At 34.2% G+C, this 64053-nt stretch overlaps 1 protein-coding gene across 1 annotated transcript; it reads right to left on the bottom strand.

Annotated features, from left to right (window-relative positions):
- Positions 1-3383: 3383 nt before the first annotated feature.
- Positions 3384-42976, bottom strand: LOC145278034 (salivary peroxidase/catechol oxidase-like). Its single transcript, XM_080130252.1, has 14 exons — positions 42840-42976; positions 38473-38792; positions 34937-35384; positions 31025-31239; positions 29002-29190; positions 25591-25633; positions 24196-24311; positions 21903-22004; positions 19787-19885; positions 15954-16422; positions 14132-14344; positions 11683-11849; positions 7273-7375; positions 3384-3682 (listed from the first exon to the last, which is right to left on the bottom strand). Exons 1-14 carry the CDS (start codon positions 42878-42880, stop codon positions 3469-3471), a joined length of 2739 nt encoding a protein of 912 aa, XP_079986378.1. The 5' UTR covers positions 42881-42976; the 3' UTR covers positions 3384-3468.
- Positions 42977-64053: the final 21077 nt, after the last annotated feature.

Genomic DNA, 64053 nt, shown 5'->3' with positions numbered 1-64053 from the left:
AGAAAATAAAAAATAGAACTAACTATAAATACACAAAACCTCAATAAGCAAAATAACAACAACAACAATCGCTCCTGATAACGATCGGATGCACCGATTGAAAGCGCTTTAGAAGAATATGGCCGAACAACAACTACTGTGCACTATAATATACAACATGCCAGCCGAAATAAAAAAGACCGCTTGGTAAATTGAAAAGTTATCCAACAAAATCGAAAAATAGAATAATTCAATCATGTTCAATCAGACGTACTTGAATAATGACTTGCTGCCAAAATGTACAAAAATCAATTTTGAACATTTTTATCCATTTCTTAGCATCTGCTGTTGATTGAAGTGTGAGTATATTAAGCCTGTGCATGTAGTGTGATACCATAAAGAAATTTGATCAGTGATAGTTTGCGGATATGTATTGCATGGAGGAAAATGATATGAAAATGATACGATGAATGTGTCATATGAGTGTAAGAGATAGCTTTAGATCTGATGACCCCAGAGGAAGATTAAATCTGGACATTATAGAGAGATGGATGCAAAACAGGAGACTTTGATGGTATTGTCACATTGAAAGAATGGATGAAAGTTATTGGGTTAGTAGATGTTGAACAGGTAAGATAGCAAGGGAAGGCCAAGGAAAACATAGGAGGAAATGATGAAAATGGATTTGAGAGGAAAAACTAGGTGAGACCTGGGCAGAGATAAGTAAGTTTACTGTACTGTGCTGAAATGCCACTTACCCAAGGCGGATGAAACCAGCTTTTCTGAAAGTGGAAGATTCATTAGAGTATGGAATTCACACGTCACATGTATATCTCCGTCAGGGGAGATAATGACGTTAGATTTTTGCAGCTCTTGCAAAGAGGTGTCAACGTTTGCCTACATACAACACCTGCCTTCCCAAATGGTCACCCATTTGTTAGTGACTAGGCTCAACGTTGCTTAACTTCAGTCTTTCAATGAGAACCGGTGTATCAATGTGATTAGCTTGGAAGGCAGAAGACCCAAATGCATCCTAAAATGGAGTACTGCTGCCACATCATCAGAGGCACTACTCAAAGCATCCTTTCCTGCAATGACAGGGCACAAAACCATCTTCAGAACCTTGTAGGTGATCTCCTTTTCTCCTCCTTGCGCTCACGTTCCAACAGAAGAGACATTGTGAGTCTATCTCTACTTTATTGCTATTTTCATGGCAATTGCTCGACTGAGTTTCAATTTATGCCCCTCCCCCCTCTTGCAAAACATCTACAACAAAGATTTGTTTAGCCATAACCACTCTTAACAATTCCCCCCCCCCCACTCTCTACCTATGCCTAAATCTAAACACAAATTCCATGAAGAAAATTTATTTTTCAAAAATACCCACTGGTGGAACTCTATACTATAGAGCTGCTTTTCCAGCTAACTACAAACAACATGGTTGCTTAAAAGTCTAATGTAAACAAATTCTTGCTGAGCCACCCCCGTAAATAATCAAATTTTATCCAATTTCTACCACTATCGATCATTACGCTATTGTTCCATAACCACCTTACATTCATTAATGCTTATCCTAGAGTGGCCATTAGGCATTGATATGTGGCAAATTCTATGTAAAAACATACAAAACAAAGAATGACATGCCAGCATGTAAAATGAATGTTAGGAGGAGGAGGAGGAGGAGGAGGAGGAGGATAATGATGATGATGATGATTTATCAGTAGCTGATCTAAAACTTCTATTTTAACCACCCATAATAGATGAAACATGATTTCCTCAAATAATCGTTAAGCGTTGGGATGCAGTCAGCATCAGTTGCCTTTTTGGTATAAAATGATCCTGATAAGTGTGGCAATCTTCTGGGTGCTAAATGGACATGACTTAGAGCATAAGTTCTCAATGAATCTAAAATTCACCCCCAGGGGGTGAATTTTAGGATCTCAGGGGGTAAATTTTAAACCCATTTATAGTTTTAACTTTTTCTTGTTTTTATTTACAGAATTCGGAGTCCATCATGATATAAAAAAAAAAGTAAGATCATCGAATACGGATTCACATCCATCAGCATAAATGGAGAAAAAAAATGCGTCAGTTTGTTATTTGTAGTAAAGTTTTGAAAAATGATTCTATGAAACCAGCAAAGATGAAGCAACATTTGCAAAATGTTCAGCCTCATCACAAAGGTGAGAACAAAAAATCTTTTGAACACCATTGGAATGCTCTCAAAAAGATAAAACTGTTAGTGACTGAAGCTCCGTATGTCGTACAACTTGAAATAGCAAAGCAGTTCACCTTTTGAGACAGGCAATTTTGAAAAAGATGAGAAATGGGGTCTTGGTCACATTCTTACAAATGGTTAAAGAAGTGCATGGGCCAAGCAAGGTTCAGGACCCCTATACTTAAAGTCTCTTAATAGGGAGAAATTCTTGAAGTAGATAGTCCTGATGACAAAAGATGGCTTTCTAAACAGTACTTGAACTGGTGGAAAAAAAACCCACAAATATATAAGACCTCGTCTTGGGGAGGCTCCATGTTTTGACAAGCTTCTGGGTTTGGCCTTTACTTCTGATCTGAAATGGAATACATACATCAAATCTGTTGCCAGAGACGCTGAGAAAATGGTGGGATCCTTCTACCGCTCCAGAAGATATCTCACTACTGATGCAATTCTCTATCTGTATAAAAGCCAAGTACGTCCAAGGATGGAGTACTGCTGCCAAATCTGGGCAGGAGCTGCTAAAAACAGCCTATCCTGCTTTGACAGAGTACAAAATAGACTTTGTGGTTTAGTGGGGATGCCCTTTTCTCTTCCCTGCAACCTCTCTCCCACAGAAGAGACGTTGCGAGCCAGTCTTTGTTTTATCGTTATTTCCATGGCAGGTGCTTGTCTGAGCTCCCAATCTCTCGTCCCCCCTCGCCAATCTTTCATGAGAAACACCCGTCTGGCTGAAACTACTGTCAATAATTTTCCCCACTCTTTATCTGTGCCTAAATCCAAACGTAGATTCCATGAGCAAAGTTTCTTTCTTAGAACTGCACGCCAGTGGAACTCTCTGCCGCTTTCCTGTTTCCCACCTGACTACAACTTGGATGTCTTCAAGTCCAACATAAACAAACTCCTGACAAACCGCCCCCTTAAGTAAGACACTCAATCAAAACCCCCAATACTAATGATTACTACAATACTATCTCATTGATTACTGTACACGCAATAACCCTTATCCCTGAGTGGCCTTCGGGCCTTGATAAGTGGTGACCCCATGTAAAAAATAAAATATATAAATTATTTATAAATATGAGTGAGACAAATTTGTTACGTTTACTCAGAAGCACGTCTCGTTGTAAACATATTCCAAAATGACAGATATTAAAAAAAGAAAAAACAAAAGAATTATTTTTTTTTAAAAAAACAAATCAATTTTATTAAAACATATGCGCGTGATTTACAAAGAATGGACGGATCATATGGTTTCATAATTCAAAACTCGATTAGGCTGCAGGTCCAAAAACATTGCATTGTCCGATTTGAGTCTCGGCAGGTACACCATCGCAGGAACATGCACCGGTGGCAGGTGTAAGGCAGGTTCGGGTTCGAACCCTTTGGTTATTGATACAGTCGCTCCAGGCAGTCCAAGCACTGTAGGTTCTTACCAAGGAACATTGGTCAGCAGCCGGGAGGGAAGAGCAATCTACAATTGGATTCCTGTTTAATAAAGAAAGCATTTATTTTAGTGATTGATTTCGATATTAATTACATTTATATTCTTATGTATAATCAATCATAGACATGTGACATAGAATTTTAATGGCAGCTGTGGATCAAGATTGACAATGTAATTAAAATCCTTTTTTATCACGTGTGGGGATGAATGCCTCAGCCTGACAGAAAAAAAGACATCCGAAATGGCCCAGTTTCTGATGGATTGATTGTCGAAATTGGATTGCCCAGTTGTTACTTTAATGGTGAATGCTCTGACGAACTACAAGCACTTGTACCCCCTCGACGTAATTACCCCCGACAAACCTGACAAGCAGGTAAATCCCACCCCTTCACAGTAGAGATCCCTAGGTGTAAGAAAGCCTTCTACTCCAGTAGTTTCTTCCCCAGAACTGTTAGACTTTGGAACTCCCTTCCGGGATTCTGCTTTCCCAAGTGTACTGACATGCAGAAGTTCAAGTGTAATGTGAACAGACATCTTGCTACTCATCTCCCTTCATAAAGCCCCTGCAAATTAAGTCCCTGATAGTAGCCACCTACTTCAAAGTGGCACTGTGCCTTGTTTGGGGTGAAAATTGAATAAAATATATACACACACACAGACACAGACATACATACATATATATATATATTTTTTTATTCAATTTAGGTAAACAAAATTACCATTAATCATAACAATAGATCTACTGTTTCGGTCTAAAATGACAAAAACAGCCTCCACTCTTAGTTGAGGGTAGGAATTAGCATTTTGCTAATTCCTACCCTCTGATGAGAAGGAAAGTATTTCTTCGAAACTCCGCGGATTAAGGACTATCCATTTATCTAGTGTTCCCTTTTCAGATTAAATATGTTTTTAACTCTTTTTCAAAGTGTTTTTTTAACATGTTTTATTAACTGTTTGCTCGTATATATATATATATATATATATATATATATATGTGTGTATATATATATATATAAAGGTTTATATATATATGTATATATATATTAGTGATGAGATGATTCTAATATTTTTCCTGATTCCGATACAATTACCGATTCCGATTCTTTATAAATCCGTAATTATTTAACTATAAAATTATTATTTTCTCCAGTTTTCGTAAAAAAAACATGTTAAATATGCAGATATTTTCCTAAACGTAAAATTACACTTGTGGAGGATGATCTATCGATTTTAGCTTTACTGTTTTTTTTTTAAATCAATAACTATTTATTTATTTAATCATTATTACCAGCATTGGAAGATTTTACTTTAAACAAAATCAAATAAAAAAAGACAAAAGAATCGTTTTGGCATCGGAAAATAGGCATCAATGTTTTTGATTCCAATACCGATTCGGATACACCCAAATCTTCCGATTTTTCTGATTCCCGGTTCCAATTAATCGTCCGAACACTAATATATATACATATATATATATATATATATATATATATATATATATATATATATATATATATATATATATATACTTGTTTGTAATAAACTGAGTTTTCTGGGTTTGTGTAATTCAGTAAATGGTTTTGTTAATACAGTATATATATATATATATATATATATATATATATATATATATATATATATATATATATATATGTATATATTAGTGATGGGACGATTCCAATATTTTCCCCGATTCTGATAACATTATCGATTCTGTACCAAATTTCTGATTCCAATCCAATTACCGATTCTGACTATTATAATTTTTTAAATATTAAGCTATAGAGTCATTAGTTTTACCGATTATCGTAAAAACACATGTAAAGCATACAGATATTTTCTCAAGCATAAAAATTCACTTGTAAGGGATGACCTATAGATTTTAGTTTTAGTTAAAAATCAATACATATTTATGATTCTATCATTAGTACCAGTAGTGGAAGAATTTGGTTTAGACAAAATCAAATAAAAAACAAAAGATAATTAAAGGAATCGTTTTTGGTATCGGAAAATAGTCACAAACTTTTCTGATTCCAATACCCCAAATGTTCCAATTCTTCTGATTTCTGATTCTGATTATGATTAATCGTCCCAACACTAACATATATATTAAAAAAAAATTTTTTTTACATGGAGGTCACCACTTATCAAGGCCCAGAAGCCACTCGGTGATAAAGGTTATTTTGTGTACAGTAATCAATGGGATAGTGTTGCAGTATTCATTAGTATTGGAGATTTGATAAAGTGTCATTACTTGGGGGGGGGCGGTTCATCAGGAATTTGTTTATGTTGGACTTGAAGACATCCATGTTGAAGTCAGGAGGGAAACAGGCAAGTGGTAGAGAGTTCCACAGGCGTGCAGTTCTAAGAAAAAAGCTTTGTTCATGGAATCTACATTTTGATTTAGACACGGATAAAGAGTGGGGAAAAATATTGACAGTGGTTTCAGCTATATATATATATATATATATATATATATATATATATAGTAATTTATAAAATATATGGCGATTAAGCTACACTGAATATTCTGCGTTTCATCCACTATAGGATTCGTCAGGCCCTGACGAATCCTATAGTGGATGAAACGCAGAATATTCAGTGTAGCTTAATCGCCATATATTTTACACTGAATATTCTGCGTTTCATCCACTATAGGATTTGTCAGGCAAGCCTGACGAATCCTATAGTGGATGAAACGCAGAATATTCAGTGTAGCTTAATCGCCATATATATTTTATAAATTACTAACTAGCTCTACCTACGTATTGAGCACTGTTGAAGTAAATACTTAAAGTTTACGCATAAATCTATACTTTCGTATATTAAATTCATGTGAGTAAATGAAGTAGTGATATATATATATATATATATATATATATATATATATATATATATATACATATATATATATATATATATATATATATATAACTTTAGTCCCAAGCCCTTCATTACAAAACTCAAGTCAATGAATCTCTTGCAATTTAATCTGCTTCCAAAAATTTGTGCTAATTTTAATATTATTGAAGCGATCATTGGAGAGAGAAAACAAGAGAAAAGGAGACAAATTTATTTAAAAGTTTATTCTATTTTGCTATCTTTATCCCGAAAGCCACTGGATAGCACTGCTAGGTTATAATAAAAAGAAGTATGATTATACAGGATAACGACCACGTAAGGTCATTATCCTGTATTCATTTATATGATTTTGTCAGGTTTGTGCCGTATACTACCAAAGAAAAATCCTCTACTTGCTATACATTTTTGCAAGCAACTCACAAATGATTGCATCACATTTTCTGACATCTCCAGAATTATTCTCCAACATTTCTTCTTCAAAAAATTACTTTAATTGCTTAAACTTAGTTGCTTCCTTCTAAATATTTCATTTTTAAGCAACCCAGCAAGAAAAATCAAGAGGCGCCAAGTCCAATGAGCATGCAGGATACCTTTATCATTATTTTCATGGAAAGTGCTCGACTGAGCTTCGATCTTTAGTTCTTCCATGTTAGACATTCATAGCAAGAACTTTTTTTTACTATCATAATTGCAACAGTATTTCTATGAACATAATTTAGTGTTTATACTGTATGGGGCACCTATAAAAATTTGCAAATGAACGACTTACGTTTCGGAGGCAGCAATGAATGCATCTCCCTGGATTTGTTGGATGTTGGTGTTGTCACAGATGAGACGAGACATGGTCACGTTTCGGATGGCATTCACGGTATCTGAAATAATAACAAAAATGGCATTAGGAAGAGCTAGTCAGATATTCTCTTATATGTAAATGGCTATCTATTTGTCGGTCTCTATATTTTCAAACTCTATCTCCTCCGAAACTAAAAGTCGCAGAGTGGTCTTAGGGGCTTCAAATGATTGGATTTTTTTACAGGATGTTTTTTTTATGTGTCTTTAGCCGGTTAAAATTTTTTGTAAAATTTGAAAAATTCGTGAAACTTTTTATACATTTATCTTAGTTTATTTTCAATTATTAATTTTTAATCGGTTTATATGCGTGTCACAGCACAGTAGTAATGCCATCAGCTTTGAATGCTACAGTTTCGGTTTCGATTCTAGCTGATGGTACCTAAATACTATTTTTTTTACTCTTGAAATCACGACTCTATAATAATATATACGAAATCTGAACAAGTTAAAATATCATATTTAAGCGTATTTTATGACCGGGCAAAGTCGCCAATATTTTAGCATTTATTGCCTTCACGGTATCTGATGTGTTAATATGTGTAAACGTGTATGTGTGACAATAAACAGAATTGATGAGTTAGAATAATAATAAAAATAATGTGATATCCATACTGATGACATCACTCTCCATTCTGGTGTTGATTCTCGTTCAAATGCCTTAGATTAGTTGAAATATGCAGCTAATCTAGTTATGGATTGGGGTATGAAATGCCTTGTTTCATTTAATCCTGTTAAGTCTCAGCTTGTGTCTCTCAATCGTAGATGTGTCATTTTTCTTGCTGAGATTCTCATGGATGTCTTTGCTCTTGAGGAGAAATCGCTTTTGAAACTTTTTGGTCTTTCTTTCTCATAAAATCTTTCTTGGAGTCCGTACATTAAACCCATCGTCCTTTCTACTTCCTGTAACGTCGGTTCTCTCTATTGCTCCAAACATTTTCTGATACCTGACGCTTTTCTCTATCTATGCAAATCTACTATCCGATCATGTATAGAGTATCTGCTGTCATATTCGGGTTGGTGAATCTCAGTCCTATTTGAGGGTTCTCAATAAGGTGCGGAAACGTATCTGCAATTTGTTTGGTCACCACCTTTTCTTCTTCTCTGCAACCTCTCTCTCACAGACGTGATATTGCTAGTCTCAGTCTTTTTTATAAATACTATTATGACATCAGTGTTTCAGCGCATTTGTTAAAAACAAAAAACCAAAACAAACAAAAAAAAAACTCTTTAAAGTCATTCACTTCCAGATGGGTTACCTAGTTAATTTACAAACTCTACTGAAAAATCAAATAGGAAAGGTAAGCTATACGTCGGGGTTCCAGACCAGGCTCATAAGCGCACTTGCATGGTTTGTAGATAATAAGTATTATACTTAAATAAAATTCTACTGTCTTCTAAATAAATTGGCATATTTTTTTTTTTAGCGATTCTTTTCTTACTATAGCCATGATTTATTATCTAAGCCAGGTGAATAAATTGTTTCGTTGTTTATAATTCTATTTTAAGTGGAGAAAAACTATCGGTTACAATATACCTTGGCCTTCGGGACAAGATCAAAGTGTAGTATCTTTTCTTCAGATGCTGCACTTAAGATAATTTGTACCAGTCAATGGAGGGGAAACCCTCTATACTGGGACAATTATTATTTTTGGTAACCAGAGTGCCCCCTTTTTGCCTAAAATAAATACCATCTGTTCTTCAGATGCTGCACTTCTATTTCTTGTTCTCTTTCGGTGGAGGAGAAATCCTTCACGACTGAGACAATTTTTATTTTTGTACCTTTTCTCCACGTTAAAAAACGACCCTGGTGTCTAACTCTGTCCCGTGGGGAGGCATAGTAAATAGGTACAATATACCTGGAAATGTAAAGAATATTTGCTTATTTTCATGCTAAACGGATAAATCTTTAAGCTTTTTTTTATCTTCGACATTTGAGGCTTAAAACCATGCTGGTCGATTCACTTGACCCGGTCATATGGCGTTTGTGATATCGAGTTGCTATCTATTCAGGAAGGGGTGGGTGGGCTGATTTAGGGGAGGGGTCAGTTAGTGGAAAGTTTCTTTTCATTTTTAGGGGTGCCGTCAATCTTTTTTGCATACATATATCGTTTTCAGAGATATTAAAGCTTAAGAATAAACAAGCGTTTCAAACAAATTTGATAAAAATAAATAAAAGCATATAACGTACAAGGTGAAAACGGAAAACGGAAAAAGAAAGAATTGCGCAATTATAAATATAATTTCGGGAAAGAATATAAGTGATATTCACCGTAAGAATTAATTGGGATAAGTTTTTACCGCCTTCAAGGAATGACAATAAATTGACGAGTGGTAGTTTCTGATTTATTTTAATCAATCTAATTCATATTTAAATGTTTTTTTTTAAATATGCATAATTGGACACGCAACAAGTCTAAATCTATACCACGGTGGAAATGGTTTTGAAATAAAGTTCTACTGTTTTCTAAATAAATTAGCATAATTTATTTTTTCTTCAGAATTGCCTGATCTATTCTCTGCTTCTTTTGTTCCAGCTCGTTTGACTCATTGGTCTAGTGGTCTTCACCAATTCGTTGTTTTGATGTTTCATTATAACATGGCTTCCTATTTCAGTTGCTTCGTTTCAAGAACTACAAGCTTATGGAACTCTCTACCTGTTGACTGTTTTCCTTCTACTCTTTTAAAGACCAAGGTTATGGGCCAATAAGCATCTTCTGTCTTTGCAATAATCTTTTGTTTTTTTATCAAATGTCTTCATGTGTTACCTGGAGCAATCTCCGTGAAAAAGACAGGGATATAATATTTTGTCATATATATATATAGTCTTTGAAGTTTTTAGCATTTGAAACTATACAAAAAATTACTTTTTATCATTCGTTAAAAAAAACCCATCTAGTCAGTAAGTCATTTAATCACCTGCAATCACTGCATCAACTCTCTCGAATTTACTATAATACCAATTTTTTTAATATTTCTCAAGGGATCATCAGTTGTTTACCATGAAACACTGTTTCGGGGATTTTATATATATATATATATATATATATATATATATATATATATATATATATATTCGCGCATATTTTATTGAAGAGGATCTTCGTTCTTCTTTTTATGATCTTTCTTTTGCATTTTTCTTGTTTTCGTACAAGTATTTTTGTTGTGGGATCCAAAGTTCTTATAAAGTCCCCTAGTTTACCGAACGTTTTCGGTCTCGATTGACCATCGTCAGGGTTGTTCTTCCCGTACATCCTACTTATTGATTGATTTGTTCTCTGTCGTTTTGCTGTTTTTATTACTAATTTACTATGTGTAGTTTCGCCTTTGACAACAGCAGCCGAATTCTCCACCTATTCTAACACGGTAAAGCTGAAGAGGAAGAAAAAAATTCAAATTAGGCGAAACTACACATAGTAAATTAGTAATGAAAACAGTAAAACGACAGAGAACAAATCAATCAATAAGTAGGATGCACGGGAATAAGATTGAGATTGTCTATAAAACATAATTTATCACATTTACTCTCATAATTTTCTCAGAAACTACCAGGCGGATCTAGCTAAAATTATGTATAGATATTTGTTATGATGAGGTAAAGTGAACTATTATGGTATCCTTCGATACAGAGTGATGAATTAATATGGATTATTATTTAAAAAATAAGTAAAAATTTTTGCCAGTTTTATGAAAAGAATTGACGACATTTTTTAACAGAAAACGATTAGTTATATTTCGAAATACTAAAATCATTTTAGTTTTATTTTCATTTTGAAAAGTGTGCCCTATCATTCAACAATATTACTAAATAATAACAATAATCATCAATACTTAAATAATAATGGTAATAAATGTCAATAACTAATTAAATATTGTGAATAACTAATTAAATAATGTCAATAACTAATTAAATATTGTCAATAACTAATTGAATAATGTGAATAACTTATTAAATAATGTCAATAATTAATTAAATAATGTCAGTAACTAATTAAATAATGTCAACAACTTATTAAATATTGTCAATAATTAATTAAATATTTTCAATAACTAATTAAATAATGCCAATAATTAATTAAATAATGACAATAACTAATTAAATAATGTCAATAACTAATTAAATATTTTCAATAACTAATTAAATAATGTCAACACCTTATTAAATAATGACATTATTTAATTAGTTATTGGCAATAACTAATTAAATATCATAAATAACTAATTAAAAAACAAACTAAAGAGAATAAGTTAAATTTATAATTCATGTCTCTATTAATTAAAGTTCTGAAACGTTGTTGAGAATCTAATGTAGTTTAGTGAAATGTCTTACCGACGGACAGTTGGTTTGGTCCTGCATTCTCATACCAGAATCGGTCGCCCATTTTCAAAGCCTGGAATTGGCGCGCTGCAATGCATGCGAACAATGGTCCAACGCTTCCACCTTCAATCTGAATTTCAGAAACACCACCAGTCCAAACGTCGATGTCTTCGACGCTCCTACAGAAGAAAAATCGAAAGTGGAAATGGAAATACTGAAAACGAATATTTATTGCAAGTTTAAAAGTAAGTACAGGAGAACATTTCCTATATGGACATGAATGCACATGGCTATATGGTATTCAATGATACACATAAACGTTAAGAACACACACACACACACACACACACACACACACACACACACACACACACACACACACACACACACACACACACACACACACACATATATATATATAAACAGTTTAAGGAGAGATTATTTCAAGAACAATATCTTTGCCTCAAAAGAAAATTATCTAAATATAACTATACTAAATATCGCAGGCAAAACAAACAAATAAATGAAAACTACAAAAAAAAAAAAGGCGATACACTTATTACTAGTGTCAGTTGGCTCAGAAATAGAGCTTCAGACTCCAGACTCTGGAATTCTGGTTGCAAATCTCACTGGGTTCAACCATGCTGATGAGTTGTTTGATGACGAAACACATGTCCATGAATATATATATATATATATATATACATATATATATATATATATATATATATATATATATATACACAAACCAGGTTGGATTAACTTTTTCCAGCACACACACATGTGTATGTGTGTGTGTGTATATGTGTGTGCGTTTATTTCTACCTTATGTATTATTGAATAATTGGATAATCCATACCTCGTGCTTCGGTAAAGGTAAGGGAAGTCCAATTATTTAATAATACATAATAGAGAAATAAACACATATCACACGCACTTATTTACTAAATTGAACACCGTTCTTTATTCCTTCATATCATATGTATGCAAATGCGCAAACACACACGTAATAGAATAAAATCACCTATTAATTCGACACTTCTACAAAAAAGCGTGAGTCACACTTATACAAAACAGACCAAAAGAAGAGAAAGTATATTTCAGCCGAACCTTCTTTTGAGAAAAGCCCTGATATTGGCTAATGGAAACGTTAAACGAATGGATGGAATAATAAAGAATACGATATGTTAGCTAGCTAGATGAAAGACTATGTGTATATAAAAAAAAACACCTGGTGACATGAACTCCATCCATTTTAGCTTGACGATTGCTTATGGAGACGAAATGCCTGTGTAGCTACTAACCATAATTATATTTTCATAACTCACTCTATGTGTGTGTGTGTGTGTGTGTGTGTGTGTGTGTGTGTGTGTGTGTGTGTGTGTGTGTGTGTGTACATATATATGGAGAGAAAAATAAAAAGGAACAAACCGATTTATTTGTTCATAACGTTTCGTCTTTATTTAGAGACTTCCTCTGGATGAATGAAATTAAGAAAACAAAAACACCAGTACAAATATTAAAAATTTTCTTGCGAAAAGTGTGACACTGTTTCCAATTTTTTGAATTTCCAACGTCTTTTTCCGTTTCTAAATTGGAACAGCGTCACAGTTTTCATACGAAAATGTTTAAATCTTTGATGAACACATAACTCGGTTTTGTTCCTTTTTATTTCTCTATTTCGTCGGAATACTATTTCTATTAATCTCATATATATATATATATATATATATATATATATATATATATATATATATATATATATATATATATATATATAGTGAATAAATGACAAAAAACTATATTACAAAATTCATGATGTTGACTATCTTATAATTTATTCCTTTAATTCAGTTGACATTTACAATTCTTGACAATTGCAAATGTCAACTGAATTAAAGGAATAAATTATAAGATCGTCAACATCATGGATTTAGGAATATGTTTTTTTTACATTTATTCATTATATTGCTCTGTAATTACATTGCTCTTCTTAAATAAGGATTGGTATAGATTATAAAAAATATATTTCTACAGAAAAAATATATATATGGAGAGAGAGAGAGAGAGAGAGAGAGAGAGAGAGAGAGAGAGAGAGAGAGAGAGAGAGAGAGAGAGAAAGCGAGGAGGGAGAGAGAAAGAAAGAGAGAATAGATATGAAGAGGGACAGAAAGAAAGACACAAGCACAGAAAGGACAGCGAGAAGAAGAAAGAAAGAGAGAGAGAGAGACAGAGAGAGAGAGAGACAGAGAGATAGAGATAGAAAAAAAAACATTTAAAAATAATTTTGTATAATTACGTCGGCATAAATTCCTATGCATAAATTAAAAAAAAAATAAATTAATGAAGTTTGTAAGGAGGAAAAATGGTCGGAAAAAAGAAAATACAAAAATTCTACGAGTTTCAAATACGCTTATTCATTTAACTAGCTTGTATTTTGAATTGCTTAAACATGTCTTACGTGTAAAGGGACGCTAAGAGGTTAGCGTCATCTTCGGAATGGTCAGCAAGAGTTGTGAAATTGGTAGCCACGTCGAGTCCACACCACTGACGCCAGGCGTTGTATGTTGGAAGTCCAATGTCACGTCCAGCTTGGACGTTAATGGCAGCCAAATCCCAGCCGTTGCCAGGGACAGTTTCGACCAGTTTATTGGTCAGTTCTTCACTCATCATCCTGCAAGGAAATAAACAATATTCTATTTAAGAGAGATTAATCATACATACAGACACATACATACACAATGTTGTCTATCTATCTATCTATCTATCTATCTATCTATCTATCTATCTATCTATCTATCTATCTATCTACGAGAGACATTCCAAAAGTAATGCCTCATATTTATTTTTACTTTTATTCCGTCAGAATTGATTAGAGGAGATTGCAAACTACATTGTTATGATAACTAAACTCATGCATTCATGACCTGAAATTTTCATCTCTCGGTTGCAGGTACTGACAATGTGAAACTATAAGAAAGCAACCCCTGTCATGGACGTGAGTTAGAAACAGAGATGCACCATTAAATTCTTCCATGCAGAAAAAATTGAACTGCAGTTGTTATCAACACAGTTAGGAGATAGGTTCGTCGATTTCAGAGTAGCAACAGAGATGTGAGTGACAAAGTGTGCACCAGACTTTTACGACTGAGGCACAGAAAGAGGCTGGCAAAACTGCATTGAGAATGGTGATGACTATGTAGAAAAATCAATTCGGGAGCACAAAAGGTAACTCGTTTTAATGGTAACACTCCCGTTTTTTAGCTCTTCAATGTGTTAGTTTTTGAGTTAAAAATAGAAAACCTTACTTTTGGAACGATTTGTGTATAAGCAGTATGGTTAAACTGTATGTAACCCGATTAAAAATATTTGAACCCGGTGATTCTGATAGCAGTAAGAGGACTTGTGATGTAGAGGGAGTTATCGCATGTCACTCTGTCTATGACATTAGTAATCACAACAAAAACATGATACATCATAATCTATTACAATAATTCTCCAAATGTCTGTCCATCCATCTTACACTGGACATAATAAAACTACTCGACAAAAATGTAAAAATAAATCGATAAATGTATTTTCAATCACCTAGAGTGTTTGAAGCGTGCTTTATTTTAAATAGCCACTCGCTCGCATAAATCATGTTCATATTTCGGCGCAGGATTTTCTATGTGCTTTCATAATATGTAATAATCAACAAATTTATTATTTTTTTTTACTGCAGGATCACCGCTTATCAGCATCACTCAAGGATGAGGGTAAATGAATGTAAGGTGGTAGTGTAGTAATCCTTAATCGTGTAAATTGGGTAAAATTTGATTATTTAAGGGAACAGCTCAGCAAGAACTTGTTTACATTGGATTTGAAGGTTACCATGTTATATTCAACCGGGAAGCAGGCTAGTGGAACAATGTTCCACAGGCTGGCAGTTCTGGGAACAAAAGCTTTGTTCATGGAATCTGCGTTTAGATTTAGGCACAGATAGAGAGTAGAGGAAATCCTATATAGTGGTTGTAGCTAGTAAAGTGTTTTTTTTGTGAGAGTTTGGCAAGGAGGAACCATACATTAGAGTTCAGTCGGGCACTTGCTATGAAGAGGACGGCTCAATAAGAACTTATTTACATTATACTTGAAAACGACCATGTCATCACCAGCTGGGAAGCAGCTCCACGATATTGTCTTCCACAGATGGGGAGCTCTAGGAAATAAACTATGACATTTACTTATTTATCTAAAAACAAGAGCACCTTCCCAACATTTTCTCTTGAGAGTAACATTCTCACCTATCAATTCCTTGTGCCATATCTGTGGTGAGTCCCTGGAAGACAAGAGTTGGGGCATCAGTTCCACTGTAAAAGACATCAGAATTGTAGAACAAAGAACTAAGCGTGTTCTGTGAGTCTCCAATAGTGATCAGACTTCGAAGACCGGAATGACTGTAGATAATTCCAGCTGAGGCAAAACCATTACGAATGGAAGGGTTAATGTTGGCCAGGTACATGGAATAACCCTGGGTAAGAGTGTTAAGGCTGTATGTTTCCATCATGGTGGGTCCGACAATCTTGGGCAAGTACTCGTTGTAGGTGACGTGTTGCATTTCAGCAATAACCAATTTGCGGGTCTCTTGGAAGATCACTTCGTCGGTCCAGTCTGGGTTAGCGGTGCTAATGATATTGGCCAGACGGTTGTGTTCACGGACAAATAAATGATGCAGGGACATCATCATTGGCTGCACATTCACTCGGCCGTCACCTGTTATTTGATAGAAAGTGAACACAAAAGATATTTTAAAATCTGATTAGTTTTTTTCTCAATAATAAAAATATATATAATCTTTTAACGACCATTTAAAATATTATAACACAAAGCAATAATAGTGAGGCTTTACGTATACATGAACTAATTAAACTGGATTGATCAATGAGACGCTTTGAGAGATGGGCAGTATAAATCACCTGTGAAGGAAGAGAAGGTTTATTAATGTATTATAAATCATTTTAAAATATGCAAAATATTGTTGAAAAACTCCCTAATTATGATGCCCTTATAAATATAGCTCTCTGATTCACAGTCGCTTGTTTCAGGTGGATTTCTCAGTAAGTGATTTAACATTACTGTGACAACAGAATATTCTTCTCATTCTTTTGACTCTCGGGTATATATCCGACACAGTAAGACACACTTAATCAACCAAGAACCACATCCGTGTATATAAAAACATATAAATATTAACGGATATATACTCAAGAGTAAAAACAACGAAAAGAATATGCTGTTGTCACAGCTCTAGTCATTACCAATGATGTCTCATTGGCAAAACTGTGTTCTCTGAAGTTAAATAAAAAAAGGCTTCCATAAGTTTCAGTTTTGTTTGCTTATTATTTTTCTTTTTCTTTTTTTTTGTACAAGTAAGTCACAACTTATCACGGTCTGAATGCCACTCAAGAATAAAAGTTAATGACTGTATGGTGGGCACCAGGACAACAGCATAGTAATCGTTACTAATGGAAATTGGGTATAAATTGATTATTTAAAGGAGGCGACTCAACAAGAACTTGTTTACATTGGACTTGAAGACGACCATATTGTAGTCAGCTGGAAAGCAAGCCAGCGGAACAGAATTCTACAGGCGGGTAGACCTAGGAAAGAAGATTTGTTCATGGAATGTGTGTTTAGATTTAGCGCAGATGGAGAGTGGAGGAAATTGTTCTAAGTGGTTGTGTGTGTGTGTGTGTGTTTTGATAATCAATAATATATTTCTTCTTGACTTGTATTTTTTTTTCTTTCCAGCTCGTTTAATATATAACTTTTTTTCTTCTTCAAAAATTGGACCCCTATTTCTGTTATTGTTTTTTTTTTGGTTGAAATTGTATGTATGGTAACACATATGTTTCGGGTTCGTTATGCCCTACATGTGTGGTCCTGGATATGGCCTTAAACTACATCCGATGGTGAGGCCCCAGCTTGTGGGCTTTGGGGAGTGTGGAGTTACCCTTTAATTGCCATTGCTCCCAGGTCCACTCTGACCCGGAGTGGTAGTACCTGTTAGGGTCCCAACTATGGATTAAATAGAAACCAACTTAAAAAAAACAAATATACTCTATTAAAAAATTCTTCTCCAAAATCTTTAGATTCGGCATTATATAACCTGAAAAGGGTTGATATGCCGTAAAACAAAAACAATCAACCAACTAACCCCCTATGTGGGAATGCAATGCACGGCACCAAAATGAATACATGTTATGTAGCCAAAGGATATATATATATATATATATATATATATATATATATAGTCATCCACATACAGTACTGTTTCGCTGTTTCACAGCTAATCAGTGCGGCTAGACAAGCAACTACCTCAATACCCAAATGCCATTCTAACTATTGCGCTATTCGGCTGCTGCTATGTGGGTAGTGAATTAACAATGTTTTGATATTGTCCAAATACCTAGGCTTAATTTGTTTACACTTGTGGCTATTTTCTGATTCTCTTTAACGTTGTGATATATACAGTGTGTCGTCTCGTAGCTAAAATGCTTTTCTGTTGTCGTATATGTATATAAAATGTTTATTGTGTGTGTGGCCGCTTCTTCACAAATACACGTAGTTAACAAGTGTGACATATAAACTTTTACTGACAGCTTTCTTACAAAATCAAACGACAATAATATGTCTGCTTGTTTCAAACCAGAAAATACCACATACCTTCTTATTTGTACAAACTCTAAAAGAATGCCATAACTATCTGTTATATTTTACATGGGTTTTATTCGTTTAATGGATTTCCTTGTTTGAGTTGGCACGCTTAGTCTCTTTCTACATTTTCACTTGTTTCCCTTTTTGCTTCCAACAGCGTCGTAGCAGTACTCCACCTTAAGACCTATCTGCCTTTTAATGCTGCATAATAAAACGACCTCAAAGGAGTAGAGACATCTTGGGTAAATATAAAAGAATATTAGATTTAACCTTCCTCTCTATTTCTATCGGCTACTGCTAGTGATGGAACGATTTCGATATTTTTCCCAATGTTAATAGAATTACCGATTCCATTGTAAATTCCCAATTCCGATAGAATTACCGATTCCAATTCTTTTAAAACCTCTAAGTATTTAACAATAGAGTTTATTTTTAATTTTTTAAATTTTGGAATTACCGTAAAAAGACCATGTAATTTGTGCATATATTTTAGCAAACAAAAAAATACACTTGTGGAAGGGTGGTATATAAGTTTTAGTGGTGGTTTACGATGTTATCATTACGTTTAAAATAAAAACAAACAAAAGTAAAAGGGCTGTTTTTAGCATCAGATTTTCTGATGATGATACCGATTTCTATATTGATTAATCACCCCAAACTTGTTGGTATTGTGAGAAAGTAATAGTCTAAGAACATAGAAATACCGAAGAATAACGCCATTCAGACGTCGATTGGAAGGGTCTGGAGGGTACTGGAATCTTGGGAAAATTTATTTTCTCTCGGATTTCAAAGAGAGAACCACATGGAAGGATTTGTTGTCACACAGATCCAAGGGAAACCTACATATTTTTTATCAGCAAGGTCACCGGTATCGACTAATGTGAGAGCTCATTGTAAATGAGAAATAATAATAATAATAATAATAATAATAATAAACCAAGAAAACTGAAACTATATAATCGTAAATAACCCCCTCCTCCAAAAGTTGTAGTGTCATCATCAACTGGCATCGCTCCAAATAGCAGATAAGGGTTGAAGAGGATAGAATGACCGAGATAGAAAGCACTAACCAGGCCCCCCACTGGATGAATTCAAAGAGAACTGGAACCTTGGTGAGACTTGTTGCCACTCAAATTCCAGTAATGACCAATGGTAATTTCCAGCGAGAAGTCAATGCCAAGCGGCTGTTGTGATTATTCAAATTCATGTTTAAAAATTATCAAAAGGGGTGGAGAGTACTGGGAATCTGGGGAGACTTGTTGAAACTCAGACTCCAGGGAACACCGTTTGTTGTCAATAAGAAATATCTTTTGATGACCTGTGGGAGAACTCCTAGTGAGCACAAAGAATAATAGTAACGAACACATAACTTACCACCAATGATGATGATGATGATGATGATGATGATTGCATAACTTACCACCAATGAAGCACAGATTGCCTTCGGTCGCTCTGCAGAACGTGGAATTGTCCTGTGGCATCAAGTCAAGATCATCAGTTGGTGTGGTTCTCATAAGACCTGCAAGTTGAATAATTGGTAAAATTAACTAAATTAGAGTTACTTACTTTTAGTCAAACATTTTTTTTTGTAATGGGCATTTATTTCTATCCCTAAACTGCAATTATTTCTGTTGTTACTTTTATTATGTGTATTATTGATTTTATCATTACGGTTTAATATCTGCATGTTATGAGTTAATTATTTTCTCTCAATGATTTGAACAAGTTTAATTATTTAATAAAGATACCATTAAGCGTATGGCTAATGCTATCAATCGGTTATGGTTATCCAAACCAGTAATTATCCATAAATTATATTAAAAAGTAAATAAAATCCTTACATAATAACAAAAATATCGAATAAGAGATGTTTTATATTAAATCTTACCAGCGTTTAACACGATGTCAGCATCGAAAATTTGTCAATGTTCTATTTATTCTATTTGGTTTTAGTCAAGATTGTCTGTTCTTTTGACTTTAGTTTTCTGCTCTGCAGACGGAACAATGGTGACAAAGCAGGAAATTGTTCGTTTTTTGTCAATTCTATTAAATTACAATAGTAACTTCCAAATTATGCAGTCGGAATTACCTGAATATTACTGAATTATTAAAAAAAACTTTAATGGCGTTATCAAGTGAAAAATTGCCGCCATTTTGTCTGAATCGAAACAGAAAATTACCCCCTTTTTTTTTAAAACTCTCTTGTGTTTTACGGTCGTTTTTTTTCAAATTCTATTTTTTATTTTTTTAATAAATAATTTTCTACCTTATCGATTTTCGTAATTTTTGGATATGGTCATTTTAATAGTACGAGGAATACATATATGCCATTGTTTTCATGTGAAATTCACTATTACGATTTCCGAAATTTCGTCCCAATAGTGTAGAAGCGCCTCACTATTTAATTATAGTTCGTCAGTTTCCCATGTTGATCGTTAAATCATGCTATTTAGAAAGAAAATGTGAAATTCGATTTAATTCCTTTCAGAAAATATTTTGCCCGGATCAGAATGAACTTCAAATGACCATTATCTTAAAAGAAGACGTAATTTTTAATTCGCTCATACAGAATTACTCCATTTGACATAGAACAACAACAAAAAAATATGCCCCTGAATTTTTAGATAAGAAGATTGCCAATAAGATGAAGATTGTCAGTATTAATAAATAAAAGTGTTGCTATGGAATCGGCTGGATTCGAACACAGCACACAATGCTTGCTAATCCGTATCGTAATGTACTTCATAACTCCCCATTCCACCTACAAAACCGATCTAACCGAAACTGAAGTAAGCGCGCATATTTCCATACCAGTTTCGTCATATTTTGAGCTACACACTCCAAAGTGACAATAGCTTCAAAATAGTAAGATATGACGAACGAAAACAAACAGACATGATAACATATATTTCTTGGCCTTCGGGACAAGATTCCGGCAGATACTCCAAGCAAAGACCATATGTGGGGGTAACCCCACATATCTGAACTTGGTCAATGTAGGGATCACCATACAGACCACAGTTACTATCCAGCTCCCATTTCCCACCTCTCGGGAGCTGGTCTCCCCTTTCCCTCCCCCTCCCTCTCTCTCCACATTAAAAAACGACCTTGTGCCTAATTTGCTCAGTGGGGAAGCAAATAAATCCAAAAAACTCCACATATAAGACCTTGGTCAATGTAGGGGCAACCCATCATACCAATTGTCACTATCCAGCTCCCCTACACCCCGGGGAGTTGGTCCCCATTTCTCCTTCACTCCTCACATTAAAAATCGGCCTTGTGCCTAATTTGCTCAGTAGGAGAGCAAATAAATACCTCAAAGTGTAGTATCTGTTCTTCAGATGCTCCACTTCAATTTCTTGTTCTCTGTCAGTGGAGGAGAAATCCTTCACGACTGAGGCAATTTTTATGTTTGTTCCTTTTCTCCACGTTAAAAAACGACCCCGGTGTCTAACTCTGTCTGGGGCGGCATTGTAAATAGGAACATAGATTTCTAAAAATGAAAGGTATTTATGTATTTAGGGTCATTTCCTTACCTCCTTCCATTGCTCTCAGCATAAGTTGTCTATCGATATCAGAGCCATATACTTGAGATGCATCAATATAACCAGTAGCGGTATTCAATTGTTCTCGGGGTCCTGAAAAGGAAAAGTAAAATAACGTACTTCTTCATTGTGAAGTCAAAATAAGTTAAAAACAATAAAAATAATCAAATAATCAAACTTTCTCGGGCAACGTTGGGATACCGGCAGCTAGTATCTGATAATATTACAAATTTAATGATATACGCTTAAGAATATAGATTTTTGTTTTACTTAATTTTATAGAATAATTCTAAATTCATGCATAAACAGAACAAATATTTAAATAATATGCCTCGTGAGATATACTTCTTTTACAAATAACGTCTCGCCTGTTTTACATATTGACATTTTTTCTATCGTAACAGTTCGAAAAGAATAAAGTTTTACTTGAGAAAAAGCAAAAACAAAATAAATTACGTCTCTTTTAAAATAAGCAAGTTATATCTTATAATATACTAGCGGGGAGGGGGGTACCCGGCGTGGCCCGGGTGTTTTTTGGTGTGTGTGGTCGGGCGGTGGGGGTGTTAATGAAAACCACAGAATAAGCGAAGTAAAAAAAAACAAAAAAACGAACGTTAAAAAATCTGAAAACACGTGAAAAATGGCTTAAATAACCCTGCTTCAATATTAAAATTTAAAAAAATCAAAAAAAAAAAAAAAAAGAAGACATCTCACACCACGATTCGAACTCAAAACCTTTAGATAATGAGGACGAGCTTTAAGCAACATACATGTGTTATGGTTCCAGATAATAAATTATCCGATCGGGAGATTCTATTTATTAAAAAGCAGGATAAACGCTGATAACTTCGGCTGTGATAACAGAATATTCTTTTAATTCTTTTGACTCTCGAGTATATATCCGACACATTAAGACACACTTAATTAACTGAGAACCACATCCGTTCGTTTATATATAAACATATAAGATATTAAAGGATATATACTCAAGGGTCAAAATAATGAATGTTGTTACAGCTCTAGTGAAAACACACTACTAATATTAAATTATTAGTATTTAGATACGCAAATTTAATGTTCGTACTATGTAATCGCCTTCTATTCTGCTTTTTAATAAATAGGATCTCTCGATCACTGAAAACGTAATATAAGAAAAAAAAACAACAACTTAAAAAAAAATGTCGCTTTTGGACAGTACGTTTTGAAAGAAAACGTGTTTTTTGTGTATTAATTTTATGTTTATTTTCTTAGAGAAACCTTATTATCCTGCATTAACACGATTTCTCATCGAAACTTTGTTTTGAAAATTGTGATGTAAAAATAGTTGTGAAATATTTAATAATTTGAATGCCTTTAATGTACGTACGTGAATCATAGTTTATTTTTAAAAAATAATACTCAGAGTAAGTTTTAATTCTATGAAAATATCTTTAATTAGAAATAATTATTATTGAAACAAAATCAACAATTATTTCTACTGTCACTGTGGAATTTCCACAGGCCCCGCTAGTAATACAATAATTTGATTTAGCCTATTATCTTTTGGATCATCTTAGAACTTCAGACGTCGTTGGGCTTCATCGTCCTTTTAAGAATTGTCCCTAAAAAATATGACAACAACAATTGAAATTTATGACGTACTTTTCTCTACGTCAATTTACTAGTCCAGTTAATCTAATTATAGAGTTCATTCCAAGGATCTCTTTACAACAAGTTTTTACTTTTCTATAAAATAGAGATGTGTGACTATTAGTTGTTAGAAACAAAAGTAAAACGAGTTGGCCGAAAAGGGGTGAAATCAAAACAACTATGAAGATGAGGATAACAATCCACAAAAATGAATTCATAAATTATGAAGCCTCATCTTAAAGGATTCACTAAAAATAATATATAAATACGTTCATGTTGAAGAAATTTTTTTTTTTAAATCAAACCCTATCCAAGTCTATTACCAATCGTCAAGGTCTCATCATGTACCCGATACTCATTAACCCTTATCCTTGAGTGGCCTTTGGATCTTGATAAGTAGAGATTCCTTAGTAAAAGAACAGCCCCTGATTACTTACACCAAGTTTTATTTTGTCTCACTGCCCTCTTAAGCAAGACACTTTATCAAATCTCCATTGCTAACGATTACTACGATATTATCCCATTGATTACTGTACACGCAATAACCCTTATCCCCGAGTGACTTCCGGGACTTGATAAGTAGTGACTACCATGTAAAAAAAAACTGTGTGACTATTAGTTGTTGAAAAGAAAAAACGACGATGTTTTTACTTACCCAAACCGCATGTGAGAGCAGGAGAGGCAAGGCTTCGTACGAATTCCATGCATGTTCTTCCGTAGACGCCAAAGTAGGTATCATTAACTGGGATGTCAATCGGATAACAGACGGCACTAGCAAAAATATAAGGAAAGAACGATAACTCTGTCGGGCTCTGTGGATGTCAGAACATAGCATAAAGACATGAAAATTAAACAAATAAATTAATTAAATTTCAAACAAATGCATTAAACACGTCAACGCAAATGCCCATGCTTGTAGGAACACCATAAACAATTGTTAAAACAAAAATGCGATGCATATTTTGCACCAAATTCAAATAAAATAAAATAAAAGAATGTATACTTTTTCAGTCGCTGAGAAGAGCTGAAACAATCGCCATAAGAGCATAAAAGTATCAATTTAACATTTTCTGATAAACGGCTGGGAGCCAATGCCCACATTAAAAAAAAATAATAATAAAAAAAGGAAGTGACGTAGCTAATTAGCAGTCCAGGATTCAATCGTTACCGCAGCAGCTCATGACGATATCAACTACTTGAACAAGATTTACAGTCGGTTTTTATCCCTCTTCCCCGATGAGAAGATGTGACACAAGGTCTGGAAAGTAGGATTTGGAAAAGCGCTCTAAAGAAAGAACACTTTAACCCGTCAAAAATGCATGGGAAGCCTCATCGCCAGTCCCTGGTTGGGGCGCTTCAATCGATTAACAATAAAAACCCTTTCTCAAAACGTGGGAGAACTAGAATTGCTAGAACTGCAGAAAACTATTCTTAAGCCTGCAGAGAACAAGCCATCTCAGCTATGGCTTGGACTCAATATTTATCTCCTCCCTCGACGGTGGCGGGATAATGTGACACAAGGGTCAGAAAGCGAGATTTGAAAAGCCAACATTATAACGGAAAAGCACTCTATCCTGCAAAGAAGCCTGGGAAGGCCTGTTAGCATTCCTCAGTAGGGTCGCCGCATGCGATTAGCAATTATTAAATCCCTTATCCAAGGAAGAAAGCAAAGCCTGGGAGAATGGACTCCTAGAATTGCACAGGATCAGCACCATACCTCACTCAACAAGGAAAAAGTCATCGCAATAATTGCCTAGACTCTGGCAGATTTGATGCTGAGGGAAAATTTCTGGCTGAAACAACACACCAATCCACCGCGTCAAAAAACACTACTTAAAATAACTCGTGGGAGATAAATTCAGACACATGTAACTGTTTTTGATTCACATAATCATCAGGAGCCGTCAAGTGTTGAGTTTATTTCAACCGAAGTAACGTGGTGGGGATTATATGACGTAATATCTGTCAGAAATGTGACGTAGTTTTAGTGACAAGTAGAAAGTATGACGTTTACTTGTATCAATCAAAGAAGAAAGGCTGTTATACTTACGTATTGTCAGAGTTACAACAGTCGATGCTCTCTTCCAAGTCACCTATGAAACATAAAACAATATTTTCATGTATTGGATTTAATATTGAACTGATGTCTAGCATTCTTATGGCATGATGAATCAAGTAGCATGAAACAATATTAAAATTAGACAATTAATTACGCACATATAAAATGGTATAATAATATTCATTACAAATTCACATTCTTAATATATACTAGCGAGATGATGTACCCGGCGTTGCCCGGTATTAAATTTAACGTTAAATCCCTTAAAAAAAGATGTCGTAAAAAACAAACAAACAAACAAACAAATAAAAAAAACGGAAAGAATCTGATACATGTGCATTCGAATATTATGTTTTTTTTTCTAAACAGTTCACTTCTTGTAAGTAAAAAAATACTCAAGCTGGGATCGAAACCAAAATCTACAGATAGTGAGTCAAGTACGATAACCATTAGACCAGCTAATCAGGATCTTTAAAAAAGTTTTTTCAAACCTCGTGAAACAGTTGACAAGCAGATAAGAATCGAATGATCCCCAAGTACCAGTTTTTCAGTTTTGACCCATTAGAATTCCCATTTTTTTAGGACTAAAACCGATTAAAAAGTTTTCCACATTTCTGAATACACTATATACCAATTATCAAGTTTATAGATAAAAAATCGTTGAGTATATAAGTTGAAAAGTGTCTTCAGACTCACACACTCACTTTTATAGATATATAGATAATTTATACTAACACACATTACATTTAAGTCTAGTATTGTCATATGACCATGATTAATGCAACACGAAACAAAATGAAGATTAAACGATAAACTTAAAAGGAAGACAAAACAAACAATAGTATATAAGTTGCACTATAAATTATTGCATATGATCGTTCAAATGGTAGATAAGAGTTGTATTAACACTCTTCACACGTGATCATACATATAATATATTAGAGCATCATTAAACAGAGAGAAATATGTAACTGGGTGATTCCTATATAGCGAAAGACAAATAACTGCGCCAAGTTTCGTTGCTCTACTGCATGATTCTAAGTAGCATACATTACACATGCTCATTCAAATAGCGTATAACTTGAACTAACAATCATTACGTATAATCATTCATATTATACACTAGCGGCTGCGCCGCGTCGGCATACACAACGCCGACAAACACAAAATCGAGTACACTCAACATCAAGTACACTCAACATCGTCTTACCATCAACGCTTACCTTGTGAACTCGGAGTATGAGAAATTCCCATGTGCACAAAACAAAATCACCGAAAGAACAAAAATACCCTAAGGGTAAGGATAGTGAGTAAACGTTGAATAAAATGATGTTAAAATGATTACGAACTTGCTAGGATTCGAACCTGAAATCTTCTGATTCATAGTCAGACGTATTATCTATTGCGCCACAAGTCCTGTCCGTATGCTGAAAGATGTTACCGCGACTGTATACAGACAGTCCTAAATTCTGTTAACATGGGCAGGTAACTTTTTCGGCAATTGCACGAAACGGCCCAAAATCCTTATTTTTTTTTTTTTTTTTTTTTTTTTTTTTAATTACATTTTCACCCCAAACAAGGCACATTGCCACTTTAATGTAGGGGGCTACTATCAGGGGAAACATCTACTGGGGTACTATGTAGGGATTAGGGCAGCGAGATGTTGGTTCACGTTGCACTTGAACTTATGCATGTCAGTACAGTTGGGGAAGCAGTGACCTGGAATGGAATTCCAAAGTCTAGCAGTTCTGGGGAAGAAACTACTGGAGTAGAAAGATCTTTCACATCTAGGGATCTCTACAGTGTGGGGGTGGGATTTTGTAGCTTGTCGGGTCTGTCGAGGGTGTTCACGTCGTGGGGGCACAAGTGCTTGCAGTTCTTCAGAGCATTCACCATTATAATACTTGTAGAACAGGAAGAGGGATGCAACGTTTCGACGATGGGACAGAGGCTGAAGTTTTGATGCCAGTTTAGGGCCTATCAGATTTGCGACTCTCTTTTGAACCCTGTCAAGGAGCGAGAGACTAGTAGCCGATGCACCGGCCCAAATATGACAGCAATACTCCATACATGGGCGAATAGTGGCCTTATAGAGGTACAGGATACTTTCGGGTGTTAGAAGTTTTCTAGCACGGTAGAGAGAGCCCACCTTCCTCGCAGCGGCCCTGGCAATGCCCTCGATATAATTGTTCCAGCTCATGCTTCCTGTGAACGTTAGGCCAAGGAGCTTGAAAGACGTACTCTCAGCTAAAGAGTTGTTGGCTATTGCTATAGGTGGTAGAGAAGGTTTCTTGTAATTATTGAATGAAACCAGTTTTGTCTTGGTGGCATTGAACGTTACCATCCATTTTTGTCCCCATTCCACTACTGATTTGAGGTCATCCTCTAGTGTTTCTGCCATTACTTTAGATATATGTTCATTTGTTTTCCTGTCGTGCCTGCTATAGAGTGTGGTGTCATCAGCATATATACCCATCTCAGAGGCAATTTTGTCGGGGAGGTCATTTATGAATATCAGGAACAGCAGAGGACCAAGGATAGATCCCTGGGGCACTCCCGCATTTATATTATATTGTTTAGACGTACGACCGTCGAGGACAACCTGGATTTTTCTCTTATCTAAGAAGGATTTAATTATGTTAAGTATTCTACCAGTGATACCGTAAGATCTAATCTTCCTGAGGAGACCCTCATGCCATACCCTGTCAAAAGCCTTAGATATATCTAGAGCTACCGCTCTGCCCTCTCCCGCTTTGTCCAGTGAATGGTATATGCGTTCAGAGATTACAGTGAGGATGTCTGCCGTGGAACGGGCTTGTCTAAATCCATATTGATGGTCGGTCAGAAGTTTAGCATCTGTAAGGTTCTGGACTAGAGCATGGTTAATTAAGGTCTCAAATATTTTGGCGAAAAGTGGGAGGAGGCTAATAGGGCGATAATTTAATGGGTCAGTTCTTTCGCCAGAATTCTTGAATACTGGTACCACAGAAGCAGTTTTCCAACAGCTCGGAAAGCAAGATTCATTAAGGCATTTGTTGTAGAGTTTGGAGAGAACTGGAGCTACTTCGGCTGAGCACTTTTTTAATAGCACAGCTGGGATGAGGTCGGGTCCACATGCTTCGGGCTTTTTGTATGACTCAGCGTTGTTCGTTACCAACCATATACAGATAAGAACAATCTAGGGACTCACACCTTTCAGGGGGAAAAAGAATTTTTCAATTTGATGCATCCGTTCGAAAGTTTTATTGGTACATACATAAATAAATAAACATTTAGAATTTTATTAATAGCATAGATAATTAAAACTAATACGTATTGCATATGATGATTAAAATCTAGTATCGTCATATCATCAAAATGTATATAAGATGAAACAAAAGCAAAAGTAGATGATAAACTTACCTCCAGATGTTGGCATGGATGGGTAAATCTGAAGATCGTGGTTCAAGAAGACACCAAAGAGGGTGGTCAAGTGAGTGAGTTGATCGTCGCGGTCAGCGGGGGTGCTGAAGCCATGGAAGTTGGTACTGATCAATCGAGCACCGGGTAGGGCACCACCAAGAACACCGGTTGCGCGGGGAAGATCGAGACCTATCAGGAAAATATAGATTTTAAATACATACTGCATTACCTCCCCTATAAAGGGTTGGTGGTCAAGGTCTGGTGTGGACGCGTGTTAAAAGCACACAGATATTTTAGCGTGTTTCTGTGCTTCTCCAAGACAAATCCACCCCACGTGCACGTCGTGACCACTGCCACGCAGACGGGGCTCTGATGAACGGCGAGTGTCCTGCGCCATATAACTGGACCTCCACTGCCTTGTGGGCCAAGGTTATTTAACCAAAGGCTAAAGGTGAGGTAACCCTGACAGAAACCTCCAGAGGAGCTTAGGCCCTGTAAGCTGCGGCATATATGACCCACTGGCGTGTGGAATATGCTCTGGTGCCCAGCAACCTGTTCCAGTCATGGATCAAATGGCATGGTGTGTGGAGAGGGCTCTGTAAGCCGTGCTGAAAGCGACCTCCCTAGGATTTTGGATCAATGTGGCAGTTGTTTAGCGAGTGGGATTGTCTCGGTGCAAAGTCTTTCCCCACTATAACAATCCTCATGCACAGGCATTGCTTGATATAAATTAGATACACTTTTTACTATCTCGTGTATCTTGATGGCGGGACGATTTTTTTTTTGTGCTATATCGAGTGATGGCAATATTCGAAAGCGAATTTGCTGCCATCATAAAGGGGGGTCCACACTCTAAATATCACTATAAAGTAAATATATGTTTGTTATGAAAAAGTCATAAACAGTACAATTCAATCAGACTTTGGAGTCATGGGTATTGATGAGAGGAGGACTCGTGTTTCGGGCCCACAGTCAAAACAACAAACAAAATAAAAAAATATATCTTGAAATTGAAAAATGACCGTTTTATTTAAAAGTCAGTATCGCTTGCATTTTTACTAATGTCGGAAAGCATAAAGATTGGGGTTGCACAGTTGTTGCCTTCATCCTTATCTTTTCCTTTACCATTGATTCCTAAGCTATTTTTTCGCGGACGATTGCGTCATCTTTCTACGTCAGATTGTATAGATATGTATTAGTTATACGGATTAATAATCTCTCTCTCTCTCTCTCTCTCTCTCTCTCTCTTTGATGGAATGGTCATTACTAACCAGCCGTGGCACTCTTCACGAATCGTCGCCATTGACTTCCGTTCTGCGCCATTCCGAGCAACTCAGCCATGTTAATGTTCGCGATGTCCTTCATGTTGTCTGGCATTCTTATTTTTTTGTTTTCCACGTCCTCTTTTGCCAGGAGTCGTAACAAAGAGCAGATTATTTATTAGAGAGAGAAAGGTTTATATTTAATACCCGAGGGAAATAATTCTGTAATTAGCTACTACTGACCAACGTATCCTGTGATATAATTAAACAGCGATGAAACGAAGATTGTTGGATGTCCGTGTCCTAGACTTGGTGGGCAAGTCAAGCATCGACTGAAATGTATTTGTACAAAATATGGTTGGATTGCAGAGAGGACTATGAACGAAATCATTATTTTTTTGAGTAGATTGTACTCAATTTTGGTCGTGCCGTACATAGCAAATGTTAATGATGTGGTTATAAAAGTGATTCAAATATAACTTAAAATTTTGGCGAAACAACAGAGCGACCAACTGAAACTTTCCCACTATCAAAGTATATCTGGAATTAAACCTAATCTGCATTTATACGAATCATTCTTGTTTGATAAAAAGTTTGTCCAACAAATGTGATAGCTTTTTTTGTTGTTTTTGTTTTACATAGGCACCGCCACTTATCAAGGCCCAGAAGCCACTCGAGGATAAGTGTGAAGCTGCAACAACAAACAATATGGCATTGTGAAGATACACATTTCAAAATAATTGTCGTCATGTTTTACTTACCGTCTTCGTAGACGGCGGGTAGGTATCTCTCAAAGGGTGTGCTGGATCGACCCAAGTAAGGTAAGACGAGATTGTTGCAAGATCCATCGGCTGTTCGGTAGGGAAAGTCAGCATCACATGTGAGGGCAGTCAAGAAGGGACACGTAGCCACAAGTTCCAGGGGAGGCTGGACAGCGGTCACCAGGTTCTCAGCATCGATAAGACCTTGGTCCAACCTGAATTTAAACCATTATACTACATATGCTAACAAATTATTTTAATTATACCACATTTAAATTAAATTTTAATCATAACACATTAAAATTATATTTTAATTATACATTAAAATTAAATTTATATTATACCACATTAAAATTAAATTTTAATTATACCACATTTAAATTAAATTTCAATTATACTACATTAAAATTATACAACATTCAAATTAAATTTGAATTATACCACATTAGAATTAAAATACACCACCTATGCTACTAACAAGCTTAGATATTTGCTTCGATAGTAATTACAATGCTCACTAGTTGTTCTAAAATATTTTCTGATATAAACTGCGTCCATCGCTTTATTGCAGATTAGTAAAATATCAATATTTCACTAAATATACGTCACACAAACATGAAAATTGTATCATCAAATAACTGTTTCAAGGTTAGTTATTTCCCAAAATTTTATTCAAATTCATGCGATATTCTCGAAGTTATGACATTTTATTTATGATCAAGTAATTTATACTGTCCATCGCTTTATTGCAGATATTTTAAATGCCAAAATGGGGCGATTAACGGTTATCGAAAAAGATTGTTGCTGGACTCGCACAAGGATGGTTCATCAAAAATTTAGCTATGGAGCTGGAAAGACATCCAAGCAGTCATCTGATTATACAATTTTTATTTTTTGTAACACATATTTAGTGAAATATTGATATTTTACTAATCTGCAATAAAGCGATTGACGTAGTTTAGTCAAGATTGTTTTCTCTATTTAACTACCGATTTCTTCCATCTATTTGGCATGATCAAGGGATCAAGGAAGCCATTTTTAACATGGAGAAAAAAGGGGGCTTTCCAGTTATCTGAGAGGAAGGTAATCATTAATTAAAAGGAACCGTATTTTGTTTGTCACTATCACCGTCTGTGGAACTGAAACTGGGAGTTAAAATAGCAAATAATCTTGACTATAAAGGTATTATCCTTTTTGTGTATAATTTGATACCGAAATAAAATACCTATTGCAAACAGATTTTGGAAACAATTATTTCTTTTCGTATAATATTTTGAAGATTTTCAATTATGCCTTTACAAAAGCTAACGTTGCTTACGTGGGATTTTAAAAATATAGGCTTATAAGAATGAAATTCTACAGCGATTAGTTAACCTACAAATTCTTTAGAATCCAGTACAATTTATTTAACCTATAAAGTATAGATTAATTAATCTTTTTTTCCAAATGTGATACGATAACCTCTATATAATTTGAACTCGGTATACAAAGTTCGCACTACTGCAATGCCCTTCATTTACAACTAGTAATAATACTATAATTAGGAGATTCAGTTTTAATGCTTTTGTAGGTGGTATCTAATACATAGAGAAAAGTTCGTCGGATTCTTGATATTTGCACGTCACATATCGATATTTGACTCTGTTTAACCACCTTATCTTTTTCTTTTTTTGCTTTCAGAATGTTGTTTACAATACTAAAATGTCATTTGCCTCAGCTGTTTGAAAAACTATTTATTCCATCTAAGGCTTAGTGCTACAATAGTGACAATTTAAAATGATGAGAGAAGCAATATGAAAGCTAGCGCTTGTTTTAACTTGAATTATCTCCCTTTATATAAACATTTCCAGATCGCTTGTCTATATTTATTCACTACGTGAACAACTCTAACCCTGGCACCCCACACGGGCAATGTAACGCATAGATCAACTATTTCTTTTCTATTGAATTCGATCTAGTCGACTGCATAGTTAAGTTCTCTCTATTTGGCTACCATGACAGAAATTAAAAAGACTTACAAATTTTGAATGAAATTTGATCGAGGTCGAGTCCAGTACCTGCTAGAAATTTAGTGTAACCAGATCTCATGTAAAGTTTTCCATAACATCAAATAATAATTGTATGCCATATGAAGATATCCCATTAGCAATAAGCCTCTTTAGTTTTGTCCTTTATGTCTCTCGTTGCATAAGAGATGTTTCTGACAAAAGTACAAGAATTCCTATTTTCTGTGTTGGAATCTATCTACTTAACATTTATCGTTTTTTTTTGTTTTACATGGGAATAACCATTTATCAGGGCCTGGAGGCCACTCGAGGATAAGAGTTAATGGGTATACATTAGCCAATGTGATTATAGCGTAGTAAACATAAGTAGTGGAAATTTTGTAAGTTGGATTACTTAAGGGGACGGTTCATCAAGAACTTGTTTACGTTGGACTTGTTGTAGTCAACTGAAAAGCAGGCAAACTAAAGAGAGTTTCCACAAGCAAACTGAAGAGAGTTCCACAGGCATGCAGTTCTAAGAAAGAAGCTTCGTTCATGGAATCTGGATTTAGGTTTAGGCACGGATAAAGAGTGTGGGAAATTATTGATAGCGGTTTTGGCTAAGCGAATGTTTTTCGTGAAAGTTTGGCGAGAGAGACTGAAGGGGGACTGATTGAAGCTCAGACGAGCACTTGACATGAAAATGACGATAACGCAGAGACATATATAAATCTTGATACAATAATTGGACGTAATTTGTATAAATAACTGATAACTAGTTAAATGTTCAGAATGCCGTCGTCTTATTCAACAAATGATTAAAAAAATAATTTTTGTAGAACATTTTGACTTCTTCCACACAGTGTAACTCAGTTGTTAAACCACCCTTTGCTATGAGATTTGAATTCGACCTAATTGGTCTCATAGTTAGCTGTTGTATCCATTTTATGAGGAAGTAAGAATGGTGTGTCTCGATTCGCCATATTTAATAAATAAAGGAAAAACAACTTAATTCGAATTACCAAGACAGAAATAGAGATCGAAATCAACCCCGTAAGGACTACAAATTACTATTAATTATCTACAAATCATAAAAAATGATGCTCTCTCTCTCTCTCTCTCTCTCTCTCTCTCTCTCTCTCTCTATATATATATATATATATATATATATATATATATATATATATGTGTGTGTGTGTGTGTATGTGTGTGTATATATATGTATATATATATGCATATTATTAGAAGGTTAAAGAAGTATATAAAACTTTTTAAAGATGTCTTATTGATATGTTTACTCCCTAGTCACTCTTCTGATGAGAAGTATTAGGCTTCGAAATGCTGATGTACGAAAAGCATATAAAACCATTTACTGTTCCTTTATTACATCGATAAATAAATCTATGTATACCAACATATGACTTTGTCTTATCTATAATTGCTAATATAATATATATATATATATATATATATATATATATATATATATATATATATATATATATATATATATATATATATAATCATTCCGGTTAAAGATATCCAAAAGTATAAAGAAAACGAATTTACCGAGGTTATCGATAGTGATCATTGAAAAAAGGCAAATATATTTTTTATTTTATTTTAGGTAAACAGATTATATGGTTACGACAATAACACAGCTAATATATCGGTCAAATGAAGACATTCATCGGGTAAACTAAACTTCCGGTTTCATAGAGATATGCTCTTTAAAGATTGTTGTGCTTCCTTCTCTAACAAACTACTCATCATATACATACAATGTAACGCTTAAGTACCCTTTGCAATAAGATTAAATTCGGCCTTGTTCGTCTCAGAGTCAGTTACTCTATCCATTTGACCAAAATATTTCTACTGAAAAAAAAAAATTAAAAAAAAAAAAACAACCCAAAACATCTGTACTTACAAATCTTGAATGAGCCTTGCGGTCTCGACAAAAATCAGTCCAGTTTCGGCAATGATGAGGTCAGCGTTGGCTAAAGTCTCGGCCGCTTGGGCGTTTACGAGGGCGGCTGCGGCGGTGGCGTTGGCGGCGGCGATGGCGGTCTCGATAGCGGCGGCGGCAGCGACGGCTGCTGCTTCGGCGATGGCGGCGTCCTCGGCTCCGGTTACGGAGGCCTCGGCGGCAGCAGCGGCGGCGACAGCGGCTACTTCGGCGATGACGTCAGCGTCGGCACCGACGGCTTCGGCGGCGGCAACGGCGGCAGCAGTGGCGTTGTTGACGGCTTCAGCGTTGGCTCCGACTACGACCGCGACAGCGGCGGCAGCAGCTGCTTCAGCGACAGTGGCGGCATCGGCTCCAGCCTCGACGGCGGCGGCGGCAGCGTTTCCAGCAGCAACAGCAGCAGCGACACCTTGATTGAAAAATGCCAGTTTCTTTTGAGTACAAATTTATAAAAAAATTATATCATATTTTAAACATTCATATACGGTATAATCATGTTGTAACGCCGATCCTTGTTATATCACCAAAATAAAACGGCGTTGAGCTTGGCCATTATCAGATGGGTGACTATTTGTTAGATAATAAGCGCTGCATGTATTTAGGTAAACGCATATATGTAATGCCCACAGGAGATGAACGACGCGGCCTTAGACTCGTCTAGCTGTACACACTATCAAAAATTCCCCCCACTCTTTATCTGTGCCTAAACCTAAACGTAGATTTCATGAACAAAGCTTCTTTCTTAGAACTGCACGCCTGTGGAATTGTCTTCCGTTTTCCTGCTTTCCGGCTGACTACAATATGGTTGTGTTCAAGTCTAACGTAAATAAGTTCTTGATGAGCCGTTCCATATAAGTTATCAAATTTAACAAATTTTCATTACTAATGATTATTATATGGTTCAATTTCTACTGTACACTCTTTAACCCTTATCCTTGAGTGACCTCTTGGCCTTGATAATGTGTTGATGCCTATGTAAAAAAAAGAAAAAGTCCAATGTGAACAAGTTCTAATTGAATCGTCCCCCTAAGTAATCCAAGTTACAAAATTCCCACTGTTTACTATGCTAAAATCGCAATGACTAATGTATACCTATTAATCCTTATCCTCGAGTGGCCTCTGGGCCTTGATAAGCGGTGACACCCATGTAAAAAAAAAAAAGGCAGATACAGGTCAACTTTGGGCAAGATATAACACCTGTTAGCCTACTTCTGATATTCTGGAGGGTTTCAATACAGAGGGTAAATGGAGTTCCTCGGCCGCGGTGAAGGCAATACATCCAAGGAAAAGGGGTTTGTGGAAAAAACCTAATCGGATAGTAGAAGGCCATCCTCTAATTATAGTTTTTCTTTGCCCATTTTTTCAATATTTCAATAAAACTTTCTCGTGTTTTTCCCGATGTGTGTGTGTATGTGTGCGTATATATATATATATATATATATATATATATATATATATATATATATATATATATATATATATATATATATATAAAGCTGAACGTCTGTGTGTGTGTGTGTGTCTGGTCACGAATAGGCTCCTATATGGTTGACTATTATAGAAAACTGATCACATATAATGATAGAAGATATATCGAGACACAGGAATGCGTATGTTTGATCTGGCAGAACGGTTGCTTCATTAAAATTGTGAGGTCTGCGTTCACGCCTAGTCCACAAAGTATGGAAATAAAAAATTTAAAAATGAAAAAAAAAAAAAAAAAAACGTTTACAAGTGTTTTTGATATAGATGTACATAATAATACTTTGATAAGTATGTTTTAACTTAAATAGGGATGGTATAATAAAATTGTGGGGTCTGTGTTCGCGCCTTGCCTCCATAGAATGGAAATAGGCACAAACTTTAATAAATACTTTGATAATTATGTTTCAGTTTGAAGAAATATGGTATAATAAAATTATGGGGGTGTTCGTTCGCGCCTAACCTCCATAAAATGGAAATATGTCACAAAGTTTAACAAGGTTTTTTAAATATAGATCTACAGAATATTGTGATAAGTGTTTCAGTGTGAACAGGTATAGTATAATAGATTATGGGATTTATCTATTTTATTTTTACTTTCATCATTTTTTGCTTTGGTTTTGATACTCTCAAATTCGAAGTTATCACTTTACAACTCTTCCTTTTCATAACCTATCATACTTTCATAAATCACAGTCCATTTTCTGTAGGTTGTTTTTGAACAACGTCAACGACGATGATTGAGGAATAAAACAAAATGTAGAATGTAGAATGATTAACAGACAGACCATTTATATATATATATATATATATATATATATATATATATATATATATATATATATATATATATACAACGCTTAATATGACTATACATATACATTGTTATTTCAAAATCGATGCAGACGAATACCTTTCTGTACATCCTAGTATATTCTATTTTATTTCCCAATCATCTCTATCATTTCCTGAAGAAGTCATTGGAAAATGGGGATGAAGCGTTGAAAATTTCTCAAACGGCTACAGATTTTTCCTCTAATTTCCATCTATCTATCTATCTATCTATCTATCTATCTATCTATCTATCTCTTTCAATGTCACTCTTTCTCTCTCTTCCTCCCCCTCTCTCTCTCTCTCTCTCTCTCTATATATATATATATATATATGTAAAGTATGAACATACATATTCATGGCAATTAAACTACAGAGTCGTAAGCCTTTCATCCATGCAGGGATTCGTCAGGCTTAGTGCGTAGATTTTTTTTCATTATTGTAATGGATGTCTGTATGTAGCTTAATTGCTATATATATATATATATATATATATATATATATATATATATATATATACATTTTACTTCTAATCTGTACAATGTTTTAGTAAATACTGAAAAGTAATACGCAATATATATTACCGTATAATACTCGAAAGGCTTATATATATATACATATATATAAATATATATATTTAATTATTATAGTAAAAAAATAATTATATATATATATACATATATATATATATATATATATATATATATATATATATATATATATATACAGATGTCTCGTGTTGCGGAGTTCAAATCGTTCGACTGGTATTAATCGTGACACCCTGCACTGAAGATTCCCGAAAGGATGAAACACGAGTGTCTGTAGGTATTTAATTATTATAGTAAAAAATAATTATATATATATATATATATATATATATATATATATATATATAATTATCAATTTATATTGATAGTTCATATATATATATGTATATATATATATAGTTCATATATATATATATATATATATATATATATATATATATATATATATATATATATGGACTATCAAGAAAACGCATAATATGAATATCTATGTACATTGTTATTTTAAAATACATGCGGTTAAATATAATAAGTATCACTTTTAATATGGTTTACATATAATAAATATGCCACTTTCGTATCATTTGCATAAAAAGAAAGCTGTGGAGGGATCAAATTGTTGCAAACATTCATTACCTTGGTCGGTGGCACCAGCAGCTCTGGCAGCTGCAGCGGCTGCAGCAGCAACAGTGTTGCCAGCGGCTTCAGCAACTCCAGCATCTCCGGCAGCACCACGTGTTCCTTCGGCACCAGCAACATCAGAAGTTCCTCTTGAGTTTCTAAAACCCCCGGTTCGGCCTCCTCGACCTCGTTCTGATCTGAAACCTCCGAAATCACGACCAGATCTGACTTTCTTACACGCCTTTTCGTAAGCTTTTTGACAAAGATCGTCGGTGATCGGTGTCAGGCAGCTCACAAGACATGGCAAGACAACCAAAAATAATATCGGTGTGAGACTGAAAAATGAAATAATAATTATAATAATACAAATAATAATGATACTACTACTACTACTACTACTACTACTACTACTACTACTAATAATAATAATAATAAAATAATAATTATAATAATACTAATACTACTACCAATAATAATAAGTCACATAAACTGTGCCCCTAAAACAACAACTATTACTACTAGTAGTAGTAGTACTACTACTAGTACTGCTGCTGCTGTTGCTGCTGCTAATAATAATAATGATAATAATAATAATAATAATGATGATGATGATGATAATAATAATAATATTAATAATAATAATAATAATAATAATAATAATTATAATAATAATAACAACTAGATTTTATCTTATCAGCAACATTTTTTTTGTTTTATTATTTCAAATGTTTATTAGCCATTTGGAATATTCCACTTTCCTTTTTAAGGGATGTCAGCATGATTATGGTCGAAGCGACAATCATAATAATATATAGATAATAATAATAACAACTCTGCCTCTCAAGAAAAGGCACCTACCTTAGATGATACCACACAAAATAGCTATGAAGAATCAAGGAGGAAGGAAGAACTACGGAGAGAGAGAGAGAGAGAGAGAGAGAGAGAGAGAGAGAGAGAGAGAGAGAGAGTACTAACTAGACCTCCACTAGAGGAGTGCAAAGGGCTCTGCGACCTTGGTAAAGTTTATTTTCAACCTAACTTTCAGTGAAGTCCAATAGTCGTTACCAGCGAGAAACTAATCGTATGTGCCACTTGCGATAACCCAAAGTCAGTTGCAAAGGTTACTAGCAAAAGATGAAAGTATGGCAGATCTGGGTGGACTTGTTGTCACACAAAGTCCAGAGAATATCACCGGTTATTATCAGTGCGACAGTAGAAAATGGCTATGAAAGGTTAAGAAGGATGGTAAAACCTAGGAGGTAGAGCACCATCCATACCTCGGCTGGAATGGCACAGATAGTTCTGGAACGTTCAAGAGGTTTGTTGTCACTTAAATTCCAAGAAAAAAACAAGGGTCGTTTTAAGCGAGATCTCAATGGTAAATGTCTGTTGCGATAACGCAAACTGATTTAGAGTAGTAATGAAAGTGCGGGAAGAGTAATAGAAATACGGTTTTTGATTGAGATCAGAGATCTCCGAAGATGCTGAGCAAATGAATGAAAAGCAACTAAATTCAGAGAGAAACAACTATTTGTAAAAACAACTACTTGTTGCAGGGAACATAATCCAAAAGCATGTTTAACCTATTAAGTTACAGGTTATCTTCATCAAGGGGAGAATGTCATTGGCAAGAAAGAAGAGAAAAAAGAAAGAAAACAACATACTGAGGATGGAGTTTAGATCCGAAATATATTTATGTTATGAATTTCAAACAAGTAAAATATTTGTTTATTTTCCTAATATTACGTTGTGATTTGGCTTTCAAACGCATTTGATGCATATTTTATTTTACACGTTACCTATTTTTTTTACTATTGAGTTGAAACTTTGTGTAATGACTAAAAATGGACTAGAATAAACAAATTGAATGTAAAACTGGTTATTTTATTTAGAAACCGAAATATTGACCCTCTTATAAATAAGTTGGTTGGTTTTGTTTTACGGCATATCAATCCTTTTCGGGTTATTTAATGCCGAATCTAAAGATTTTTAAGAACATTTTTTAATAGAATATATTTGTTGTTTTCAAGTCGGTTTCTATTTAACCCATAGTTGGGACCCTAATAGGTACTACCACTCCGGGCCAGAGTGGATCTGCGAGCAATGGTAATTAAAGGATGGCTCCACACTCCCCAAAGTCCACAAGCTGGGGCCTCACCACTGGATATAGTTTAAGGTCATATCCAGGACCCCCATTGAGGGACTTTTACCCTCTGCAGGGGGAGTCAGCGGATTCTAATGCCCCACCGACAGGGCCCTTATAAATAGGATACTGGGTCCATGTGATATATTCTATATATTATGAAGATGAAATTTATACATTATTGTAAGGAGCAAAGCAGTTTTCACAAAGAGATAAATTGCAGTTTTGGCCATAAGTTAATGGCATACTATTGCAAGACTCATTCGAGCAATTACGCGACCTTTCAGGTCAAATCTGACATCATTTATCGACCTAGATCATGTTAGAATGCTTGTTTTCGCTGTGGGGTTTCTTCCCACTGATTCTTTCAGACATGAAGTACATAAATATATTTTGAAATTCATCGTTTCCATTTATCGTGTCGAGAACTTGTGTGAACAACAGACAGCAGTACATCTTGTTTCTAATATATGAAGTATATTTTGCCATAAACTAATAGTGTTTTATATAAGACTAGCCTGGGTGCTCGGCGTTGCCCAGGTGCTTGGAGGTGTGTGTTGAGCAAAAAAAAAAAAAAAGTGGTTGTAGGCAGGCAAGCTCGAACCCGTAGTGCGAAGGAGGAAAAGAAGATGAAAAAAAAATGTGACATCTTTGCCATTGCATCCATCGCCAAACCGGAAGTGGCGAAGGTTTAAATTAAGGCTAGTCAATCGAAAAGAGGGGATGACTTTCCAAAATATCCGCGAAAAAAGCGACCTCTCCTTGTACAAAAGTGCCCAGTTGAGGGTAAAAAATTAATGTTTTTAGCCAATCTTTTGATATTTGTCGCCCGAAGGGCCGAGGTTCAAAATTATACCGATCTCGTGAGAATCCGTCGCCTATATCGAAAGTTTTAGGCATACACACATACATACATACATACATACATACATACATACATACATACATTTAAACAGACAGGTGAGATTTATATTATAGAAAGATAGGCAATACATGCACGTAGTTTGATACCATACAGATAAGTTCCTACATCATCGAACAAATAGAATTTTAGCAAATTTCATAAGAATTCTTCCGAGGGTTCAAACAACTCCCAAAGAAAAGTTGATAAATATAGATGAACTAGACTTTTTAGCCCGTTAAAAACAGGCAAAAGTTATATCCTATTGATTTAGAATGAATGGTTTATGCCAAATTGATGTCTTAATATGGTTAAATTTATGATCATTTTATAATTAAATTTCAACTTTAATCACTAATTGTACATAGAAGAGATACCATAATACTTACTTCGCTGCACCTTATGATAACAAAAGTCCATACAAAATTTCTCTCAGATCGGCTCAGTAATTTAAAAGAAAATGTAACGAACATACTAATCGTATTAGTCCCTAACTCTGCATCAAACGGATACTAAAATACTTAGTTCGCTGCACTTTATCATAACAAAGATCCATACGAAATTTCAGTCAGATCGGTCCAGTGGGTCCTGAGAAAAATGGAACTTAAATACAGATCTCTATTAATCCCTTACTGCGCATCGAACAGATACCATAACGCTAAGTTCGTTGCATAACAAAGGTCCATACAAAATTTCAGCTTGGTCGGCCTAGTAGTTTTCTGAGAAAAATCGAACAGATAGACAGGCAAACAAACAGACAGACTAAGAGAAATATAATATAGATTTTATCCTTCCTTCATAGCAATTAAACAGTACTATTTTATATCATTTTACAATATTTTAAAAAAGAAATTATTTGGTGTCTTATTTATAACTAGGTCTATGACAACAGCATATTCTTTTCTTTGTTTTGACTCTCGAGTATATATCCGACATAGTTTGGCACACTTAATTAATCGAGAACCACATCTCTATATAAAAGCATATAACATATCAACGGATACACACTCTAGAGTCAAAATAATGAAAAGAATATGCTGTTGCCCTAGCTCTATTTATAGGGCACTTGAACTTAATAGGTAAATAATAGACATAAATGCCAAATATTAAAATGATCAAATTTAATTTTATACGAAGAATATAGATTAATTTTATCCTTCCTCCATAGTAATTATATTATAAGCAATACTGTTTTATATTATCTTATAGAATTTAAAAAGAAATTATTTGGTGTTCTTATTTATAACACATTGGGGTCTAATGGGTTAAAGTGTGGTCGGATAGACAGCTCGGTATTTTTCTAATAAGAGAAGGCTTAGAAGTTGTGAAAATACTCACCGCATTTTGGAGTTTTGAGTCTTCTGTGACCATTTGCACATCGCGTCTGTCTTTTTATAGTAAACTTTTGTCTCGTTTTATGACACCCGAAATCACGTTCTTTCGTTGAAGGAGCCCTCTTAACTGTAGTCACCCAGCAATTGAATACTTATTGCATTTACGGCTATCAATTCATGAGCGAAATAAAACCGATATAAAACTCAAGCAAACAAAGAGCAAATAAACCTTTAATGTTATGACGATATCGAAGACCAGAAAAAGAAACAAGTGGGAGGGAGAAGAGGCAAAATCGTGATCATAAATAATATTTTAAGCTGAAAATGTTTTCGTTGTATATTATTGAAATCGGACGTCAAGATGATTATTTTTTTTTAAATTTTCCAACTTGATCATTTAAAAATAAATGTTTTATTAAAATGGTTTTATTAACATAAGGTTAAATGAACACGCCTTTAAAAACGTAAGACCTTTTTTATTAACTAAAGTAAGTGTTTTACTATTTATTGGCTCAATAATCGCGATTTGATAAAACAACACAAGACAAGTACTTGATATAAATTAGTTAAGCCCCCCTCGCTCTCTGTATGTGTCTGTGCAATACTCTCACGTAACGTAAAAAAAAAGAACCTCAAATTTTATCTATCGCTAGCTGTCCGGTCATGTAACTTCCCGGTGATTTTCTTCTCGGACCAATGTATTCTCTTAATACGATAATTACAAAATTATTTTTAAACTAATTGCACTAGATTGTGACCCGGTGATCATCATTCCTGATCGCATGATGATAAGACAACACAAGACGAGTTCTTGATGCAAAACAGTTTAGCTGTGTGTGTGTGTGTATGTGTGTGTGTGTGTATGTGTGTGTGTGTGTGTGCGTGATACCGTCACGTAACGTATAAAATGGGAACTCCAAACGTCCGTTGATAGTTGTCTGGTTGCGTCGGTATCCAGCGATTTTCTTTTTGGTCAGATCTACTCTTGTTTAGCTTCAATCTGTCTGATCTATCTCAGGGGATCTCTGAGCCACCAACTGTCGAAAACTGGACAATGTCTTTAACTTGTAGCCGCGATTAACTGTCGCAAATCTTCCACAAATGTCGTGGACTGTCGAAAAACTCATTGTAACACCCCCAATGTGCGCGCAAACTAACTGTAAATATGTCTCCATCCATTGTTCGGTCATTTTGTTCGCCACTCGCTGGCTAACAATCCGATTCAACTTCCTTTGTCTACCCCGGTGAACAACTTCCTCTCCATTGTTCTACCGACAAACCGATTTCTCCTTTCTTATACCACACGTCATTTCCTCTTTCTTACTCACATTCATACACTCGAAAGGAGGTACTCTGATATTATCACAGTTTATGCACCACCAATATAGGCACGCCAAATGGACGACGAGGCACGACACGTGCTCCTGCTTCTTCTATATTCGTACGGCTTACATTGGATCAACTTGTGACGACAGCCGAATATTGTGACTAACTGTTTTGTTGTTACGTGCTGAGATTGCTTGAATATAGATTCAGTAGTTGCCTGTAGTCACAGGTTGCTCAAATAACATGACGTGCCTAAATCGTATAAATAAGGAGCAATTGTCGTGCCTAGGCGTATATTTTTCGTGCCAAAAGCAGTAGCACCAAGTAAAGTTATTGGGGAGAAAACTCGAGTCAAGCATAAGAAAAACATGTTTTATGCAATAGTGTAGGTATAGAACCCGCTACAAACAGTGCCGATATGAAATATTACGTTCATGTTTCGTACGTAGAGTAAGAACGTCACCTTTTAAACGAATAAATACATCCGAGTGTTACATTAAAAATTAATCGACACATAGGCGTTGCTTTTCCAATGAATAGGAACAACCGAGTGTTTTTCTTACAAGACTCAAACGCCTCTTGAGGGTAAGTGTTAAGGAGTGTTACTTTTAAAATTGATAGAACACCCGAGTGTTACTTAAAAAATAGAAACACTGAGTATTATTAAAAAAACAAAAACAGAAACACCTTTTAAAATAACTTGACATACATAAGTTTTATATTGAAAATAAATACACACATCTCACTATTACTTAATAGTCAGACTCGAGTGTTATTTTTCAAATAAATAAACACACTAAAGTGTTACTTTATAAATGAATAGACATACTCAACTGGTACTGATAAAAAAATTAACATACACCGAGTGTTACTTAATAGACACGCTGGACTGTTTTTTTTTTAATTTAATCGACACACTGAGTGTTACTTTTAAAATGCATGAATTAACCCGAGTGTTACTTTTTAAATGTATATATTAACCTGAGTGTTATTTTTAGAATGCATAAATTAACCCGGGTGTTACTTTTAAAATGTATATATTAACCGGAGTGTTATTTTTAGAATGCATAAATTAACCCGAGTGCTACTTTTTAAATGTATAAATTAACCGGAGTGTTGTTTTTAGAATGCATAAATTAACCCGAGTGTTACTTTTTAAATGTATATATTAACCTGAGTGTTATTTTTAGAATGCATAAATTAACTCGAGTGTTACTTTTAAAATGTATATATTAACCGGAGTGTTATTTTTAGAATGCATAAATTAACCCGAGTGTTACTTTTTAAATGTATATACTAACCGGAGTGTTGTTTTTAGAATGCATAAATTAACCCGAGTGTTACTTTTTAAATGTATAAATTAACCCAGTGTCACCTTTAAAATGCATAAATTAACCAGAGTGTTACTTTTAAAATGGATAACTTAACCCGACTGTTACTTTTTTTTCTCATTTGTACAGCTCATCGCAAAGAAGATATTTTAGTGGTCTTGAATCTGACATGCGGCATATATGACCCGCTCAACGAACCTGACACTGTTGCAGCATGGTACGTACTGACGATCGGCTTGATTGAGCTGAAAGCTCTGTGTCTGGTATATTGTCTTGCCATTTGATTTTCATCAATCTACGTAGGCAGGTGATTTGAACATAGTTCAGTTTCTTAATATGTCTAGCAAATGCGGCCCAAGTTTTGCAGGCATACATGAGGATGGTGAAAATCACAGAACTGTTGAGTTTCGTTTTTACCTGAATCTACCCTCCCACATATTGGACCGAGAAGGTCTAAAGGTCGCACTAGCCTTCATTATCCTGCAATGGACTTCATAGTTTGTGTGTATATGTGCACTGCCTTGAGAGGGCCATGCCTACGTAAATGAACTAGTTCACACCTTTAAGGTTGTCTCCTTGAAACGAGATTTTGGATTCTTTATATCGTTTCTTAAGAGCAGGCTGGCACATTACCCCGGCATTTGTATATTAATAGTCAGCCAAATTTTGTTACACACCTCAGAAAAATGATCAACAATATGTTATATTTTTGGTAATTGACGCCTTCTTTCTGGTATTGTTCGTCAAATGCACCAGTCAGCATCGCTGAGAACATCATGTAAAGAAATACATATCCCTGTTTAATACCGCCGTTGAGTGAGAAATTATTAGAAGTCTCTTCATCCTCTATAACACAAGGCATCATCACAACTTGAAATTGTTTGACGATTAAGATAAATTTATCAAGACATCCAAATTTGGCCATGATCTCCCATAGACCCACCTGACTTACATTGACACTTTAAAAATGAACACAGTTTTTTTGTTTTTTTACACAGGAATCGCCACTTATGAAAGCTTTGAGGCCACCTGAGGATAAGGATTAATGGGTATACATTAACCAATGTAAGTAAACATAAGTAGTTGGAATTTTGTAAATTGGATTACTTAAGGGAACGGTTCATCAAGAACTTGTTTACGTTGAACTTAAAGACAATTAGATTGTAGTCAGCTGGAAAGCAGGCAATCGGAAGAGAATTCCACAGGCATGCAGTTCTAAGAAAGAAGCTTTGTTCATGGAATCTACATTTAGGTTTAGGCACAGATAAAGAGTGTGGGAAATTATTGATAGTGGTTTTGGCTAGATGAGTGTTTTTCGTGAAAGTTTGGCGAGAACGGGAATATTATCCCTGAAAGTTGGGAGATTCTATTTATAAACGCTGCCGATAGGAACTGACGAATCAAATTAATCCACGTTCCGCTAGCGACAAATCAGAAACCAGAATTGCTTCAATGTAATTTTTTAGCATTCCAGCACATAACGTTTTCGTGTAAACACGAGAAGGATCTTTTGCTCTATGTTTTCGAAATTATAAAGTCCAGGACCTGTACAGAACAGCTACCCGCTGAAAATTCTTCATTTCCAGGACTTCCAACACATAACATAAACGCGATTTGAGCGATGACGACAAGGATGAGGATGACAACAACGATGACGGCGACGCTGATGCTGATGATGATGATGAGCGATCACGATTAAGCATATTCTGAATTCACATTATTTCTTAATGGCGGCAAAATGTATAGGAAACGGATAACATCGTTGTACCCGTTGGTCTTAAAAAAGAACATTTTATTGTAACAAATAAGAATCACATGGAAATTCTGTATTTAAGGTTCTTTAATAATTACGATATTTATTTTAATATTACTTAGCATTTATGTGTTTGGGAATCCGTTTGCTTAGAATTCTATTTTGTAATTAGGTATATATTTTTTTTTTACCTTTTTCGTTTACTGTAACTTCCTAGAATGCGTAAAATGAATTCTTCAAACAAAATAGTTTGGCACCACTTTATGTTCCGTTATAGAAATATAACGATATCTTATATCCATAAACCTCATTTCAATTTTGGTCATCATTCATTATATGATTTTCATTCTAGAAAATGTCTAAAAATTAAGCTTAAGCTTAGAATAGCATAAGAAAAAATTATATATACATATATTATTATTATTATTATTATTATTATTATTATTATTATTATTATTATTGGCTCACATGGAGCTTTCACACAAGTCAACAAACGATCTGATTGGAAACCTGTGGTGTTCTCTGGAGGCTGAGTGACAACAAGTCTCCCCAGACGTCCAGCTCTCTCCACCTCCTTCGATAGCATTTGCAAATGAATTTGCATTATCGCAACAGTCTGGTACCATTGATTTCTCGCCGGCAGTGGCCATTGGTTTATACTGGAATCTGAGTGGCATTAAACCTCGCCAAAGTTCCAGTTCTCTTTGCACTTGTCCAACCGAGGTCTGGCTGGCGCTCTCTCCTCGCTCTATTATTATTATTATTATTATTATTATTATTATTATTATTATTATTATTATTATTATTTATGTAAATACAGTCATATTTTGCTCCGATGTGCAGATCTTTTCAAACATATCTGATCTCATCAGGCAAGAAAAATGTAAATACAAAAATTAAAAAGGTTCAAGGCCATTTTAAAATTTTTACGAGAGGAAATATGCCATGGCTGGCATAAAAATAAAAATAGCACCACAAAATCTTGTAATTGTAGAAATAAACATGAATGTCCATTGAATGTAAATTGCTTAGTAACATCAGTAGTATACAGTACAAAAATCTCAACGAAAGACAACCCAAATAGTAGTAAATACTATATTGGTATGGCCGGTAATACATTCAAGGAACGGTTACATAAAAGTTCATTTGAATATCCCAACAGTAAAATTAATACTTTCAGTATACTATAAGGAACTTATTAAAAAAAAAAAAATTAACACCGACCATAGAAAGGAATATTCTGAAAAAAGCTAAAGCATGTTCCTCACTTTGCTGCCAATGTTACCTTTGTCTTTCGGAGAAATTATTTATCATACGATTTAAAGACAGGGATAAGTTACTCAATAAAAGGTTAGAAACTTCCATAAACTGCAGACATTATGAACAACATCTTCTTAGTAATTTTTATATAACCTCTTATTTTTACTTTATCCATATTCGGAAAATAAAATCTATAATTTAACCAAAACAATAGATAATCTACATACTCTAGGCATATACATGTTTATTGAGTATTTATATGTATGCATATATATATATATATATATATATATAATTATATTTAAAAAAATAATATATATGCCGCTCCCAATTAAAGGGGGTACCAGATTGGTCAATGGGAAAATTATTCCCAACAAGCATTTAGGTAAAAATGCACTTTCGTATAAATACTTGAATTCATTCAAGAAAGTATCGCTAACAAAAAAAAAAACAAAACAAAAAACAAGCACACACACACACACACACACACACACACACACACACACACACACACACACACACACATATATATATATATATATATATGTATGTGTGTGTGTGTTTTTATGTGTATTTGTATATACACATGTATTTATGGGTATACGTGTATATATGTATTTGTCTGTGTATTGATATTTATATATATGTATATGTGTTATATGGGTGATTGTATATATAGTTTTAGTATGTATATATTTGTATGTATATGCATATGTATGCATATGTATTTTTATAGTTATATGTATATGTAAGTGTAAGTATGAATATTTTTTTTATATTTTGTGGTTTTATATACATGGGTTTGTATATATGAATACTCGATATTTTTTGTATGAGACATCTTAATTAATTAAAAGTTCCACTAACAACTAGATAAACCTAAAATACCAGTTACCTAACACCCTCTATAAAATAAATAGCCAAACTCGAAGGTTTTTCTCCTAACACGTTTTATTTTATTTCGCACTTAATATATTGATTTAAATGTTTAATTACTTTTATTCCCAACATATATCGAACTATGCTCCCAAACATATACAATGAATTAAGAAAAAAAAAATGGTTGTTTTATTAAAATGATTTAAATTCCTAAAAATAAAACAATATAGACCTTTAGAAAAGACTTTCAAATAGTAGATATTACAGATGATTTTAAATGTATTTTAAGTTTCTTTAGAAAATCTTTGAAAATAATTTGGATATGAGACTCTGATAAAAATACACTCTTCTTATATATTAAAAAATAAGTAAATAATAATAATTATGAATAATAGTAAAAAACTAAATACTATAAATATATACACAGATGCATAGGTAGATAAATGGTCTTTATAACAAAAGATATACATGAACATATTAGTGTTTATATATACATGTATATATATCTATATGTGTGCATGCGTGTATATATCTAAGTATACTAAAAGTTATACTAACTATTATTTAATAAGCGTTAATATATTAACTTATCAAGATACAAATTAATAATTGATTTGATACAACCAACTAAGACGATAGAACATCTGCATGCGGTATATTTGTGTATTTTCGTGTATATTTGCATATGTGTATATTTGTCTACACATATATATGCTATTGTATGTGTGTATGTATGTCGTATAAATTGATATATATATATATTTGTATGTGTATATGATGTTTGGTTTTATAAATAATACGCCTAATACACCCATATAATTAAGTATCCCATTTATTTAAATCTACCACTAATAACTAAATAAGCCTAAAATATCAATTTTCCATAATTATACCAAGCTAACCAATATTACTAAAATTAATACCCAATCGTTATTTCTCTAATATACTTTTTGCAGTACTACACTCGTACTTAATATATCGGTTTAAATAGTTTCACGGTACCCATTCCCTAATATATATGGGAAATTATCCAACTAAAGAGTTCCAATAATATAATTTAAATTACATACTTTCAAAGATATATAAAATTCTAAGAAGAAATGACGTTTTTATAGGGATAAATTAAGTTCCTAAAAATGCACTATATAATTTCGGAAAAGACTATCAAACTGTAGAAATCAAAGTTGACCGTAGGGGAATTTTAAAATCCGTTGGAAAATCCTTCGAAAATTATTTAAATTAAAATACATCCTTTATATACGAAAACTTAAATAAAACAATTAATAAGTTTTAATAAAAAAGAATAAAAGAAATGAAATAAGAAATAATAATAATTAGGAATCACAATAAAAAAACTAATATATATAAGAAAATAATAATAATAAACACATTAATATTTATATAAATGAATAAAAATTTAAAACACCATCTATACATGTACACATGCTTATGAGTGTGTGGTCGTGTGGGTATATCTATACACGTGTGTATTTGTGTGCGTATCTATATGTGCATGTGTATATATGTATATTTATGTGTGTAATGGAAATAAAATAAAAGCTTAAATAACTACTATTTAATAAGCTTAAATATTCTAACTTATTAAGATATAAATTAAATAAATATCCAATCCGATATAACTGGAAAAAGTCAACGTTAATTTCAAAGCAAAAGATATAACACCGTGTTTTATTAATAGACAATATGACCCAATTTAGTTAAAAAAAATTTCTATAGTTAAAACACTTTTAAATGACCTGAAATTATATTATTGTTAATATCGTCGTCTGACATCTTCATTAGTTACATGCCAACTGTTTCTACTCCTCCCTTCTTCTTTTCTTCCTCTTAATGTATTCCTATCCCCCTCTATATCTTTATATTACCCCTCCCTTCTTATCACACTCTCTGACTTTGCCCTTAAACTATCCTTCTAAACCCCCTTTTTTAATGGAAATGGGATGTTTGTAATTAATTTCAATCCATAAGAACTTTAACTTTGCTTCACGCCAGTAATGGCATATCTTCTCTCCTCAAAATTTGAAAATGGTTTTGAACCTTTTTAATTTTTGTATTTTAATTTCTCTTGCCTGATGATTTAAACGGTCTGCACATCGTAGCAACATATGACTGTGTTTACATAAATAATAATAATAATAATAATAATAATAATAATAATAATAATAATAATAATAATAATAATAATAGTAATAATAATAATAATAATAATAATAATAATAATAATAATAATAATAATAATTTGCTCTCTTAGATTGAGCACTATCAACGACCCTTGGTGAAATTCAATTATTCTCAATTTTTGGAATATATATATATATATATATATATATATATATATATATATATATATATATATATATATATATATATATGTAATGAATGGAAAAGTCTATATTCGAAATTTCATGATGTTGAACATCTTACAATTTATTCCTTTAATTCAGTTGACACTTACAATTCTTGACAGTATCTGTTTCGTAGCACAAAATCAATCACTTATTACATCAATCAGTGAATCTATTTTATATATATATATACATATATATATATATATATATATATATAATGAAATACATTTTTCACACATGTAACAGTAGATCTTCAGTGATGCATTGCCCTCATTGCTGATTTCGGTTTAGCATATTATCGAATAGCAACTCCGAACTTACGTCGGACGCGCCAGATTGTCTTCTTAATAACTATTAGCTTCGTTTGCCGACATTGCAAAAAAAAAGAAGTTTTCTGCCAATCCTTAAACCTTCTCTTTTTAACAACACGCAAGCAGGCATCAGCATATGAGTTTAATTACACGTATAGTCGTGAAGGATCCGAAAAAGTCAAAGTTACTTTCGAGTTCATCCTTCGCCACATTTCCTATTAAATTCTCTTTCAAAGCTCTAATGCCAAATCAATCAATCGAAACCCAAACATTTATCGATCCAGCGATGTTCCCTACCGTTTGAGCTATCGAGAGATAGATGAAAAAGATTTAAAATGAAACCACTACAAGCTAAGAATGAATTTGCGCATGCGCATAAGTAATAGAAATATTTCGGCAAGTTTAAATAAGCATTTTGCATTTCTACTTGCCGACATATTTCTGTACGTGTTATTCGTCCACCCAATCGAGGATTTTACGCGTTATAAACCATCCTTGGTGTTTAATAACTATTTCCTTGAAATTTCAGTGTTACGTGACAAGTTAGAGAGTTTATCAGCTATTTATTTTAACATAGACACATAGACACACACATACACACATCTACTGTTTTATTAATAAAGATAATTTACATTTTCAACCGAAACAAACTTCATTTTTCAAGCTCAGAAACATTTTTGTCTATCAATTCACACGCACGTGTATTCAAATACACATCTTCAAATATGAATATTAATAACAAAAAGCTCATGAAGCAGCTCAATAGTACAACACTAGAGCTATGCATACTGTTATAAAATACCGCTTAACTGGTGACAAACACTCATTAAAAAAAAGTTCTGGTTTTATTTACTAAAAAAGCGTACAATAGTTTCGACACTTCACTGATATTTTATATATAGTTCTTTGCATGTTTGAATATCCTTATAACAGTAAGGTATGAGCCAGCATTAAATATACATAAAAATCAAAACACAGGAAATGTCATATCAACCTCCAAGTAGTACCTCTCGCCCTTAGTGTGATATATTGACACTTTTGGAACACACACACACACACACACACACACACACACACACACACACACACACACACACACACACACACGCGCGCGCGCGCGCACACACGCACGCACACACACACACACACACACACACACACACACACACACACATATATATATATATAATTTTTATTACAAAAAACAAGGCATATTGCCACTTTGATGTAGAGGGCTACTATTGGGGACCTAAATTCCAGGGGTACTATGTAGGGAGTTTAGCAGCAAGATGTCTGTCCACATTACACTTGAACTTCTGCATGTCAGTACAGTTGGGGAAACAGGAAACTGGAAGAGAATTCCAAAGTCCTGCAGTTCTGGGGAAGAAGCTATTAGAATAAAAGTATTTCTTACATCTGGGGATCTCAACTGTGTAGGGTGGGATTTTGCTGCTTGCCGCGTTTGTCGGAGGTATTTATGTCGAGGGGGTACAAGTGCTTGTAGTTCGTCAGAGCATTCAGCATGAATTTAGATGACAGTTCAGGACCTATTAGGTTGGCGACTCTCTTTTGGACCCCGTCCAGGAGTGAGAGACTAGTAGCAGATGCACCAGCCCAAATGTGACAGCAGTATTTCATACATGGGCGAATAGTGGCTTTGTAGAGGTACAGGATAATTTCAGGCGTAAGTAACTTTCTAGCACGATAGAGAGAGCCCACCTTCTTTGCAGCAGCCTTAGCAACGATCTCAATATATCTATTTCAACTCATGTTTTCTTGTGAACGTTAAGTCAAGAAGCTTGAACGAAGTGCTCTGAGCTAAAATATCTCTAGCCATAGCTATTTGTGGTTGATAAGGTTTCATGTAATCATTAAAGGAAACTAGCTTTGTCTTCGCAGCATTGAACGTTACCATCCATTTATGACCCCATTCCACTACAGACTGAAGATCTTCCTCTAGGGTTTCGACGATTACCTTAGATACGTGCTTATTAGTTTTCCCCACGTGCCTGCTATAGAGCCTGGTGTCATTGGCAAATATACCCATCTCAGAGACAACTTTATCAGGTAAGTCATTTATGAATATCAGAAATAATAAAGGTCCAAGGATCGATCCCTGAGGTACACCCGTATTTATATCAAATTTTTTGGACGTACGCGCATCGAGGACAATCTGGATTCTTCTCTCCTTTAAGAAGGAACTAATTATGCTAAGCATTCGTCCAGTAATACCATACGATTTTATTTTCATGAGAAGACCATCGATCCATACCCTATCAAAAGCCCTAGATATTTCTAGGGCTACTCCCCCTCCCCTGTCTTATCCAGTGCTTGGTATAAACGTTCAGAGATTACAGTTAGAATATCTGCAGTAGAACGGGCTTGCCTAAATCCATATTGGTGATCTGACAGAAGTTTAGCAGCTATAAGGTGGTGGACTAGAGCTTGATTAATTAAGGACTCAAATATTTTGGCGAAAAGAGGGAGGAAACTAATTGAGCGATAATTTAATGGGTTAGATCTTTCGCCAGAGTTTTTGTAAACTGGTAGCACAGAAGCAGTTTTCCAGCAGCCAGGAAAGTAAGATTCGTTAAGGCATTTATTAAAGAGTTTAGAGAGAACAAGAGCGACCTCAACGGAGCATTTTTTTAATAGCACAGCTGGGATGAGGTCAGGTCCACATGCTTTTGAGGTGTCTATGTTTTTTTTATAATATCATGTACTTGGGAAGGCGTGATTATCTACCGTGGGTTCTGTCCGCAGAGGAAAATCAGAGAGGGAATAGAGTTTAGGTAAACTGACGGGCAAGCATGTTAGCTTTCTCAGTTGCCGTGCAAACAACCTCATGATTGTTCGATAGTGAGGGTATTGTCGATTGCCATTAAATGAAGTAAATAACAGATTAGATAATCAAGTGAAATGTCTTATCAAATATTACAGTGAGATGATATTTTCAAGACGATCATAGCCCCCAAAAGTAAAACTCAGTATATAAAAATAGAGTAAATATAAGTTTAAGGATTGAAGTTAATTTCTGTAGATTAAAATATACATAAAAATAAATTCAAATTAAGAATGTATTGCTTGAAACAAAGAATATATGGAAAAGAATTATATTTATTTCTTTAATCCATGGATTTTCAAAAATGGCTCATATCATCGGAGGAAATGAAACTTGTCAACTATCAATAAACATGACTTTTAAATACATTTTAAATACCTTTCTCAATATATGTGCTGATGAGCAAAATATATGTTTATTCATAACTGATAATTTTGCTAATTGTATTTCATTTTCTTTGATGACATGAGTCATTATTAAAAATCCATGGATTCAGGAAATAAATATAATTATTTTCCTTTTGGTTCAAACTATAAATTCTTAACTTAAATATATCTTTATGTCTAAATCTACAGAATTTTACGTTAATCCTTAAACGAGTTTAAAACCGACGGTACCAATGTCTTACCATATCTAAACTTTCTGTAAACAAAATAAAAAATATATGTATATATACGTATATATGAATAAAGGTATATACAAACATATATATATATATGAAAAATATATACGGCAAATAAATAATAATAGTTATGGCAATATCGAAGATGAGGAGAGGGAAAAGTGGAAGAGAGAACAGATGAATGCACAGTCATAAATAATGTTACGTAATATAAAAAATTGGATGTCAACAAGTGACACTTGAGATGATGATTCAATTTTCTTTTATTATGACCATTAATATGTGAGACCGTCCCACTCTAAATAACTCAACTACTTTGAAAGATAAACAGAGTCCACTACAAGTAGTGGTTGGTTTATTGATTTTTTTTTTATAGATCTTGTAATATTATGATTTTTTTCTTGTCGTAGATTCATATGTATAGATTATTGATAGTTATATTAGGTCGTATGTTTTGTTTTACTTAAACTTTACAATATATTTATGCTATAACAGTATGATTACAAAGATCTAGACGATTTTATTTTAGTCAGGTGTAATATTTGCTATTTCACTAAAGTGAGACCTTCCTACTGTCACAAACTAAAATATTTTTTTTAAAGATAACCGACAGTACGTTTTAGTTTATTGTTCGGTTGGTTTTTAACGGCATATCGATCTGTAGTTATTAATCGTAGATTGATATGTATAGATTATTTGCGGTAGTATTATTACTGTCACTAAGTAAAGTAAATTTAGGGAAAGCACTCTGGGCAAATCATGAAGCCACTTGATGTAAGGAGTTAAATATATACAAAAATACTACTTCAAAGTCAAACTCTAGTCATCGCTAAGTGTAAGACGGATAAACCTCAACCCCTAAACAGCAATACTTCCTCCTTTGTCAGAAACATTGATCATGAGATGTGCGGACTAAAAGGCCAAAATAAGGGAAGCGAGAGTTAAGAGTCTTTCATAGGTAACCCTAAGATCCACCTTTTTCTTTTTAAATCGTTTGAAAGATAAATAGAGTTCAGTTCAAGACAATGGGTTTTAATTGTGTGTTTTTAAACGACATATTAATCCTGTAATTACATAAAAAGTGACATGAATATCGTAGATTATATATATAGGTTATTTGCTGTAGTATTAGGCAGTATATTCTTTTCTATGTTTAAACCTATAGTGTTGCAATATTTTTTGCACACTACAGGGTGTTCCAGGCGTCTTGGACAAATCTAAATACTTTATATCTATTGTACTATATATGTTTACTGAAAGTGACACAATTTTAAAGCTAAATTTCAACTTTAATATTAATGATTATATATTGATTTTTAATAGTGTTTCAGATATTTAATGTCCAAATGTGCTCACGACTTGTGGAACACCCTGTATAGTGGTAAAATTGCAGAGTTGGACGATTATATTTATAGCCAGGGGAGAGAAGAACGAACCAATCAGGTACCAGAATCGATGTATAAACTATACTGAATTATTTTCAATATCTCCATATATAATAATTTGATTGCAGAAATTCCACTCTGGACAAAAGTGCACTAGGTTTGCTACCTAACAATTTATTATTAGCCACTATATTATGTTACTTATTCGTTATAGTAAAATCCTACATACACTCCTAGCCGCAACGTCATCACAGTCGCAACCATCTATATTGAAATTAGTTTCTATTTTTCCCTCTAAATATAAAGTACTCCTACCACTCCCAGTCAACACCGGGAGGTATTCTGTATTTTGGTCAGATATGGGTTTGCACCCTTATTATCTGGCTCATATACATAAACTAAATCTTTCCATTTAACGATTCCAATACATAGATAAATAACGATTTCTTCCTTCTCACATTCCACCAAATCTCATTGGCTGACAATTGACTATTCGTTCATTCCAGAATGTAAATCCTCCTACAAAAACGAACACTCCAGAGATGTACAAACATGGCTTCCCTCTATACAAGATGCTCACGTTTTAAATAAAATCTTCCAATTACAAACACATTAACACATCGAAACATGTTCATAAGCTACGACTGCTTTCATTTTTACATTAAATATATCGTACATGTTAACTTTTCTTATACTGCTGCACTACATCTTTTGTATTTACATACACCGTACATACTGTTTTCCGGCACATCATCACACGCTGATAGCCATTATTTCTTCTTCCTTTTCTGAAAGCTAGATAAACCGTTTTTTTTTTTAAATTACGCTTTACTGACATTCTTTCTTTATACACTGATTAAATAATTTAAAACAGCGCGATTATTAAAGTCGAGGCCCGGCTTTTGTGTGTTTTGGAAGCCTTTAACCTGTCTAAAACGTTTGATTCCTTCTTCCTTTTCTAACAAGCCTTTTCTTTTTTTTTTAAAGCACAACTTACTTAAATTCTTTTGTATGCGCTAAATAAAAACAAAAAAAAACTGATTATGCGATTATTACAGTCAAGATCCGGAATTATTGTGCATTGGAAGCCTTTAAACTGTCTATGAGTTTTATTTTATAATTTAAAATTAAACACATTGATTAACAAAAAATAAATTGCTGGTTTACTTTTACAGTAGATATTGTTCTCGAAAAGAAATAATGCAGGCTGACGCTTTACAATTATAAAATGTGTGTTTTGTTTTATAATTTAAATTTAAAAACATTGATCAATAAAAATAAAATGCTGGTTTAATTTCACAGTAGATAAACTTCTGTTTACATTAATCGAGTTACTGATATGGACTGACCGAGTATTGTTTAATGATTACATGGTTCGAGAACATTTGTACAACAGCCCTACCAAAATCGGTATAATTTTATTCACCGTCAACTGGACCGTTCTTTGCAAAGAGCGGTCAGCGCTATTCTCGATACGAACGTTTTAAAGGCGTTGCAGAGTCATTCACGCCTCACGTTTTAAAGGCTTTATTTCGAGGCTCGTGACGTCGTAAGTTTGCCGTAGGCCTGTCGACTAAAGCGTTTCCTATTTTTGCACCTCTTTTTCTTCTGCCTAATGCAGCTATTTTTTGCGCTCGCACGGGTACTCGCTATTATTTACATTTTTTTAGGGAGTTGCTTGATTCCCCCAAATTTTTCTTATGGCTCGCACGGGTAATAGCTATTATTACATGTTTTATTTTTATTTTTGAACGCAAATCTGGCAAAAACCAAAACAATTTGTTTTTGCCTAATTTTCCCAATTGTATTTTCTTTGTTTTTTTTTACAAAGGCATCACCACTTATCAAGGCGAAGAGGCCTCTCGAGGATAAGGGTTAAAGAGTGTACAGAAGAAATTGGACAATATAGTAACCGTTAGTAATGGAGATTCGGTAAATTTGTTAACTTATATGGTACGGCTCACCAAAAACTAGACTTGAACACGACCATATTGTAGTCAGCTGGAAAGCAGAAAAACGGAAGACAATTCCATAGGCGTGCAGTTCTAAGAAATAAGCTTTGCTCATGGAATCTACGCTTAGGTTTAGGCGCAGATAAACAGTGGGGGAAACTAGTGATAGTGTTTTCTGCTAGACGGGTGTTTATTGTGAAAGTTTGGCGAAGGGGGACCATAGAATGGAGCTCAGCCAAGCACCTGCCATGAAAATAACGATAAAGCAGAGACAAACTCGCAACATCTCTTCTGTGAGAAAAAGGTTACAGGGAAGAAAAAAGGACATCCCCCACAAGGCTACAAAGTCTATTTTGAACTATATCAAGGCAGGATAAGTCCTTTCTAGCAGCTCCTGCGCAGATGTGTAGGCAGTAATCCATCCTTGGACGTACCTGGCTCTTATATAGATAGAGAATTGCAGCAGCAGTGATATATCTACTGGATCGATATAAGGATCCCACCATTTTTCCAGCGACCTTGGAAACGGATTTAATGTATGTGTCCCATTTAAGATCAGGAGTAAAGGTCAAGCCCAGAAGCTTGTCAAAACATGAGGCCTCCCCAAGACACGAGCCATTTATTTAAATTGATGCCAGATGGGGATCAGAGCGTTAGTGATGTAAAGATAAAAACTTGGTTTTAGATGCATTAAAAGTAACAAGCCACCTCTTTCCCCATTGTACCACACACTCAAGATCAGAGGAGAGAGAATCAGAGATAACTTGGTCATTTACGGTCTTAGATGTGCTACCATAGATATTAGTGTCATCAGCATAGATGTCTACGAATGATTTAAGGATGTGATTTGGAAGATCATTAATATAGATCAGGAAGAGAGTTGGGCCCAGGATGGATCCCTGAGGGACTCCAGCATAAATACTAAGAGCTTCTGATTTCTGCCCATCAACCACTACTCTTATAAACCTATCAGAGAGAAATAATTTAATAATTGAGAAGATATTTCCAACTATACCGTAGCTGGAGATCTTGTGAAGTAAAATTTTATGCCATACTCTATCAAAGGCCTATGATATGTCAAGAGCAATTTCCCTAGACAGGTAGCCTCCGTCGAGAGATTCGCTAATCCTATGAGATATAACTGTAAGCATATCTGCTGTAGATCTAGCAGAACGGAAACCATATTGCGTGTCATTAAGAGGGTTATTTTTGTTGAGATGGTTGATTACTTCTGTATTTAACACAGATTCCAGCAACTTACTCATGACGCACAGGAGACTTATCGGTCTGTACTGTGAGGGAGATGAGCGATCACCTGAATTCTTAAATACAGGGCATACTGATGAGATTTTCCAGGGTGACAGGAAGCAATTCTCCTTAAGACAAAGTTTAAACAGTTTTGTAAGGATGGGCGCAAGTTCTGGTTGAAGTCTTTTGAATACTATAATTTGAATACCGTCAGGGCCGGTTGCTTTACTGGAATCAAGGTTTTTGATTAGCTTGGCAACATCACGTACAGATATTTGTATATCACATAGCATGTTTTCTGATACAAGAGGAAATATTGGAGGTTGGCAGCCTTGGTCGCAAAGGGTAGAATTAGCTGCAAAGCTCTTGGCAAAGAGTTTGGCTTTGTCTGATGCTGACGAGATTACCCCAGGTCCATTTATGATAGTTGGGATAGAGCACACGTTTCTATTCAGGATTCTGTTTGCTATTTGCCAAAACTGGTGGGAACCAAGCCGCTGCTCAGCTACTTTGGACTTGACGGACTGAGCATACAACTCTCTTGCGTTCTTTATTACTTTTTTTTACAGTGGTTGCTTGCAGTTCTAAAAGCGGCTTTAGTCTAAGTACGTCTATTACGTTGGAAGCAATGGAAAAAGTGATTTATATGCGCAATGGCAGCAGCACATTCCGGAGAGAACCACGGCTGGCTGTTAGGTTTTTGCTGGAACTTTTTCGAGGGTATGAAACGGTCTATACCTACAATTAACCATTCTGTCAGGTCTGATACTATAGAGGATACATCCTTTTTAAACATGACACGCAGAGGTAGATCTGATATGCGGAAGCTATCTCAGTCAGCCATACAATATCGATATACTGTACGATGGAGAGGTACATCTAGGGACTTATTTCAGTTCATTTTTATCTTAACTGACACAACTGAGTGGTCGGAAGATCCAAGTGGAGACAGAACAGAAGCTGAACACAGTTCATGGCAAGTTGTGAGAAAAAGGTCTAGGAGACTTGCATACTAGCCGTCAGTTTCGGGAACACGGGGAGGTTCGTGAACAATCTGAGTGAGGTCATAAGCAATGGAGAAATCATAACAGAACCTCCCCTCATCATCGGTCTTGTTTGAGTGAGCTAACCATTCCACATTGTGAACATTGAAGTCTCCACAGACATGAATATGAGCTGAAGGAAAAGCAGATAGGGTGTGATCAATTTTCTCAGATATGCTTTTAAAGATAGTAACTCCGCTGTTGTGGGGGCTATAGAGAGCAAATGTAAATGCAGTAGTTTGAGCAAGTGCAACCGGAAGCACATATAAGGAAAGTTAGGATCTTCTTTGGAGATGTCCCTACCACATGGAAATCCATCTTTTATATAGGCACATATTCCATGCCCATGGGTATATATATATATATATATATATATATATATATATATATATATATATATATATATATATAATATAAAATAAAAATTATAACACGGAAATTACATAATTGTCGATGCAATAATTTATTTCAACCTTATGGTATTTTCAAGCATCTAAATCAGACAATTACATTTTTGATACTGAAAAAGAAAAGAAAAATCGTGCTTCGACCCTCAAAAAACCAAAGGTGGTGGTAGTAGCAATCCACTTAATACATTTATAGAGAGGGTGGTAGGGATTTAAAAAAATAAAAATTAAAAATTAAAAATAACAAATAAAAAAATTAGATTAGACACTTATAAGCGGCAGCTCGATGTAACCATAGATACACACACACACACACACACACTCACACACACACACACGCAACACATACACATACACACACCTCTAAGATGTACGTTCTGACATGTAAATGCCTTGACACGCGTTTACTAACCTAGGAAGGGGGGGGCGAAAGTATACGGATATATAGTGAAAGAAATAGAACAGCGCGTAATGGAAAAAAGAAGAAAAAAAAAGGAAGAAAAGAAGAGGATACAGTGATTGAGTCATGGAAAGTAGGTCTATTAAAAGATAAATAAATTAATAAAAAATATAACTAAAAAAATAAATAAATAAAAAGAATATTATATATAAAGTTTTAAAACTATCTGTATGTTATCATGTAAAAATTAATATTATCTTATAATTCATTTAAATATTTTATGTAATATAATACTATGAATTTAAAAATTTGGTCTATATATTTAATATTTTATATATTTTCATGTAAATAATTTTATTGGTGATTATAGCGGTCGTTGTAATTAATATTTCAATTCTTAATTGATTAAGAAGTGGGAAAATGTAATATTGATCGCCCCCAATTCGATAGGACGTATCTAGTTTCGGTTAATATATACTTTTATTCCCTCCGTACAACAAAATTATTCTCATGCACGCATAAAGAAATAAGTAAAATAATTAAATTTTTGTGTTGATTTGTATCAAATCTAATAATATCTAGTTTTAGTATTTGGTCTTTTTGACTTAACTCAGTTTAATAACTAATGTATTATCTGCAGAGAAAAATTATTATCTTAAGGCTATCTCATTTATTTATAAGTAATTTGGACAAGCCAGGTACTTCGGGGAAAATATATATATATATATATATATATATATATATATATATATATATATACATATATATATATATATATATATATGCCTAGCTTAGATTTCGGACAACAAATCGTAAAGTAGTTATTATCGAGTATATACCGGACAACACTATAATTGCCGGTGGGGTGGGGTAGGATTGTTTATCGTAATTAATCTAGTGGTGTTAGATTCGGTGTCTTTACCATTATAGAATTCTCTGTTCGTCGGATCTAGAGTTATTGGTTATTTTAAATTTACATTTATGTCTACATCTGGCCATCAGTTCATCTCGTTTGTTTAGGAGATTACTGTGTTGGTACTTCAGGATTCTTATTTTTTCCTCAAGGCATAAACTGCATCTCTGCCTAAAGCCGTTTGGAACGTCCGAATGACATAGGATTGACCATGAAATCACTGGGGATCGATTCTCATTTTTTAATAACCACCATCTGAGATCAAAATGAGAATCGATCCCCAGTGATTTCATGGTCAATCCTATGTCATTCGGACGTTCCAAACGGCTTTAGGCAGAGATGCAGTTTATGCCTTGAGGAAAAAAATAAGAATCCTGAAGTACCAACACAGTAATCTCCTAAACAAACGAGATGAACTGATGGCCAGATGTAGACGTAAATTTAAAATAACCAATAACTCTAGATCCGACGAACAGAGAATTCTATAATGGTAAAGACACCGAATCTAACACCACTAGATTAATTACGATAAACAATCCTACCCCACCCCACCGGCAATTATAGTGTTGTCCGGTATATACTCGATAATAACTACTTTACGATTTGTTGTCCGAAATCTAAGCTAGGCATATATATATATATATATATATGTATATATATATATATATATATATATATATATATATATATATATATTTTCCCCGAAGTACCTGGCTTGTCCAAATTACTTATAAATAAATGAGATAGCCTTAAGATAATAATTTTTCTCTGCAGATAATACATTAGTTATTAAACTGAGTTAAGTCAAAAAGACCAAATACTAAAACTAGATATTATTAGATTTGATACAAATCAACACAAAAATTTAATTATTTTACTTATTTCTTTATGCGTGCATGAGAATAATTTTGTTGTACGGAGGGAATAAAAGTATATATTAACCGAAACTAGATACGTCCTATCGAATTGGGGGCGATCAATATTACATTTTCCCACTTCTTAATCAATTAAGAATTGAAATATTAATTACAACGACCGCTATAATCACCAATAAAATTATTTACATGAAAATATATAAAATATTAAATATATAGACCAAATTTTTAAATTCATAGTATTATATTACATAAAATATTTAAATGAATTATAAGATAATATTAATTTTTACATGATAACA

Source organism: Euprymna scolopes, chromosome 6 (assembly GCF_053919585.1).
Source record: "Euprymna scolopes isolate OS-2025 chromosome 6, ASM5391958v1, whole genome shotgun sequence".
In the NCBI taxonomy this organism is placed as follows: domain Eukaryota; kingdom Metazoa; phylum Mollusca; class Cephalopoda; order Sepiida; family Sepiolidae; genus Euprymna; species Euprymna scolopes.
Note: the sequence above shows the minus strand (reverse complement) of the source record. Positions and strands in the feature narration are given on the sequence as shown.

Excerpts from the sequence above, each read along its gene's own strand:
- LOC145278034 (XM_080130252.1), bottom strand. The coding sequence starts at position 42,880 with ATGTGCAAATGGTCACAGAAGACTCAAAACTCCAAAATGCG. Across the intron at positions 29,191-31,024 it reads ACCCGCCGTCTACGAAGACG|GTCTCGATCTTCCCCGCGCA; the intron begins GTAAGTAAAACA and ends TTTTCCTGATAG. Across the intron at positions 3,683-7,272 it reads TTCATTGCTGCCTCCGAAAC|GAATCCAATTGTAGATTGCT; the intron begins GTAAGTCGTTCA and ends TTTATTAAACAG.